This window comes from Enhydra lutris, unplaced genomic scaffold (assembly GCF_002288905.1).
Source record: "Enhydra lutris kenyoni isolate GAN:26980312 unplaced genomic scaffold, ASM228890v2 scaffoldscaffold21, whole genome shotgun sequence".
Taxonomy (NCBI): Eukaryota; Metazoa; Chordata; class Mammalia; order Carnivora; family Mustelidae; genus Enhydra; species Enhydra lutris.
The window spans coordinates 32,731,298-32,803,386 of record NW_019154105.1 but is presented as its reverse complement, the minus strand read 5'-3'; the positions used below and the strand labels follow the sequence as shown (position 1 = coordinate 32,803,386).

General features: G+C 36.1%; 1 pseudogene; it reads right to left on the bottom strand.

Moving 5' to 3' along the window:
* Window positions 1-30,906: 30,906 nt before the first annotated feature.
* On the bottom strand, window positions 30,907-37,401 carry LOC111148852 (annotated as a pseudogene).
* Window positions 37,402-72,089: the final 34,688 nt, after the last annotated feature.

The window sequence follows — 72,089 nt, the reverse complement described above, 5'->3', positions numbered from 1 at the left end:
CTTCTTTGAGTGAAGACTGGAAAAAAAAAAGAGAGATTACACATATCTGAGTTTGGACTGACAACAGCTACCAGCTACCTTTTTATTGAGTGTTGGAAAAAAAACTACTTTAACTGAAAGAATACTAAAAGGAATACATGACAATCATGTCCAAGACATCTTGATAAGTTGGTCTCAGCTATAAAGCATGTACCATGATTTCATATATCATCCCTTCCATCATAAAGACTTTTTAATCAATGTATAATCAATTTATTATGTTTTCATTCTGATTCCTCCTCTTTACCCCACCCTCACCCTATCCCCACTCCACAAAGAGCTTTGTGGTCTTCAAGTGACTACACTAGGCACCATATATTTCGTAAAATGTATGAGATCAAGATATCCTATTTTTTGTTTGTAAAATCAGTGTTACCTTGGTTGATAAATCCAGCTATCTTATTCTCCATGGACTTTTCAAGAAAAAACACCAATTTATTTTCTGACTGAATTGACTGACAATTTCTTCCTTTATTTTGTTCCTTGAATTGATTAGTTTTATCAATTGACTGCCTTACCTATCAGCCAAGATTCTGTTCATAAAGCAAGAATTGGCCATATACATATTAAACTAATTTATTTAGGGTACAAAGTAACTTCTTTTAGAGAAGAGATATTCTTGTTAAATAGCAGTTTCCAAAACCTCTTCCAAAACAGAGAGACCCCCTTAGGGATAAAATAGCTAGAATAGAATTTTCATCTCTCTGTGTTGGGTTATAAAAATGAAAAAGAAGTTCATATAGCCTGTGCTGCATAACAAATGAGGTTTATGTAACCCAAATGTTCTCTGGCCTGACCAGCTTATGACTACCACACATCATAATAAATAACTCTAAATATCCCAATTTCAAAGGCATCATCCTTATGTGCTTGAATGACAGAAATTAGCATCTCTCAACATGTCCTCTAGCTATTTCTAAGAGCTCCACAGATAGCTGTCACATGAGTGCTCAGAAATAAGTCTCCCACATTATTCTGCCTCAGCCCCCAGACATGCTGCCACAATGCTGGCTGTCCTGATGATGGCTGTGGTGGTATCACCACTCTTCAGGCACAGCTGTCCTTCACTGATGACTGTTCTTGTCATTACCACTCCAACCTCATGAAAGGGATCCAGCTTAAGCCTAGGTGAGATGGATTTGTAATTCTATGTGCAAATAGAAAGTTCAAGCTCTAACTTTCAACTTGAATTCACTGGATGTTCAGAGTAATAGAAATGATGTCTACAGTTCACAGTGTGTGTCACTGTAGGTTGATATGCTGGGAGACTATCAACATATTCCTTTTTCTAGGCAAACCTCACTCAATCTGCTGACATCTGGCTTTTGTTCTTTGGCACTCTTACAAACTTTAGATTAAACATATTATTATTCTTAAAGTCTAGTTTATGCATTCTCTCTCAATACAGCATGTGAGAGCCATGGGAAGTCCAGATTAAATCATGCTGTCCCAAGCTCCAGCCCTTTTGTTGGCACCATTTCTCTTACAGGGCAAAGTGAAGGCAAGACCTGTTAGTTCCCTATGGCACTTTCCCCATCTCTATGTTCCATCTACCCTAGACAACTCTTCAAACAGACTAGGTCTAATTCTGCAAGAACTTATGCACTAATAAACAGGGATGGAGACTTCAAACCATTGGCAATAAAGAAGCACTTATTACATAAGGGAAATGATCAACAGATGATTAGATCTGGCTACCCATTACAAAGCATTACACAATGTCAGAATGAAATTGTCTCAAGTATTTTCATTTTTGAAAAGAGTCTTTAATGAGTGTTAGCTGAAATGGCCAATCAAAAGATTTTTTTTCCTAGGAAAAATAATCTGAGGATGAAGTAAACAACTCACAGTTTTGAAATTTCAGGCCCATTCCCAGAAAACTATACCTATTTTTGAAATTATATAAAATTTTACCAATGTTTTTTGTGTATTCTATAAAGTCTGACAGTATAAGGGATAAACCATAATTTCTCTCTGAGGTGCCATTAAAATGAGAATAATGGGATTTTCTTAAAATAAAAAAAATTACACAATGTGTTATTATGATTTATAGCCCCTAGGCATGTTGCCATAACATTAACTTTGCTGATAACATTTTCAAGAAATATGTGTTTGGTCTTTATCCATAGTTTCTGGCTCACATCTCCCCAAACACTTGAAATTTCCTGAGCAATAAGAGCAATGGGAGTATCTTTTGTTATACTACGTAGTCTCTTGTTTTCAGTTTCTGCCCTCAGAGGGCAGAAACTTCAGAACCATAAAAGTGAAATGTGTGTCTTGTTATTCATAACAAGCCTTTCACCACAACTGGGTTTGTGTTAATGAGGTGACGTTTGGAAAGAAGCTAATGATGGGGGTTTGTCACAGGAGGAACCAACCTTGAATAGAAGGTTGGAAATTTCAGCCTCACCCCCCAACCTCCAGGGGAGAGGAGAGGGGTTAGAGGTTGAATCAATTGCCCAAAGCCAGTGATTTAAGTAATCATGCTAACATAATGAAGCCTCCGTTAAAAACCCAAAGAAGAAAGTTCAGAGAGCCTCTGGTCTAGTGAATATGTGGAGATTTGGGGAGCGTGGCAAGCTCAGAGAGGACAAGGAAGCTCTGCACCTCTTGCCATATACTTTGCTCTATATACCTCCTCCATCTGGATGTTCCTCCATATTCTTTATCATATTCTTTTCTAAAAAACTGTTAATCCAGTAAGTAAAATGTTTCTCCGAGTTCTGTGAGGCATCTAGCTAGATCAAACCCAAGCTGGGAAGCATTGGAATCTCCTATCTATAGATCATCAGTCAAAAGCATAGGTGATAACCTGGGTTTGCAACTGTTTTCTGCAGTGGGAGCAGGATAGTCTTGTAGGGTGACTCTGTGGAATCTGATGCTGTCTTCGGGTAGATAGTTCAGAATTGAGTTGAATGTAGGAAACCCTGCTGGTGTGTCTGGAACATTGCTTAGGTGGTAGCATAGAAGGTAAATTCCCTGAATACATTGGAATTGGGTCCAGGACCCCAAAATACACACATAATACATTTTCAATATAAATCAAATAAAAAAGGCAGATAGGCAAATAATAATTTTAAAATATAATGTCAGTATTATAACTATTCAGTGTTTAAAAAATTAGACTATGGTTCTTGGTGCTATAGTAAATGGAATCGATTCTCTAATTTCCCTTTCTGTATTTTCATTATTAGTGTATAAGAAAGCCACTGATTTCTGTACATTGACTTTGTATCCTGCCACATTGCTGAATTGCTGTATGAGTTCTAGTAGTTTGGGGGTGGAGTCTTTTGGGTTTTCCATATAAAGAATCATGTCATCTGAGAAGAGAGAGAGTTTGACTTCTTCATTGCCAATTTGGATACCTTTTATTTCTCTTTGTTGTCTGATTGCTGTTGCTAGAACTTCTAATACTATGTTGAACAAGAGTGGTGAGAGTGGGCATCCTTGTAGTGTTCCTGATCTCAACGGGAAGGCTGCAAGCTTTTTCCCACTGAAGATGATATTTGCTGTGGGTCTTTCATAGATCGATTTTATGAAGTTCAGGAATGTTTCCTCTATCCCTATACTTTGAAGCGTTTTAATCAGGAACAGATGCTGGATTTTGTCAAATGCTTTTTCTGCACCAATTGAGAGGACCATGTGGTTCTTTTCTCTTCTCTTATTGATTTGTTCTATCACATTGATTGATTTGTGAATGTTGAACCATCCTTGTAGCCCAGGGATGAATCCCACCTGGTCATGGTGGATAATCTTTTTAATGTGCTGTTGGATCCTATTTGCTAGGATTTTGTTGAGAATCTTAGCATCCATATTCATCAGTGATATTGGTCTGAAATTCTCATTTCTGGTAGGGTCTTTGCCTGGTTTGGGGATCAGGGTAATGCTGGCTTCATAGAAAGAGTCTGGAAGTTTTCCTTCTGCTTCCATTTTTTGAAACAGCTTCAGGAGAATAGGTGTTATTTCTTCTTTGAAAGTTTAGTAGAATTCCCCAGGGAATCCATCAGGTCCCGGGCTCTCGTTTTTTGGGAGGTTTTTGATCACTGCTTCAATCTTGTTACTAGATATCTGTCTATTCAGGTTGTCAATTTCTTCCTGGTTCAATTTTGGGAGTTTATAGTTTTCCAGGAATGTATCCATTTCATCTAGGTTGCTTAGCTTATTGGCATATAACTGTTGATAATAACTTCTGATGATTGTTTCTACTTCCTTGGTGTTAGTTGTGATCTCTCCCTTTTCATTCATAATTTTGTTAATTTGGGCTTTCTCTCTTTTCTTTTGGATTAGTGTGGCCAATGGTTTATTGATCTTATTGATTCTTTCAAAAAACCAACTTCTAGTTTCATTGAATGTTCTACTGTATCTCTGATTTCTACCTCATTGATCTCTGCTCTAATCTTGATACCTGGGAATAAACCTAACCAAAGAGGTAAAGGAACTGTACTCGAGGAACCACAGAACACTCATGAAAGAAATTGAAGAAGACACAAAAAGATGGAAGACCATTCCATGCTCTTCGATCGGAAGAATAAACATTGTTAAAATTTCTATACTGCCTAGAGCAATCTATACTTTTAATGCCATCCTGATCAAAATTCTACCAATATTTTTCAAAGAGCTGGAGCAAATAATCCAAAAATTTGTATGGAATCAGAAGAGACCCCGAATCACTAAGGAAATGTTGAAAAACAAAAATAAAACTGGGGGCATCACGTTACCTGATTTCAAGCTTTACTACAAACCTGTGATCACCAAGACAGCATGGTACTGGCATAAAAAAAGACACACAGACCAGTGGAACAGAGTAGAGAGCCCAGATATGGACCCTCAACTCTATGGTCAAATAATCTTCAACAAAACAGGAAAAAATATACAGTGGAAAAAAGACAGTCTCTTCAATAAATGGTGCTGGGAAAACTGGACAGCTATATGTAGAAGAATGAAACTCAACCATTCTCTCACACCGTACACAAAGATAAACTCACAATGGATAAAAGACCTCAACATGAGACAGGAATCCATCAGAATCCTAGAGAACATAGGCAGTAACCTCTTCGATATCAGCCACAGCAACTTCTTTCAAGATATGTCTCCAAAGGCAAAGGAAACAAAAGCGAAGATGAACTTTTGGGACTTCATCAAGATCAAGAGCTTCTGCACAGCAAAGGAAACAGTCAACAAAACAAAACAAAGAGGCAACCCACGGAATGGGAGAAGATATTTGCAAATGACAGTACAGACAGTACAGACAAAACAGATATCCAGGATCTATAAAGAACTCCTCAAACTCAACACACACAAAACAGACAATCATATTAAAAAATGGACAGAAGATAGGAACAGACACTTCTCCAATGAAGACATACAAATGGCTATCAGACACATGAAAAAATGTTCATCACTAGCCATCAGGGAGATTCAAACTAAAACCACATTGAGATACCATCTTACACCAGTGAGAATGGCCAAACTTAGCAAGACAGGAAACAACATGTGTTGGAGAGGATGTGGAGAAAGGGGAACCCTCTTACACTGTTGGTGGGAATGCAAGTTGGTGCAGCCACTTTGGAAAACAGTGTGGAGATTCTTCAAGAAATTAAAAAATAGAGCTTCCCTATGACCCTGCAATTGTACTACTGGGTATTTACCCCAAAGATACAGATGTAGTGAAAAGAAGGGCCATCTGCACCCCAATGTTTATAGCAGCAATGGCCACGATCGCCAAACTGTGGAAAGAACCAAGATGCCCTTCAATGGACGAATGGATAAGGAAGATGTGGTCCATATACACTATGGAGAATTATGCCTCCATCAGAAAGGATGAATACCCAACTTTTGCATCAACATGGACGGGACTGGAAGAGATCATGCTGAGTGAAATAAGTCAAGTAGAGAGAGTCAATTATCATATGGTTTCACTTATTTGTGGAGCATAACAAATAGCATGGAGGACAAGGGGAGATGGAGAGGAGAAGGGAGTTGAGGGAAATTGGAAGGGGAGGTGAACCATGAGAGACTATGGACTCTGAAAAACAATCTGAGGGTTTGAAGAGGTAGGAGGGGTGGAAGGTTGGGGGAACCAGGTAGTGGGTATTAGAGAGGGCACGGTTTACATGGAGCACTGGGTGTGGTGCAAAAACAATGAATACTGTTACCCTGAAAAGAAATAAAAAAAAAATTAGACTATGTCCTTCCAAATATTTTTTAAATTTTATTTTATTTTTTTCCCAGTGTTCCAAAATTCATTGTTTATGCACCACACCCAGTGCTCCATGCAATATGAGCCCTCCATAATACTCACAACCAGACTCACCTAACCCCTCATCCCCCTCCCCTCCCAGACCCTAAGTTTGTTTCTCAGAGTCCACAGTCTCTTGTGGTTTGTCTCCTCCTCCAATTTTCCCCAACTCACTTCTCCTGTCCAACTCCCAGTGTCTTCCGTGTTATTCCTTATGCTCCACAAGTAAGTGAAACCATATGATAATTGACTCTCCCTGTTTGACTTATTTCACTCAGCATAATCTTTTCCAGATACATTATTCTAGTATCATATAGATAAGTATATCATTAAAAGTCAATATATGTTTTTTTCTCCTCTTGATTCAATGAGGAGGGATTCCTTCTATGTGTCTGTCCTCCTTTACTTACAACATCACCATGATACTGTATTCAGGGTCTAAAATTTCTCAGTAACATTAAATGTAAGTTGTGCTGTTGACAAGGCTGAGTGATCAGGGTTGGGCTAGCTGGAGTTCTGAAGATGTGACTTTGAAGGAAGACTACCTCCGTTTTGACCTCAGTCTGTACTTTCTAATTAAGTTCTTTTCTGCTTATCTTTTAAGTCAGGCAAAGGACCCAGTGGGCAAAGCATTCCATGATGGGAACTGAAACTACCCACTCAATTGATAGGGACTGCCCTGAGCCAGCCAGACTCAGTGTAACTGACCCCATGGCAATGATCCACAGCTATGACAGATCTGACCTTCACTGCTCAGCTACACTCACCCACTGACCTTTGTCCCACATTTTCCTTATATAAATCCAGAAGTATTTTCAGCACTTTGGAGACTGTCTTTGGTACATTAGTCTGCTTGCTGTCTTTCCGTGCTGGTCTCATAGAAATAAATTTCTTTCTGGTATCACCACCACTTGCTTCTCTGCATTTGGATTTTGTCAGCAGGGAGCGGCTAAAGCTCATCTGCTAGGGAGTGCCAGAACCAGGCCCTTTTACAAAACTGTGTCCCAGTTACAACTTCACATTTCAGATCCATCCAAATGTTTATGTTTGACATCATCTGTTGATTTTTATCAATCCCAGTTAAATATTGATAAGGATCATTCTTGATCCTAAGGTTGACAAGGACTTGTAGAATAGAGGCAGCAATTCCAAAACTCTTTGGTTTGTTGATGCCCATTTCAGCAATCTGTCAGAAGCAGATTTGGTCAGGAGAATGACTACTGATGGCAGAGGACACACATTCTACCTCCCAGCTTCCTGAGGTGGGATTTGCTACCATTTTGGTGCCATGCCTCATTTTTTCCTTTACAACTTCCTTTGTTCTTCTGAAGTTTAGGAGTTTTTTCTCTTCCCATTTGATGGCTGGGAGTCTGGAATGAGGAGAGAAAACAATCAGGATACATATTACACATGAATTTGCATAATTATAGGGTATGCATCTCAGGATTTATTACATCTGATTTCTAAATTTGAGAAGAATAACTAGGTATTCTTGCTTAATGTTGTCCTTCTTTCTTTTGGAATCAATTTGCCTGAAAAGAGCATAGAATCTTCTGTACCACATGTGTACCACATAGGACCACCCCAGTTTAGATCATCATGAGTAAATGAGTAAGTCTTTCAGATTTAAGACTTAGTATTTGCAAACCTATTTGGAAAATAAACTTAAAGTCACATTCCTCAATCTAGCCTCTTCTAACAAGAAAAATAGTAGTTTGATTTCCTGATTTCCTCACTAAAAGGTAAGTTTTAAGTCCCAATTTATTCAGAACCTTGGCAGGGTGGAAAGATAACATTCATTGGATTATCCCTCAAGATGACATTATGTATAATACATTATACATAATGTCACCTTGAAACATATATGTCACACATGGATGTCTCCATTTGCCCCTCTAGAACTATTCCCCATCCTTTTCCATGTTGATCATCACTGGAGCACAAATAAAGATGGGTTACATTAAAAGTCCCTAAGAGGCTTCTAGTTCAGATCTGCCATTAAGGACCACCAAGAGACTAAAGAGAATCAATAGAATAGAGTCAGGGTACTTATTCCATAGTTAACTTCCTTGGTGTGGTCTCCAGCACTCTGTCCCTTGATTGAGAGTCATTACTCCTCTCAAGACACTTAACTCCACATGAATCTCTGTCCTTCTTGTTTCCAGGTACTATTCTCTCTCTTTGTCCTGTTGAGCTTAGGGTTGTTAGAGCTTGATTGGTATCTAGATTATTTCATTATGCCTTATGACAAACCTTGGTAAATGTTCACTTTGTTAATAAATCCTTGTTGGAACCTTGTGTTCTTCATGAGCCATATTTCCATATTTCCTCCTGGAACACACATACAGAGTATAAATCATCCATTCATTCGTTTATTTATACATGTATGTATTCAAGAAACAATTTCTGAATATTTTTTTGCATGTTTGGCACAAGAGGTACAAGAAGAAGTATGAGGAACTCACAGCCCAAGGATAAAAGTGAACGAAAAAGCCATTATGATCATTCTTTTTTTTTTTTTTTAAAGATTTTTATTTATTTATTTGACAGAGAGATATCACAGGTAGACGGAGAGGCAGGCAGAGAGAGAGAGAGAGAAGCAGTTTCCCTGCTGAGCCAAGAGCCCGATGCGGGACTCCATCCCAGGACCCTGAGATCATGATCTGAGCCGAAGGCAGCGGCTTAACCCACTGAGCCACCCAGGTGCCCCATTATGATCATTCTTAATGGAGAAAAACTGAGAGCTTTTTCCACTAAGGTCAGGAACACAGCAGGGATGTCCATTATCACCACTGCTATTCAACATAGTACTAGAAGTCCTAGCCTCAGCAATCAGACAACAAAAAGAAATTAAAGGCATCCAAATCAGCAAAGAAGAAGTCAAACGATCACTCTTTGCAGATGATATGATACTATATGTGGAAAACCCAAAGGACCCCACTCCAAATCTGCTAGAACTTGTACAGGAATTCAGTAAAGTGTCAGGATATAAAATCAATGCACAGAAATCAGTTGCATTTCTTTACACCAAAAACAAGACAGAAGAAAGAGAAATTAAGGAGTCAATACCATTTACAGTTGCCCCCAAAACCATAAGATACCAGGAATAAACCTAACCAAAGAGGCAAAGAATCTATACTCAGAAAGCTATAAAGTACTCATGAAAGAAATTGAGGAAGACACAAAGAAATGGAAAAATGGTCCATGCTCATGGATTGGAAGAACAAATATTGTAAAAAAGTCTATGCTACCTAAAACAATCTACACATTTAATGCAATCCCTATCAAAGTACCATCCATTTTTTTTTTCAAAGAAATGGAAGAAATAATCCTAAAATTTATATGGAACCAGAAAAGACCTTGAATAGCCAAAGAAATATTGAAAAAGAAAGCCAAAGTTGATGGCATCACAATTCCAGACGTCAAGCTCTATTATAAAGTTGTCATCATCAAGACAGCATGGTACTGGCACAAAAACAGACACATAGACCAATGGAACAGAATAGACAGCCCAGAAAGAGACCCTCAACTCTATGGTCAACTAATCTTCAACAAAGCAGGAAAGAATGTCCAATGGAAAAAAGACAGTCTTTCAACAAATGGTGCTGGGAAAATTGGACAGCCACATGCAGAAGAATGAAACTGGACCATTTCCTTATACCACACATGAAAATAGACTCAAAATGGATGAAAGACCTCAATGTGAGAAAGGAATCCATCAAAATCCTTGAGGAGAGCACAGAAATCAATCTCTTTGACCTCAGCTGCAGCAACTTCTTCCTAGGAACATTGCCAAAGGCAAGGGAAGCAAGGGCAAAAATGAACTATTGGGATTTCATCAAGATCAAAAGCTTTTGCACAGCAAAGGAAACAGCCAACAAAACCAAAAGACAACTGACAGAATGGGAGAAGATATTTGCAAATGACATATCAGATAAAGGGCTAGTGTCCAAAATCTATAAAGAACTTATCAAACTCAACACCCAAAGAACAAATAATCCAATCAAGAAATGGGTAGAGGACATGAACAGACATTTCTGCAAAGAAGACATTCAGATTGCCAAAAGACACATGAAAAAGTGCTCTACATCACTCAGCATCAGGGAAATAGATATCAAAACCACAATGAGATACCACCTCACACCAGTCAGAATGGCTAAAATTAACAAGTCAGGAAATGACAGATGCTGGCAAGGATGCGGAGAGAGGGGAACCCTCCTACACTGTTGGTGGGAATGCAAGCTGGTGCAACCACTCTGGAAAACAGCACGGAGGTTCCTCAAAAAGTTGAAAATAGAGCTACTCTACAAACCAGCAATTGCACTACTGGGTATTTACCCTAAAGATACAAATGTAGTGATCCGAAGGGGCATGTGCACCCAAATGTTTATAGCAGCAATGTCCACGATAGCCAAACTATGGAAAGAACCTAGATGTCCATTAACAGATGAATTGATAAAGAAGAAGTGGTATATATATATAAAATGGAATACTGTGCAGCTTTCAAAAGAAATGAAATTTTGCCATTTGTAACAACGTGGATGGAACTAGAGGGTATTATGCTTATCGAAATAAGTCAATTGGAGAAAGACAACTATCATATGATATCCCTGATATGAAGAAGGGGAGATGCAACGTGGGGGGGTTTGGGTGTAGGAAAAGAATAAGTGAAACAATATGGGATCGGGAGGGAGACAAACCATAAGAGACTCTTAATCTCACAAAACAAACTGAGGGTTGCTGGGGGGAAGGGGGAAGGGTGAGGGTGGTGGGGTTATGGACACTGGGGAGGGTATGTGCTGTGGTGAGTACTGTGAAGTGTGCAAACCTGGTGATTCACAGACCTGTACCCCTGGGGATAATCATACATTATATGTTAATAAAAAATTTAAAAAATTAAATAAAAATAAAAAAAATAAAGCCATTGTGATATAAGAAGATAAATGTTCTGATAGTTGACAAAAGTGGTGTGGGCAGATCACAAAGTGGTACTGATCTGCCTGGATATGTTGCCAAATGCTTTATAAAGGAGCTACCATTTGGGAAAAATGATTGAGAAAGATGAATACTCTTCTTTTTGGAGAAAAAAATAAAGGTGAATAAATAAGAATAGACTATGATTAACAGACATCAGTTTGTTTTCTATATTTGTAGATCTGGTTCTGATTTTTTGTTTGTTTATTCATTTGTTTTTTAGATTATTCATATGATTGATATCTCAGTTTGACTTATTTCACTTAGCATAGTATTTTCCAGGTCCATCCATGCTGTTGCAAATGACACAACCTTGTCTTTCTAATAGCTGTATAATATTCCATTATACATCTATACATCTTCTTTACCCATTCATTTATCAATGGGAACTTCTGTTCTTTCCATATCTTGGCTACTGCAAATAATTCTGCAATAAACATAGATTTGCGTATATTTTTTTGAATTATTGTTCTCATTTTCTTTGGGTGAATATCCACTAGTGGAATTACTCAATCATATAGTATTTAAATTTTTTTGAGGAATCTTCATATTTGTTACACACCTGAAACTAATGTACCATTGTATGTCAGTTGTACTAGAAAAAAGAGGAAGAAAAATATATTATGGTTGAAAATGGTCAAGAAAATTCAACATTTGGGAGCTTATCATTCTTATTAGGGAGGAACGAAGAATAGGGATTAGTTTGGAAAGGTGAACTGTAGAAGTATTTGAAGATCCTTATGTCTATGATAAGGGATTTCAGTTTTGTTCTATAAGCAATAGAGAGCCATCAAAGATTTTTGAACAGAAAGATATACTAAGGTTTGCTTATTAAATCTCTATTATAGCAATATCCAATTCTGAGCTGACTTTGGGAGTCTAGTATTGGGAAATTAGAGAAGCCTATTATATTGCTCATGGTGAGATGAGTGAAGTCTTAACAAAAGCAAAATGAACTGTTTTATGTAGGTTAAAATTGCACTTAATCCACTCTTAGGTAATACTCTATATAATCTCTTCACATATTGTTTTCTTTAGGATCAGTCTTGTTAATTTTATTTAAATTTGTAAAAAATGTGAGTATAGTGGACATAAATTCTTGAGTAGTTTCAAGATGTACAACATAGTGACTGGATATTTCTGTACATTATGCTATGCTCACCACAATGTAACTACCATCTGTCACCATATAATGCTATTGCAATACCATTGTCTATATTCTCTTACTGGACTTTTTTATTGCTATGCCTTATTCATTCCATAACTGGAAGCCTTTATCTCCCACTCCCCTTCCCCCATTCCCCACCTCCAATTCCCTCTGGCAACCATCAGTTTGTTGTTCTTCAGCTGCATTTCTGTCTCATTTTTTTTTAAAGATTTTATTTATTTGACAGATTACAAGTAGGTAGAGAGGCAGGCAGAGAGAAGGGGGGAAGCTGGTTCCCTGCTGAGCAGAGAGCCTGATGCGGGGCTCGATCCCAGAACCCTGAGATCATGACCTTAGCCGAAGGCAGAGGCTTAACTCACTGAGCCACCCTGGCGCCCCTCTGTCTCATTTTTTATACTGGTTAAAAATCTGTGTAGAGAGTTATAACTGCACTTAAAAAAAATAAATGTTGTAAGTATAGTATTAGTTTATCAAGAAGCAAAATAATAAAAAGTAGGTAACTATTAATAAACAAGACTGGTTCATTTTGGTCATTCAAGTAAAGGTAACCATCATTTTATTTACGTGTAAAATATTTATTCCATGTAAAGACATTTATTCTACCTAAGTATATGTGATATACTTAGATACATCATTTTCTTATTTTCATCCTAATAAAAGTCTCCATTTTTGTACTTTTTTTTTTTTTTTAAAGATTTTATTTGTTTATTTGACAGAGAGAGATCACAAGTAGACGGAGAGGCAGGCAGAGAGAGAGAGAGGGAAGCAGGCTTCTTGCTGAGCAGAGAGCCCGATGTGGGACTCGATCCCAGGACCCTGAGATCATGACCTGAGCCGAAGGCAGCGGCTTAACCCACTGAGCCACCCAGGCGCCCCTCCATTTTTGTACTTTTAATCTAGTTTATTATATAGCTCAACTTCAATACCTGATTTGAGCATCACCAAAGACAACTGTTACCGAGAGTATTATGTCTTGAAAATTTTTAATGTAGAGCTGGGTATCATTGATAAATGAGAGTTACTTATCAGCATTTACCATATAGTGAAATATGAAATTGACTCTTGTAATTTTTCAAAAGCAATTAGTTATCTAAGTTGAAGATAAGGGATTAAGTATAAAATATTTCTAAAGCAAGCTAAGGTAAATTAAACATTACACATTTAAAAGTTTGAACATGACACTTGCAAGCTAACATCACCTTGCAGCATGGTGATGAATGTCAGTGTCCTTCTCCTGGGTAAACAGAGGAAGGACGTTCAGTATTACAACGACAGCTACAGGCCTTAAATAATTACCTTGAAACATTAGATGATAGGGTATTCCAGTCATTCCTTGTTTCTTTGCTGCAAAAAAGGCAAGTAGGATAAGCCATGCCATTCCAGGTCTATTTAAATGGCATCAGAGTTACCAGAAAATGTCAAACAATCAAGACAATATGAGTTTTCTCCTCTGAAATCATAGATTTTTTTTTCAACTAAAATGAAGTTATGTTTTTATCATGACAAACCAATTGAATAGTTAAACATACTTGGTAGGAACTGATTGCTTCGATTCATCATGGCCTTTAATTAGCTTGAATTATAACTGTCATTGATTTGAGTGACAACCAGTTACTATAGCACCATGAAGAAACATCTTCTTCCCTTCATATTTGCAGAAATTGATGAAATTTCAGTATGGTTCAAAAAATATTTGTTGAACATCACTATGTGCTATACATTGCACTGTGTACTGCTGCTTTATGAAGTAAGTGAAAGGAACAGAAATGTAAACTAATAACCATAGTTGCTGGACCAGATAATGTACTAATATCATAACGTCAAACACAGAAGTACTAGAGTGAAGTGGAAACTCTCAGAGAAAGGGGTAATAACTACTTTTGTGTAGGATAACATTTTACATACAGATGCATCCTGAGCAGAATGGGCAGAAAGTGTAAAGGCACATGTAGTCACAAGCAAATTGGTATCTAGAGGTCACAAATCTAGAGATGTAGTCAAACACTACTTCAAACTAGGTTCTGGTTTGTTAAGTTTATCCTAACAATCTTGCAGATAACAGGAAACCAATGATTATTTTCAAGGAAGGAGTAGTTTGACCTGTTTTGTTTTAGAAATATTTGTTTTGAAGGCAGTTTAGAGAATGGATTTTAATGATGACAAATATTCCATGAGACCAGATAGAAGGTTACAGTAACATTCTATCATACAGACTTTTTGGTTCATTGGCTGTGGACATGAGAATAAAGGAGACCTGGAAAATAACAAATAAATTCCAACCTTGAATCATTGAGTATGGTCATGTTAGACTCTGGGATAAATAATACAAGAGGTTTACTTGAGATCAAATAATGAGTTCTTTTGAGACACAGTTGAATATAAAATTCCTTTGGGATGTCCAGTAGGTAGTAGGCAGTAAGTAGTTTACTAAATGAACTGAAGGGAGAGGTAGAGCTTTCTATGCATATTTTCCAGACATTAGTATACAGATTAATGCTGCAACTTTTTGTTAGGTCAGATTTATTTGGAGATATTTGGAGTGTAAAGAAGATTGCAATTGCTGAATTCTTATATTGAAGGAGTGGGAAGAGAAAGAGCACATCATCAAGGAAATTAAGGAAAAATAATCAGAAAGCAGGAATGCAAACCAAGAAAAGAAGGGCATCATGAAAAGAGAGGCGATTTTTTTTTTTAAAGGAGTGGGAATAATCAAAATGCCATAAAGTGTTCAGTATTGATGAGAACTAAAAAGTATGGAAAGATTTAGTGACTGGCAATTCATGCCCATGATGAGAGTAACTTCAACAAAGATGTAAAAACAAAGAACACATTCCAACATTCTAATCATGGAAAAAAAATATATGTATACACACACACCCACCCCCCCCCCACACACACACACATACACACAAACTATATTTATAAAGGATCTGGACACATAAGTGCTTAATAAAGGTTACCTTTATTATCTCTCTAATAAAGAGAGATTCTTTATTCTTTATTCAATATTCCTTATTCTGTGTTCTGGTAAAATATATGTCAATATACATATAGGCCAATGAAGATTTTAAGTAGCTCCATAGTGATCCTGAAACTTTGGCGCATGATAGGCAGACCACAAATTCTGGTTTTCTTTTCCCTTCTTAAAATCTTCCTTTCATTACAAATGGTATTAGACAGTGGCCATGGATTGTTAGAAGATGGTAACCAGTACTCTTACGTTATGCTTAACATAGTAAAAATGTTGTGTGTTTCAATCAAATCTTATCATTTTTATTGTGCAAATCTTTAATTTCCTTGTTTAAATTTATTCTTAAGTATTTTATTGTTTTTAATGGTTTTGAAAGAAAAGTTAGATTTTCTAGTTACAATTTGGTACCTGGAATTGGCTTATATTAAGTGTAATTTCACATAGGTCTGAGACAATTGTGGTTTCTGACTTTATGATACAGAAAAATATTTTTAATTGACAAAATTTTCAATGATCAGTGAAAGAAGAAGAAACTGGAAGAGGGACAAAGAAGTGAAGAAAGAGAAGAGAAAGAAGAAAAGAAGGCAAAAGAGAAAGAAGAAAGGAAGAAAAACATCTACCTAGAGAATAAGTATATTTTAATAATTATATAAGGAAAGACTGGTTAGAAAAATCTACCAAATTCATAAAAGCTGCAGTCTTAATAGTGATTGTGTTTGCCTGATGGGACATTTTTTTTCCTTCTTAAAAATTTTAGTACTTTTTAAAAAAATTTTCCATAATTAGAGCATGGCTATTTTTAAAATGGAAAAACCTTAATTAAAAATATCACATGTGATGTATTTTTTCTGCTTCCTATGTCGAATGCATGTTTTAAACAGAATTAACTGTTGTAGTGGTTTTGAACAAAGTAATTTATGGTTGTGCAAAAAGTCACCTTATTGAAGTCAATTTCATAGTTACTTTTGTAAGAAACGTATTGGCTTTATACAGGGGGTATAATTTTCCCAAAACCTTTACTTTCTTTATATGACACAGCAGAAGTGTTTTTTTTTTTTTTTTTAAGATTTTATTTATTTATTTGACAGACAGAGATCACAGGTAGGCAGAGAGGCAGGCAGAGAGAGAGGAGGAAGCAGGCTTCCTGCTGAGCAGAGAGCCCCATGTGGGGCTTGATCCCAGGACCCTGGGATCATGACCTGAGCCAAAGGCAGAGGCTTTAACCCACTGAGCCACCCAGGCGCCCCACACAGCAGAAGTGTTTTACTAAGTGTTTTGTCTAGTCTGACTTAAAATGATTTCATGCTATTGATGGTCTTCCAGCTTCTCACTACATAAGATCTTATATTTTTGTGCTCAATTTTATCATGAATCATTTCCTATTTTACCAACTCTGCCGTAAAATTCATTGATATCAGTGGCTAGATGGTCAGAAAATCAAATTCCATACCAAATTTTGGAGGCCAAGATTTGAGTAATTTCTTATATTAAAAACGGTAATGCAGAAGAAACTTGTCTCTCAAAATATATGGCAAAACAACCAATATTTATTTAACAATTGTCTGAGATAATTGATGTATATTACATGTAATCCACTCAAAAGTAGGTTATGAATAAGGAGACAGAGCTTCAAGGAGGCTAACGAACCGTCAGTGATGGGGCTGGCACAGCTCAGTAAGAATTCCTGCTTTTTAATTTCTATCACATGGCAGTTCTTTCCACATTAATTAAATCATACAAATGAAAAGAAACGTTACTTATAAAAACCTAACAGAGAAGATTAAAAAACAATTTTTTTAAGTCAAATGAGCAAGTCCTAGCTTAATCTGTGATCCATAGGCATGTATGTACACACACACACACACACACACACACACACACACACACACACTTTCCCCATGGGAGTTGAACTCAAATCCATGATTCAATCCATTCTACTACTCCCACTTCACCCTGTCATAATTATTTTCCCCAAAAGACTCACAAAATGGAATTGTGCTAGACCCTGTTTATACTTTTTCCAGACATGTCCAATTCTGTCTGAATCACATGTAGAACACAGTGTCAACTCTCATGCCCAAAATTCTGATGTACTTCATATGTTTTTGAAACTAGAAACTAGTTATTATGTTCTATGGGACTCTTCTGAAATAAGTTATAAAAGAAACCATTATTGTCATTCATTCTAGTTCATTCAGGTTAAAATAATTGCTTTATATTCAACAGTATTTGGGTAAAATTTCAGTGGAAAGCACCCAGGTTTTTAGTAAATTAAATTATTCTTCCTTTACTTTTAGAGAATGATGAAGAAGACAAAAATATTATTTTTTTCAATTTTTTATTTTATTTTTTAAAGATTTATTTATTTTGAGAGGGAGAGAGAAAGTTGGGGGGGGGATTGTGGGGCAGAGGGAGAGAGAGTCTTAAGCAGAGTCTGTGCTGATTGTGGAACCTGACCCTGAGATTAAGACCTGAGCTGAAACTAAGAGTCGGATGCTTACCTATTGTGCCACCTGCACCCCTCAATAATTTATTTTAAAAGTAAGCATTTCCAAAGATGTCTTGATATCAATATTCTTTCAGCATAATTTGATTTACTATTTCATTCTATTCGTAACAATAAAAATGTACAAAGGGGGACCCTAATAACTAAACCAAAGAATAATTATTTTGCACTTATTTTATAGAACTCAAACGAATACAATTTTCCACCATTTTCAACAAGAATTAAACAAGTTTTCTTCTGAAACACAACTAACAAGAAAATAGTCTTCATGAAACACCCCATTTCCAAGCCCTCCTATTAGATAACTCTGTGCTAGAATTTTCTCACCTATCCTTTTCCTGTTTCTGTATGGTGACAGCTCTTTAGCAATCAACTCTTTAAGTTTTCCCTAAACTGTCATAAAGACACAACTTAAGATTCTTTTTAAGGATGTTAATTATTTTTAACATACACAAACATGTTTCATTTATGGTTAAGTAGGCAACTAATTTTAAAATATGCCTCAGATTTATGCTAAAAGCTGCTTGTTGATAGATCTGTCATAAAGTTTTCCTTCACACTTAAGTAGATGTGACAAAATGTGATGGAAAATACATAAACACGTGGTTCAATAAGACTCCTAAGAGCCCTAGTTAAAAGAGAAAATATTTCTTTAAGGGAGAATTTAAGCTTGAAAATTCTAGCTTAAACTATATATAATACCAAGAGAAAAAGGAACAGAAAGAGATTTTAACTTTGTTATTAGGGTAAATATAGATCTGTTCATATATTTTATTATTCTAATTTAAGTTTTTAAGGGTTTAAAAAGATCCCCCCCAAAATTGACATGTACATGATATATGATGTTGTTGTTTAATAATATTTTAGAGGAAGAGAAAAACAATATCACTAAGGGGTTGAGATTAATTTGAGCATTCTACATTCAAAAAATATGTGATATCAAGAGCCTAAGAAATACATTTATTTTTTATTAGAAATAGGTTTTTAAGGGCGCCTGGGTGGCTCAGTGGGTTAAGCCGCTGCCTTCGGCTCAGGTCATGATCTCAGGGTCCTGGGATCGAGTCCCGCATCGGGCTCTCTGCTTGGCAGGGAGCCTGCTTCCCTCCCTCTCTCTGCCTGCCTCTCTGTCTATTTGTGATCTCTCTCTGTCAAATAAATAAATAAAATCTTTAAAAAAAAAAAAAAAGAAATAGGTTTTTAAAAGAGACTCACTGTTTGGGTGGCAGAATGACAGAGATGCTATTGTAGTGTGTGAACATATGGATTAATGAATTCTGAACTCTTCATGTCTGTTTCATAACCCCTTACTGTACTATAATCATGAAACAAATAAGCATACACAATACCACTATGACTTGGTGAATACTGAACTGATATCTTCAGGTGATGCTATTTTCATTTTGAAATGTTTTCATCCTGATATTGTTTTTCTACAATGAGGAATAAGAAGTGCAAGGAATACACAGACATAAACAAGTGTTGTGGCCATGACATTTTCACCCCTCCTTGAATATGTCCCCTTTATTAGGGACTATTGCTCTGGCTTCACAGCGTGGGCAGTTTATTTCTCTGCTTCCTGATTGTATTTTGGGTAGATGATTTCTTCTGGCCAATAGAATGGCATGGAGATGATTGTGGTGGAGTTCTAAGCCTACGCATCAGGGGATCTCTTGTGCTTCTATCTGCTCTAGTTCACCCTTGTTACCACCCCTGGAACAAACTATTGCATCTCCCTCATCGGTTGCAAGAGGGAGATGAAATATGAGTGGAACAGAGCCACCACCCGTTGAGCCAAGCCAAGATCAGCATCTCCCAGCTGGCTGTAAACCCATGAATGAAGCCATCTGAGACTTGTAAAACCACTCATCTCAATTCAGTTTAAGGCATCCAAATCCTCAGGCGATCTGCAGACTTGTGAGCTAAATACATGCTTACATTTTAAATTTGTTGATGTATTACTTGTTATGCAGCATTATGGTGGCCGAAGACAGCTGTTAGAACTATGGCTTCTTTCTTTTTTAAAAATTTAATTCCAGTATAATTAACATCCTGTGTTATACCAGTTTTGGGTATATAATATAGTGATCCAACAATTCTATATGTTACTCAGTGCTCATTACGATAGGTGTGCTTTTAGTCCCTTGCACCTATTTCATCCATTCCCTGCCTACCTTCCCTCTGGTAACTACCAGTTTGTCCCCTATGTTTAAGAGTCTTGTTTTTTGTTTTTTTGTTTTTCTTGTATCTTTTTTCTTGTTCACTTGTTTTGTTTCCTATATCCCATATGTGAGTGAAATCATATGATATACATGTTTCTCTGACTTATTTCACTTTATGTAATACCTTCTAGATCCATCTATGTTTTTGCAAATGGAAAGATTTCATTCTTTTTTATGGCTGAATAATATTCCTCTCTCTCTCTCTCTATATATATATACACACACACACATGCGTGCACATCTTCTTTATCCATTTATTTATTGATAGATACTTAGATTATTTCCATAATTTGGCTATTGTAAATAATACTGCTATAAACACAGGGGTGCAAATATCTTTTCAAATTAGTGTTTCTGTATTGTTTGGATAAATACCCAGTAGGGGAATTACTTGATCATACAGCAAATCTACCTTTAATTCTTTCAGGAACCTCCACAATGTTTCCCACAGTGGCTGCACCAATGTGCATTCCCATGAACAGTGCACAAGTGTTCCTTTCTTGCCACATCCTTGCCAACACTTGCTATTTCTTGTCTTTTTGATTCTAGCCATTCCGACCAGTGTGAGATAATATCTCATTGTGGTTTTGCTTTGCATTTCCTGGATGATGAATGATGTTGAGCATCTTTTCATATGTCTGCTAGCCATCTGTATGCCTTCTCTGGAGAAATATCTGTTCATGTATTCTGAGTATGGCTTCTTTTCTTGAAGATGTTTGCACAAATGGAGATCACCTCGCAGGCTGTTACAGTGTTTGTGATCTGAATCAGTTATTAGAAATTAAAATGGTAAGTAAAGGAGAGATACGAAAGACATTTCAAGCAGAGTATGGGTCAAATTAGAAGACTTAATGCAAAGTGAAAAGAAAAAAGGTAGATTAATAAGAAAATGAAAATGTAATTTCTAGATCTTCACTGTCTAATAGAGAAGCCATTAGCCACATAAAATAATTTAAATAGAAGTTAATTAAAATTAAGTAAAATAAAAAATTAGTTTCTCATTCTCACTGGTCACATTCAAGTGCCCAATAGCCACATATCCTTAGTGGCTACCACAAGGAAAATTCATAAAACATTTTGATTATTGCACAAAGTTTCATTAGACAGTGCTAAGACAGCACTATCTAGATGACCAAAGGCTCTCTGAGCCTAAGTTTCTTTATCTTCCTTATGAACATAATAATTATTGCCATAAATATCCCCTGATATAGTAGTGAGGATTCAACTTAATGCATGAAAGTACTTTGCAAACCGAAAAAAATGCTTTGTAAGTATAAGACGCTACTGTTGTTGTTTAGTGGAATGATCATTATGCCTTTGACTATAAAAAGAAATCCTTATATCACAAAGTCTGTAGGGGTTGGATTCACTGAGATAGCCAGTGACCGTGGTAATTGCTCTTACTCTTAGGAAGCAAGCCTAAGAATATTAAAAAGTAAATTTCTTATGAATGAGAATTAAAATTATTGCTGTTTCAGTGACTTCTAGTGTATCTGAGGGATGAGAAATTTTATATATTAATGTTTGGAACTCAGCAATATTTATTGAAGTTATACATTATTTAAAAATAATTTTCCAGGGCCAAAATTAATTCTAATAAGATGACAAGTTGTGGTTTCAACAATCTCCATATTTTTATGAAGTTAATTCATTATTTTATTTATTTTAAGTGGATATAGACAAGTAAACTCCTTAGTTCAAATTATTAGATACCTTATTCCTTGATATTTTCATAAATTCAGATCCTTTATACCATGTTGACAAATATAGCGAAAACTAGGAGTGACATTTCTTCAAATTTCAAATATGTGACCATAAAGTAGGTCCTGTAAACATACTTTAGTCATTGGATCAGGAGCTGGATGATGCGATCTTTAACTTCTTTTCCTCATACTGCTGACATGCTAGAAATGTTGAAGTTGAAAGGAAACTGAGACAAAATTGTCCAATCTACCAGGTGTTTAGATGGAGGCCCTAAGGTTCATGGTCATACTTCTAGGACCTAACAGATAATTCACTAATCAGGGGCAATTCTATAGTTCCAAGTTGAGTATTCTTACTAGTATATCAGGCAGCCTTTATGAAGGAAGATTTAAAAAAAATGCTCAATTTTAGTCCTTTAAGCACAGATCACCAAGCCAGGGGGAGGGGAGGGGAGATGGCAGCACACTAGCTGAATAACGTGGGTAGAAGTGCTTTTTACACCTAAATATAATCTTACAGTAATTACAATAAACATGTAAAGTTAGGATATCTTATATTAAAATGTGGTTTTCCATTCTCTTTTGAAAAACCAGGTTACTTCGCGCGTATATTCCTACACGCGTGGTGTCGACATCCTGACTCTGGAGAGTTCTCCAGGCCCCCACCCACCACCAACCAGATCTATGCTCTCCAGTGTATCACAGTTTCCGTCCTCTCCAGTTTTTTGTATCAAACTTGTTTTCTCCTTCATGTTATCTCCCTGCTCCCTGTATCAGTTAGATCTTTTGATCTCTGCCTTAAGGCAGGTTACATCTCCAGTGGTCCCTTACCTGAGATTATATCTTCTTTTCAGAAATGGGAAGTGAAAGGTTTACACAAGGACACAGGACTGGAGAGTGAAGGGCTGCTCCTGATGGAACAGCTAGAAGCAGTTAGATTCAGGCATGTCAAGGTAATTTTGCAATGTTTTGATTCTTACACTTTTATAATATCGGGATGCCATCTCTCCCTACCATTTAAATTGGACTTTGCATGGTGACCATGCCATCTCTAGGTATAAAATAACTCACCTGGTTTTTCTTTTCCTGGAAATTGCCTGAATAGCTGTTTTGTGAATAATGACTGTGACTGGAAACTCAGGACTCAATAATTTAAAAATTCTTGACGGTCCCCCTGGCTTCTCTCTTTACACCCATTCCCTGTTGAGAATAAAAATGTGGAGGCACCTAACTGAATTTTTTGAGCATATTCTTGTTTATACTGATGCACAAGTCCCCAGGGTCTGTCTCTAGCATTGTCCTGCAAGCAGCACACATTTATCAGCAGCGTATTCCAACTCCCCGGTGTAATCAACTCTCCAGAGAAATCTGATTTTTAATTAAGTGTAGCAGAAGGTTTACTTTTGTTCTAGAGCTGATTAATCAGAACTTTGTTATTTGTGTTGCAAAAGGGAATAAATTAGCTATACCTTTAATTAGACAGAGAGAAATTTACTTTCACATCTAGCCAAAACAAGAGCACATGCTCCAAGACTGAGATATAGGATGGTTGAAATATTCCAATATAGCATGTGATGCCTGAATCACTTTTGGTAATAAAACATATGCCTTTTGATAATAAACATACTAACTGGAGAGTTCTGCACTGTGTATTCACTGAATTCCTTATCTTATCAGGGTAAATTATTTTATTTTTTATTTTAATTCTCATAATTTTTTTTTCTCAAATATCTCCCACTGAACTTCAAATTGCTCTCATTGAATTTTTGGGATGAAAATAAAGTCAAATACTTTCCTCACTGTATTGTCAGAGAGGACTGGAATAATAAAATATCTGCGACTGGTGGCTTCAATAACAAAATTTTATTTTCTGACAGTTCCGGAGGCTAGAACCCAAGACCAAAGTCTGGCAGGACTGGTTTCTGGTGGGAGCTCTCCCTAGCTTACAGATGGCCACCTCCTGGCTGTGTCCGCACATAGTAGGGGAGGAACAAGAGTGAGCTCTCTGGCTCTCTACTTCTTTTAAAATCCATTTACCTATTCTCCTACCCACCTTTCCCCTGGCACCTACCAGTTTGTTCTTTGTATTTGAATCTCTTTGTTTCTTGGTTGGTCTCTTTTCTTATAAGGACACTAATCCCATGGGATCAGAGACCCATTCTACTGACCTCATTGAAACTTAATTACCTTCTAAATGTTCTATCTCTAAATACAGTTATGTTGAGGGTTAGAATTTCAACAAATGAATTTTAGGCAGACACAATTCAGTCCACAACCTTCACATAAGTCCTCTTATTCCCTCTTGTCCATTATCTTTATCTTTTTTTTTTTTTGAGTAGACTTTGAGGCCAGTGTGGTACTTTTGTTGAATATCTTTGGCTTTTGTCAACACAAAAAGTTAAATTATAAGCATGGAGACCCAGGGCTGCTTCTCCCCTGGTCCAGATATCTCAGCTTTCTGTCATCTACTCCTCCTTACATACATCTTCCTTCAGTTTTTCCTATCCAGGAAACAGAACTCTCAGAATCCCAATTAATGTCTTATCTGATAATAGAGGGGAGTCCTGACTGCTGGGTAATAAACCGAACGTGTGGCCACTTGGACATTCTGAATTTGAATCCTGCATGTGAAGCTTGAAACAAAGGCCATTTTTTCACAATAACTTTTAAAAACTCCTTTTATCCACCATAATGTGTATTTTTTCAAGCAGATTTTTTAGAACTGGAAAGCTTTTAAAGGAAAGAAACAGATACAGAGATGAGTACGCTTAGATACTCATAGAGTACGTGTACTAAGGGTACATGCATAATCTCTTTGAATCCTTACAAAACCCTCTGTAGTAAGTTCTTTCCAATCCTTCTATTTTAACTGAGAAAACTGAGGTTCACACAGAAGTGATTTTCTCAAGTTTACAAGCGTTATAACTTTGTAAAATAGGATTCTAATCCAGCTTTGCTGGACACCAGACTAGAGGAAGACTCCCAAGTGGACCCAGAGTTATCACTTTACTTTTCATATAAAAGCTAACTCCATAGTGCCAAGAATAAGTAAATATAGATCGGTCTAAATAAGTAATATGAGTCTTTCTTGTGTGAATGGATTTTTCCCATTGCTTTTGTGGCCTTGAAGCTCTAAACCAAATGGGAATCCTAGTACACCAAGCTGATCATTCTACTGAAACACTTATATATTCATTTCTGACATTCTGCTTCTACTTTTATTTCCTGTGTAAGACCATCTATTTTGAAGTAATCCACTGAAATTTTCTTGGAAGGGAGTGAGGATATTAAGTTCAAACTGCCAATATTCTGCCTTACTTATTTCAGGAAAAATCTTGTGTTATGCAACTCCAAAAGTCTATGTTAGATACAAAAAAATGTGTTTATAGAAAGAAGAGCCAAAAAAGTTAATATCTTTAAATTATACTTTTATTTGGTGAAGTTAAAAATTAAAAAAAAGTTACACTTTTTTAAAGTATCAATTTAGAAAAAGCATATTTCAAAATTTTGGAAGAGTCATGTAGAAATACTTTCAGATATAGCTTATTTATTTCTTTTACCCAACAAATATTTATTGAATGCTATATTTTGGGCTACATGCTGGAGATAAACGTTGATTAAGTTCTCATAAAGTTTACAGTGCAGTGAGAATGGCAAACATTAATCAAATAACCACACAAACAAGTAAAATTAATCCTGACAGATGCTAAAAAGCACAGATTTTATGTTATTGTGTCTATGGTAGAGGTATTGGACAAAGTCAGAAAAGTCAGGGAAGGCTTTAGCTGGTGTCTAAAAAAATTAGGATTAATATGCAAAGAAGAGAAAGAGGCACAGCATGAGAAGGGGAAATATTATAAAGACTTTTACTGGAGGGCAGATGACATCTTGACCTTTAGGGAAACTCAAGGTCATGGGTGGGAGGCAGGTGACATAATCATATTTAGGTTTTGAAAAGCTCATTCTGGCTATAGTAGAGAATGAACCAGCCATTTCTAGGATCCCATTGTAATAGTCTAGGTGAGAGTTAAAAGTAGATAATGGTAGCTAGAGTTTCTTGCATATGCCACAGTTACCTTAACTATGGTTTTCATGAATTGGGTCCTGAAAAAAAGGAAGTTGCAAATGTGTTGGAGTTCAGAAATTTGTTTTATGATTTTTTAAATATTTTTCCCATTTTTTATTTTTGAAATAGTTTTAGATTTATAAAAACCAGAGAATTTTAATATATTTTTCTATACTCTTCACATAGATTTTTCACATGCTCTCATCTTATATAACCACAATGTAATTCTCAAACCCATGAAATTAATATTGATGTAATGCTATTAGCTAATTTGTCTATCATATTCAAATCTAGCCGATTATCTTACTTATGTCTTATATCTGATTTTCAGGCACTGATCTACAGTCATACATTGTATTTTGTTGTCATGTCACCTTAGGTTCCTTTAATTTGGAACAGTTTCTCAACTTTGCCTTTTATAATCTTGACATTTGCTAAGAGTACTGGAGAGTTATTTTGTAGAATGACCTTCAATTTGAGATTGTCTGATGTTTCTTCCTGATTAAGTTTAGATTTGGCAAAAATACAGAAAAGGGCTTTTGTGCCCTCTGTGCAGCATCATTTCAGGAGACACATAGTGTTAATTTTCTCACTGGTGGTGATATTAATTTTGATCACTTGGATAAGATGGTGACTGCCATGTTTCTCCACTGGAGAATTACTGTCACTCTTTCTCTCCTTGTAATTAATAATTATCTTGAGGGGATATAACTGGAGACAATGTAAATACTGTGGCTTATCAACTGGAGACTATGTAAATACTGTGGCTTATCATTTTTGCCCACTAATTTTATCATCCATCGATGAGTCTTGCCTAAAACAATTATTAGTATGGTACTTGCTAAATAATGAATTTTCTCTTTTCATCTAAGTCTATTGTTTGGAATTTCATGGTAAAGAAGAGTTTTCCCCATTTACTTTTATTCAGTCATTTATTTATGTCATTATTTATTTATTTATATTTATATTATTTATACAATTTAATTTTAAATATATACCAAATGCATTTGTTTATTATTTTATAATTCAATTATTTATATAATTTATTTTCTTTAGTCAATTATTAAATAAATATGTTTATTTTTATTAAATATTTTGTATCTTTCAATTATTTATTTATATAATCTTAATTTATTTCTATCTCTATATTCTATTTTATATTTATTTATAAACTCATGGATACTTGGCTTATTCTATAGCTTATAATCTATTGCTATCGTTATTTTATTTTGTTCCTTAAATTGTCCTAGATTTGGCATTTGGAAGTCCTTTTGAGTTGACTCTTGTGTCCTTTGGACATGTCTTTATCATTAAAACATGAGAAATGTATTTACTTCCTGGCACCACAAGTTTGTCCAAGATTACCTTGTACTTTCCCTGTCTTACTCATATGCTATAATGTCATTTATTCAAGAAGGAGGGCCAAAGAATCTCTAATATGTTGATCCTCAAAAAGTGCTCTCAATATAGGATAAAATTAAACTTCAACACTAGTCATATACTGATCTAAATGTGGAAGTCACTCTTAATGGAGCAGAGTATTCCAAATTAGTTACAGAAGAGCTAAACTCTTAAGAAAACCAAACACATTTTATAACCGATATAGGAAATAAATTTCTTTGATAGGAACTAGTTAGAATTTATTTCTTTTTAGCTCAGGCAATAGGAGTGAGATGGGGAGTGAGACAGAACACATGTGAAGATAACTCATTTCTAAAACCCGATGTCCAAACAAATATCTATGTTCTAGAGAGATTCCTTAGCACTATTTCTCTGTAGAGTAACCCTATCCAAGAAAATTGCAGGGTTTGTTTTCTCCTGGGAATGTCAGGTCTAAGAATTATTTCCAAAGCATTACATAGCAGGAGAACTAAAGGAGTTAGTCCATAAAGACCCAACTCTTTAAGCCTAAATTTGAGGGTGTAGAGTTGAGGAAGTGATTGTTGGCCGTACCATTTCATCAGCCTTTGCAGCATTTAGACAAATTAAATATTTGAGTTAACACATACTAGAAGACAACTGTGATAACATAACTCCTCCATGGGACTTGGAATGCAGCTAAATACTTAGGCAAGCATGGTCTAGGACAAAGTCACTGAAATGTGCAGCAGCAAGAGCAAGTGGAAAACAGGGCCATGGAGCTTCAGAATATAACACATACAGGTACAGACACATGTTAACATATACATTAATATCAATAATTTTTCTTTTAAGATTTTATTTATTTATTTGAGACAGACAGAGAGCACAGGCATAGGAGGATCAGAGAGAGAGGAAGAGGCTGACTTCTCGCTGAGCACAAAGTGCTACATGGGGCTCGATCCCAGAACCCTGGGATCAAGACCCACGCTGAAGGCAAATGCTTAACTAACTGAGCCACCCAGATGCCCCACATTAATAGCAATTATTTTTCAACAAACACAAGTTAGGAGAAAGTTAAAAAGGAAAGCAATATATATCTGAACTATCTTCTTTAAAAAAAGATAGCATTAATCATTATTTTGGTGATCATTTTTTTTTTGTATAGAAAGTGGCTTTCTTCATCTTTTTTTAAAAATCATTTATTCTCAGCAAAATCAAATATATCATTGAGTTTACATAGAAATACAATTTTCAACTGGATCTTCATAAAAATGCACTGGTGAAACAAACGTTCATAATTAATGACCAATTATGTACTATTTAGTCATGTCAGTAGCAGAATTGATTACCATTAAAAATTGGTAAAGTGACATATTGTAAGTGTGCAAATACCATATTAGTACTCTATTGTGTTACCATTGGTAATAAATGGTCACTAAATATATACTTATTACATAAAGCTTTTAAAGTACAATAAAAATACAAATTCTATCTGTTAAAAAAAAAAAGTCATTGATACAACTTCTAAGCATCCTCATTATACAAATTCTAAAATACTATATGACAACAAAATTATAAAGATTCTTCTTTATGAAACATATACTAACCTTTAATTAAGGTACAGCTTAACAGATAACAGAAAACAAATAAGGCTTAATATATATCATAGAACATTATGAAGATTATTACAAATATAGATTTGTAGATTACAAATATAGATTTGAAGATTATACAAATATAATATTGCATAAGTATATTTAATTTCTTTTCCTAGTGAATATGTACCTTTAGCACTTGACAAAAATTCCCATGATAAAAGAAAACCCGAGGGGCGCCTGGGTGGCTCGGTGGGTTAAGCTTCTGCCTTCGGCTCAGGTCATGATCCCAGGGTCCTGGAATTGAGCCCCACATTGGGCTGTCTGCTCAGCAGGGAGCCTGCTCCCCTTCCTCTCTCTCTGCCTACTTGTGATCTCTGTTTGTCAAACAAATAAATAAAATCTTTAAAAAAAAAGAAAACTCGGTGTGGTGCATAAATAATGAATTTTGGAACACTGAAAAAAATAAAATAAAATAAAATTTAAAAAATTAAATTAAAAAAATAAAAGAAAACTCTATTTTTGAGAACTACCCCAGTCTAAGCTCACATTTTCATTAATTTAATATATTTTTATGATGCAATGAACCAAACTATAAATTTTAATCATAGGTTCTTCTTGCACTGAGTACCAGTTAAAGTCCGTTATATAATGGGCAGAGGTATAGAAAACATTTTTAAAAGTCAGAGTTCATCAGCACATTATGAATTAAGTACAAGAAAATTTTATTGTTCATGGTAACCCAAACTGAGAAGCCACTTGATTTTTGTAAAAAATGGAATTCTGACTTCAACAAAAACAAATACAAATTAATATTGCTAAATAATACTGATGATTCATAAAGAATAATTGCTACAGATTTTAAAATATCAAAATTAATGGTGCATCACAAAATAAAATTTGGTGAGAAAATGTTTATCAAAGGAGAAAATATGAGAATAATATTATTCAGTGAGAAAAAACATATTTGGTAAAGTAAATGTGGGTAATAGATATTGCAACTATAGATAACATACATTCCAAATGATTTTTTTAAAGACTAGATCAGATGATGTTTAGATGTTTAGCAATAAACATATCTCATAAGAAATTAAATTTTAAGTGTTTTGTAATGAGTGAATTTTTGTTTTTTCCATTATCCTTATTTATGAAATAAAAGATTTAGAGTAAGCCAATAATAATAGCTAACATTATTACTTTGCTTTTACTAATAAATAATTATTTAGCTTAATTATTTTGAAAATTATATTTTTGCTATTTTACCTGCTAAAAATGACCTTGTGGCATTGTATTTGAAGTTTACATTTTGCCAATGATATGAACAACATTTAATACATAAAATAACATCGTCTATGCATGGTGACATGCTTATTGGTTTGAATATAGAACATATTTAGTTTGGCACTGGTATATCTCCTCAAGACTTTGAAAGCAGACAAAGTCAATTATCATATGGTTTCACTTACTTGTGGAACATAAGGAATAACATGGAGGACATTAGGAGAAGGAGAGAAAAAGTGAATTGGGGCAAATTAAAGGGGGAGATGAACTATGAGAGACTGTGGACTCTGAGAAACAAACAGGATTTTAGAGGGGAGGGGCTGGGGAGATGGGGGAGCCTGGTGGTGAGTATTAAAGAGTGCACGTATTGCATGGAGCACTGGGTATTATACATAAACAATGAATCTTGGAACACTGCATCACAAACTAATGATGTGTTTTACGGTGACTAACATAACACGATAAAAAAACAAAACTTTGGAAGGTATCATCAAGGTATGGCTTTTGGAAATCAACAATAACCTAGCAGCCTGGAAAATGAACACAAATTTCAAGATGCTAATTATTCAGAACTCAGACAAAAACAGATATTTGGATAATTTGTTTTTTGATTATAAATTCATCTACAAGAGAAACAGAAAGGAACATAAAATTCTGACTTACTTCTCAGTGAGTTATTTTTTTTTAAATAAACATTATAGATCAATAGTGGAAGACATTTTACTAAAATAATTTTCAAAAAGTAAAGATCTTCAAAAATATATTGGCACACATATACTACCTGTCATAAATTAATAAGGAATGACGTATATGCATACAAAACAAATTTAACACAAATCTGGATCTCTTGTTCTTGATATGAGCACCTGCTATCTCATGTTTCAAGATAAAATACTGTGCCTTCCAGGAGTTAGTCCCATTTTGAATCACTCCTGCATCTCATCTAATTTTGATTAATGGAAATTGAGAGGGAAATCCCCTGCTCCACAGTTAAATGAGTCAAAGGGTTCTGCTCTAAACGAGTCCCCTTGATCTCAGTAGATCTACTCGGTATTGGAGGTAGCTACTTTCCATTGAGAGTAGATGTCAAAGATGTGTGTGATATTGGAGAAAATGGTATCGTATCAAAGATGTCAGTGGAGGGTGACTTAGGTGTCACACTGATGCTGGAGATGTAGATACTTAGGTTATTCTTAACTGGCTTTCCAAATCTTGTACTTTGTTTTTAAGTTCCATATTTTCAGTTTCTAAGTCTTGAATTCTTTTCTGTAATCTTGCAATCTGTTTTCTTGTTTCAACATCTTTTCCTCCAGATTCTGGAAATCTCCTCTATGCCAGGTCAAATGCTTGGCCAATTCCTAAAGTTATTTCTTGAGCACACTTTTCACTGTCAAATACATAGCACAAATATTTATTTGACTCAGAATCTTTGCATATGAAAGTGAATATCCTCTTGTCAGTTTTGTCATCTGCACAAAATAATATTCTATGAAGCTGGCAATTGTGTTGGCCTTCCTTTGTTTTCAGTTCTGGAACTTTGACTCCATGTACTGGTATTTGCAGCTCAACTTTAGGAATTTTCTGGCCTTCAGATTTCTTTTTTTTTTTTTTAAAGATTTTATTTATTTATTTGACAGAGAGAAAGATCACAAGTAGGCAGAGAGGCAGGCAGAGAGGGGCGGGGGGGAAGCAGGCTCCCCGCTGAGCAGAGAGCCTGATACAGGGCTCGATCCCAGGACCCTGAGATCATGACCTGAGCCAAAGGCAGAGGCTTAACCCACTGAGCCACCCAGGTGCCCCAAGGCCTTCAGATTTCTTGATAGGTTTTGCAAAGTGGAGTTTCTTGACAGCACCTCCCACAACTTCTGTTCCTTTAGGCTGCTCCACTTCTGTACTGCCAAGAAACTTAGCGTTATAGGGAATGTAACGTTTTGAATAAACTTCAGGCATATGCATCCATGTTTTGTCTTTCTTCCTGCTTAAAGCATAGTTCCCGATGATCAGATGAATAGATGTTCGGTTCAATCACACTTTATATCCTGGGAGTGCTGGAACACGGTTGAAAGAATAGGCAGGCTCTTGACTTTGAATAGTTTCAATCATACAGCTACCCTCTGAGTTCTTCAATCACTTTCTCTCCTGAGGGACCCGTGCAGTCGAGTCAGCCTGTGGGCAGGGGTGTGGAGAGCTGCCGTGTCCTTCGAGCCTGGTGATCTCTGCTCCTACTCAGCCCAGGCACTTTTTCCGTGGCTGTGAGGAAAAGTTTTTTGACATCAGCAATGGTGCTGGACGGGGGACCGTTCAGCTGGGGGCCTTTCTTCATCTGTTTTAAGACATGATTCATTTATAGAGAATATTTTTAAAAATCAGGAACAAGGGCACCTGGGTGGCTTAGTCAGTTGAGCACCTACCTTCAGCTCAGGTCATGATCCCAAGGTCCTGGGATTGAGCCCAATATCGGGCTCCCTGCTCAGTGGGGAGCCTGCTTCTCCCTCTCCCACTCTCCCTGCTTGTGTTTCCTCTCTCATGTCTCTCTCTCTGTCAAGTAAATAAATAAAATCTTTAAAAAAAAATCAGAAACTGATGTGATAGAGCAGATAGCTAGTTCCAGCTTTCTTCACATGCCTTTAGCTCATGTTCTGTTCTTGAACACGATTGTGTAGACTTAAGAAGACCAAACAAGATTGCTAGTGTGACATCTCCAATCTCCTACATAAAAGAGCTGATCCTGTAGTTCCCAGGGGCAATTTATGAAAGAGTTTGTTCACTTAATGACATATCCATCTTACTTTAGGATATAGCTATAATTCTCTGTGTGCTCAGTATGCTGCTTCAGAGCTTATACACTCAATGAAATAAAAAATAGCAGGTATATTTCTTAAACTAGACTATGACTATGTTTATGACTATGTTTGAAACCATTGTTAGTAGAGTACTGGTAGGGCAAAAGAGCACACGATCTGCCATTAATAGCAATATTAAATGGTAAAAGACTATTTATATAAATAGTTATGAGATAATGGTACAAGTCATTCAATTTTATCTTAGAAAATATTTATTTGAATATTTAGCTTGTTTTTACATTAGTTATATCCAAGTCTCTTATATTCAAGTTTTGATATCCACCTGCAAGTAAGAAAGCCTGGTCTGTCTTATATCTGTCACTTTTTTTCAATGCTTATCTTAGTTTTCAGCTACTAAATGACTGCAGAATAAAAAGTGCCTTAAAAAAATCCCAAGTAGGGACACCTGGGTGGCTCAGTGGGTTAAAGCCTCTGCCTTCGGCTCAGGTCATGATCCTGGGGTCCTGGGATCTGGCCCTGCATCGGGCTCTCTGCTCACCAGGGAGCCTGCTTCTTCCTCTCTGCCTGCCTCTCTGTCTACTTGTGATCTCTGTCTGTCAAATAAATAAATAAAATCTTTTAAAAAAATCCCCAGTAGAAGATACTAAGGAATAAAACTGTAGAAATTATAAATAAAACTGATTTTTAAAAGATTATGGTAGAGCTTTTCTGTTTTGAATTATTCTCAGCTTTGATTATTAATACTTTGGTGGAGACCATAAGCCAAAATATTATGAGGTGAGTATAAGACATGATATGTTGTACTTTCATAATATTTCCCCTTTCAAAGACTTTAATATTGGCATCAAATCTGTGAGGAGACAACAGTAATAATTGGATGACAGAGTGAATGATGAAATACCTTATTTATTGGGAATAGAGAATGTGTAGGGATACAAAGGTAGGTTGAAACTTAAAAATCACAAAAAACCACCCTGTTTCCTCTTTTTTTTTTGTCTTCCACTTCTGCCCTTTATTCAAAGTGTGACCTAGTAAAAATAATATTAATAATACATTTTGAATGCTAGTCAAGAAGTTACATAAGCTTCTCATTTGAAGACTTTGGAATGACAGATGTAGTTCAATTGCCTGAGCATCTAAATTGATTCTGTAATATAATTGCTGGAAGACCACAGATGAGGAAAATGATTTATGTCTCTCTATGCAATTTTTTCTAGTCTATGTCTATCATTTTGTTGAGATAGAAACATCTGAAAAGTTGTTGTCTGTAGACTAAGCATCAAATAGAGTTTGGCACTTTTCTACTGCATATGACTTAAATGCCTTTGGTTGGCATATTTTGTATCCTACCTCTTCTTAATAACATAGAGAGAGCCAACTTTCCTGAGCACTCATATTACGGAGAACATAGAGATATTGATAAATGCATAATCATAAATCAAAATGACTGAAAATTTCCAGTCATGGTACAGTACAAACATGAATATTTATGTCCCTAAGTAATAAATATTCTCCCTATAAATTAATTGGTTGGCATATGATTTAGAAATCGGTATTTGTTAATTTTGTTGGCCTAAGTCTGTCCTCTGGGCAAACTAAATAAGATTTGCAGATCTGCAAAATTAAGAATCAGCTTAGAATAGCGTCTCCTGGTGACATCTGAAAGTAATCTGTGGGTAATACATTTACACATCACTCAAGTAAAGCTAATACAAATATAAAGTGCTAGGAAGCCAGGAGTAGAAGACAAGAAATTATGTAGATCTTCCTAATTCAGAAATGAACCCACCTGCTTACTTCTCAATTGTTACAGTGTCTCCTCAAGAATTTCTTAAGCAGTTGCTGCCTGATGATAAACAGGTCGTCTCAGATATTGTTCATTGACACAGAACACCTTTGTGGTTTCCGCACATTAAAAGCAAAAAAAATTCATTGCCATTTTACAGCTGCAGAAAAATGTTTTTGTGAATGCACATGGCATACCTTCTGGGCCTTCCAGAATTAAGTCATGACATAGATAGTTGAGGGTTAGTTTCCAGAGAAATGTAGAGACCTATGGGACCAGGGCTGTTGTGAGTTAATAATTTTCAGCTGGACGTACTACATCCATTCAACAAATAGTGCCCTTGCATCTAGATATGCCCTCTGTAGCTGTTCCTCCCCCTGTCCCTTCCAGTGGAGAAGGGCCTTTGCTACATAATTCAACGTGAGGAATAAACGTGATGCCCCACGTGCCCTTGCTGGTATATGCTATTGCCCAAGTAAATACTAGGCTTTCCTCTTAATATTGTCCTTGCTTCTATTTGGAGAATCAGTACCTAGTGAGGATTATGCTTTTGGGTGCTATGCCTTTCTCATCGCTTTGGAATGGGAACACCATAAAATATATTAGAACCAAAGACACAGTGAAACATATCAAGTGACAGTGTGTGGTGTGTGACAATGTGTGGCATCTCTGCATCTGGGATTTGGACGAGAACTCTACCTTCTGGCAATTCCTTAAGGAGACTTAGGAAATAACTCTGCTTTAGAGATGTCTTTACATCTTGACTGCTCTTTCCATCCAGGAGAGTAGCTGAGTAAGAATCAGTGTTTTCCTCTGTGTAGCTCCCTTCCCATCAGACGCGAAGAAAAATGGGAAAAAATGCCTCTATTTAGATTTGATGAAAATAGGAATCAGAGCTGCCCTGTTGCTCTGACTAGTTATAATATAAAGTGGGCACTTGTGGAGTTATTTTTATACCTATTTCTAAACTAGTAGAGATGTTTATGGAAGAGTGTTCATACTGTGGAGATAGTGTGGAAAAGTCAAAGGAACACCAGACTTTCTGATCAAGGACCTTGGTGGAATCCCTGATCTCATGTATTTCGTGTAGCTGTGTGACACTGCTTTGTGATTTTTAGCTTGGTAATATTTGGAAAGTTCATAAATCACAGTGAACCATCATTCTTTTATGTGTAAGATGGGAATAAGAACCGCATTACTGATGTGAGAAGTAAATGTGATATCTCATGTGATCATGATGGTGTATGACACTGTTCAGTAAATGGTAGCCATTAGTTATTACAGTAAGTAATCTCTGGCTACAGGCTCAGAAAATGGATAGCAGGTAGCCAGCTATCTCAAACTGAGTTTATTCTTTGTTATGAAAAAAGAATCCACAGATTTCTTCTCAGTGTAAAAGATTTGCATGCTTCTATACCATGTGCTATTTTGGAAAGAATAAAAGATTGGAGGTATTGATACTTATTGTGTGATATACCTTTATGATATTACATTTTTCACACATGTATTCATACCTTCAAAGCTTTAAGAGGACACACTATTTGTCCTTAAATATCACCCAAGTTTGGGTTTCTGAAAGGAGTGTTTAAAATCTAATTCTTAGTGATAGAAAAATGAACGCATGCCGAAATCCTATAACAAATTTATCAGGTCCATAAATAATTAGCTGTGGATTTATACTGTGATTTAGGAAAATATGCATATGGTTATGATTTACCTAGAAGGAGAATGCAACAAAATATTTTGTAGTTCTATTTTTCAAAATATCATAAATAGTTGGAGAACGTGATTATTAGTCATATACTAACAATTTTCAGAATATTAGCATCCAAATGAAAATGTTCAGGTCTTATTAAAATATTCCAACTTTAAGACCAAATCCTTTATATGAAAATTCATCTTTTGTACCATCCATTCATTCCACATGAATATTTATTGGGTCCCTGAATTTATAATGCTGAGAAAATGAGTTTCCAAGTTCATAGTTGTGGTTTATGTGGACTCCAAATTATTTCACCACTGGAAACAGTCAGAATAGAGGATAGCTAGACAGGGATGGTATTTAAAGGGCAACATGTGTTGACGTCCATGGTGTGGCCCTGTCCAGCTTTCCAACCCCAGCCTGTGCTACTTTTGTCCTATATGATCCAGATATAGCTCTCTTTAACGTAGCCCTATTATATCTTGATCTAGTTCTGAATATAAACCATCTCTCAGTTCTTTATATAGCAATTTGGGGCAGAAACTTCCCCAAGGCCTTTGAATACTCTGGTAATGCATCTTTCCTCTTATGTCTGCCTTTCTGCATTTACGGGAATCCCCACATTGTGAATTTCACCTGCCCAGCAAAAACATTGTAACTCCAAATTCCTGGCTTCCTTGCGTGAAGAAGCAGATCCGTGTCGAGGACGACTAATCAGACCTACTGTCAGTAAACCATCAGAAGTTCTGGACGGTGCTTCACTTTTTGCTGTTGTGACAGGAATAGAGACGTCTGGGCTTTGGTGCTACAGTAGCTGTTTTCCAGTGGTTAGGAAGTCAAGTTCTTCACACCAAAGTGACATCAGTGGGCAGGAGATATGGTGTACCCTGGTCCTGGTGGGTCAGCAGAAACATCACCAGCTGCTACTTTGTTGTTTGGGTTTAGGTTTTGTCCTGGAAAGCTTTGTCTCAGAGCCTGGTTCTCCATTTTTCCCGACAATGTTGTAAGCTACCTGATAGACTTTAAGCATCTTCCGGTTACCAGTGGGACTTAGCTTCTGTTTCCTGGAACTGTGAATTCTGTCTGTTGAACATCCCCAATGCAGCCCTATTTAAGAGAGCCTGCTTCAGCTATTTTTTTTTTTTTTCTTAGAGTGTTGTTTTGTTTCCTTCTTAGCATGTAACGCAAGTTCTAATTATTTATTGACTTGATTTTTATGTCTCCACAGGGACTGTAAGTGTCTCCAGTGCTGAGGTAGCCTTTTTTTTTTTTTAAGAATTTATTTATTTATTTGACAGAGAGATTACAAGTAGGCAGAGAGGCAGACAGAGGGAGAGGGGAAGCAGGCTTTCTGCTGAGCAGGGAGACCCCGGGGCTCGATCCGAGGACCCTGAGATCATGACCTGAGCTGAAGGCAGAGGCTTAACCCACTGAGCCACCCAGGCACCCCCTGAGGTAGCCTTCTTATGCACCATTGTATCCACTGCATCAAGTAGGGTACTTGACATTTAATAGTCATTCAGTAAGTGTTTTTAAAGCAATATGTGGAGGATATGAAAGCTTTCATTTTTCTCAGCTGGTATTGTTTGCCTTGTGAAGGAATCAGTGAAGAACCTTATGTTTTTCTGACTTAGTCTGATTTCTCCAGATTAAACAGAGCTTGAGGCAAAGGCCTGTCGTTTCTACTGGATCAGGCAGTGCAATCCCAGGGAGCAGAAGTAAGGGACAAGGAGAGCTAAGTAGGTCTCATGAGAGAATCAATGGAAGGATGTGCTACGGAGCTGACTGCCAGTAGGTGAGTCTGACTATTTGATATTATTTGATCATTTAATGAGAAGTTCTATCCTCATGTCTCAGGACAGTCCACTGGGAGGGTGCAAGGGGCAGGGATTGATCACCAAAGGTATACTTCAATGGAGTGTTAAATTTCTCTCCCTTTTGGGTTCACCTATAGGTTTTTAGAAGCCCTCAACAGGGGAGCACCAAGGCAGCACACAAGAGCACACAGCTCTGGCAAACGGAAAGGTACATGGTAAGGTCATGCCTGAAGGAAGAGTACTGTAGCTCTCACAGAGCTTCTGGCTGTACTGACAGCTCAAATGAAAGAAAGGTAAAATCTAAGACCTCCGTAAGAGATGACTAACACACTTTTTACTTCCCAGACTGTACTTTGGGGAAATAGTCGGATTGATATCTTGCTCTGAGCACAAGTGAAGGACAATCATGATGTTTTTGGGTGAGAGTTGAGTCTCCAGTCAAATGGTCATGGAAATGGATCCTGATAATTTTTACAACAGATCTAGACCTCTGACCCCTTTCGATTAGTTCAAAGGTGAGCACCTTGAACTTGCAATCTGTGGCAACTAGAGTCTCATTTTGGTGATGTGAAATTGGGAGTAGAGGAGAGAGGATTCTTCTATTACTCTGTAACATTTAAAGGCAAAAGCTCTCAAATAAAGTATGCTTATTAAATAAAATTTGAGGCAATGGCATTCTGTTCTGCAAAGTTAAAATAACACCTTAGTGGGAGCACCTGTAACTATGTAAATGGAAAGCAAAGACAGTGAGAGCAACGCTAAACATATTAGCATTCCATTAAGTTAATATCCTTGCACCTTTCTTCCCTGGAGACATAAGCCTTCAGGACTTAAATGGTTTTCATTTCCTCTTCCGATACCCTCCCAGTAATTAAGTCTTCAGAGTTGCTCTCCTAAATGCTCCTACTTTTCAGCATCACTCATATGCTCTTTGACACATTTTTTATTGACCCAGGATCAGGCTGACCCAACCAATATGTGACCCAACCACATATCATTTTTGGTATTTGCCTGTGGTTTTTTTTTGTTTTGTTTTGTTTTGTTTTGAACAAGAAAGCCATACTCATGGAAAAGGTATGCATATATGTGACATTTCTCCTAATCCAGGAGTTTTCTTATGGTCACAAAATTTATATTAAACTCTGCTTGTGAAATACAATTTGTGGATAGAGATATTGTTGTCTTGCAAGTCTAAAATAACAGGTAGCTTAGTGGCAGTGCTTGTGACTCTATAAACTGAGAAATAAAGTGTAAACAGCAATCAACATATAAGGATACCATCAAGTTAATTATTTTTCCAGTTTCCAGTTTCTCTTTTAAATAATTTTGACTGTATTCCCACTATTAACAGCTAAACACATAAAAAATGCAGGCTATTCAAGACGATAGTATTTTCCTGCATTACTTTCTCACTTGGCTTAGCAGTGTGATGAAGTATCCATACTTGTGTCAGAAATATGTAATCTTGTTTCTTCCACTTTAAATTTTCCTATTACATTTTTAAAATTGCATTTATTAAGCCTAAATTCAAATATTCAAATCTGTCTCAGAAAATATAGCTCAACACCCTTGACATTAAAAACAAAAACAAAAACAAAAAAACACAACTCTCTAAGTGCTTGCAAGATTCCTTTTGAGGTGAGGTGGAAAAGTACATAATAATGATAGTAATAATTATTTACTGCTTCAAAAATATTTACCAGTTATTAGGGCAATGCTGGTCTGAATGAGAATACACATAGAATAAAACAATACTTTTTTTTCCATGCAGGCATAATAATTGGATGGTAATCTGATTACAGATAACAGATTACAAGAATGGCTCTGGATTTAGACAAACCTGTGTTTAGATTCTGGTTTTGTAATTAACATGCTTAGCTGACTAACATGTGACCTTGAACTCTGTTTTCTCATCTTTCGTAGATTCCTACCCTTGAATAGTAGTTGTATAGAGTAAATGAGATAATGGAGGTTTAGGATATACTGAGCATTCAACACACGCCTGCCTAGGAGAGGTGTTATAGCTTAGTGATTAAGGAAAGAAGTTTTAGATTTTAATAGACCTGCCACCTCCTACTGTTCCTGTGATCTTGGTCACGTCTATTGATTCACTGAGATTTAGGACCTCAATTGTGGAATGGCAGTTATGATACATACTTCACAGGGTTTTTCCTTGAGTAAAATTCATATACGATATATGTAAAGTACTTAGCACAGGACTTGCATTTTTTTCCACTGGACAATTGGTATATGTATATATATTTATACCATACCTTCCTTTTTGAGAAGTACTTAAAGAAAAAGCCAAAAAAATTCATAGCATTCCATTTTATAAACTTTATTTTAAGCCGTGTCATACTCATAATTAGGAATATTTTTCCTTTTTGAGTCTTTATCTCATTTTTCATATATCTGCCTCATGTTTGTCATTTCTGCTAAACTAATACTCATTGTTTTTTGAAAAACAAAAGAGAAATCTTAAAAAGCCAATATAAATATAAAATAGTAATATATTTTGGAAAGTGCAATGTCTGATATTGCTCTTTTTTAGGATTTAATGTATTTCAATATTTTATCTGGATGATTTATTTTGGTAACTTTTTCCCCAATGCTGTGGAAGCAACTTTCTGGAACAAAAAACACTGATTGAGTGATTATAACTCCTATTTGTAGACAAGTCTACTTTTTCATTGTTCTTAGGACCTAGAGAAGCCTATATTAATTCAAAGACCTGTTCTCACAGTACAGCAGAAAATGTGGAATTTGTCAAAAATATGTCTACTTTGAGAATGACCCCAGGCAAGCCATGATAGTACTTTTCTTTAGAATCTGCAATTTCAAATGTTTAAGCAGCGGTGGAAACCTATGCAGAAATACCAAACTTACAAAAGCCTGTTCTTGTGTAAAATGACTGCTTAATATCAAAGATAGGTGCTTTTATGTTTGTATTCTAATACAGTCTAGCAGAGATTAGGAATTTGGGAAAGGAATAGATGAGAAAATATCTGTGTTTGTAAATTGAGGGAAATTTGTGACTATTAATGGATATTTATCCTATAGGATGAGCTATTTTTATTGTTTTTTTATAAATATTTTCATTAAAAGTTATGAAATCTCTCTATTAAACAGCTTATTTATGTGAGAAAAGTGCGTGCATGTGTGTGTGTGTGAGAGAGAGAGAGAGAGAGAGAGATCTTTATGTGTGTGTATTTCTTTTGTGTGCGTATTACTGAGGACTCATTATGCTCCAGGAGCTCTGGCAAATTCCTTACGTACATTTTGTCTTTGGACCTTCATGGTACCCCTGTGAGACAAATGCTCTTCTTTGCTCCATTTTATAGATAAAGCAACTATAGCACAGAGGGGTTAAATAACTCAATCTGTCATACAACTTATAAGTGGAAGACAATGTTTTACTTTAGTCAGCCCAACTTCAGAACTCCTGTCCATAGCAACAACGCGAGAATCTTCAGAAATACATGTTCTGTAATAGTGCTAGTTCAGGTCTGTGGGTAGTATGCCTACTTCAGTGTCAGGTAAGTTATTCCTGTTCTTTAGTTTTTCCCTTAGACATTCAAACTGTGCATAAATCATCTTCATAAAAGTAAAATAAAATAAAATAATAGAATAAAAATTTATTAAGCAATTAAGTTAAAAGACTTAAACTCTTATAGCGAAGGCAATATTTGGTAGAGCTGTACAGAGAACATCATTATTATCATTATATACCAAATCATTATTATGGCCATTCTGCCAGAGAAACTTTCACTGGTAGTTTCTGAATCCAGGAAATTTTCAAATTGGAAAGCACATTTTTCCTAACAAAAACTGGGAGATACAAAGCTCCCCCCATTTTTTCCCACCATGAAGTTCTGCTAGATGTTGCACGGAGCAGAGAGAGAGAGGGAAATGAGTGGGTAGGTAGGGTTGAGCTAGCAAGACCAGCTTGTCCTAGAGAAAATGTTGCATATTTATGACTTGCAAAAAGCTGTGCAAAGAAGGAACAAGCTTTAGAGATTAAGAAGTATAGTAGATGAAGATACTTCATATGATGCTTGAACTTTAGCACAATTTAGAGACTAACAATTTTTGTTACTAGAGTTATATTCCTTGACAGAAAAATGCCCCCTTCTGTTCTGATGGGAACAAAACAAGGTAAGCATCAGCTATAGAGAAGATCAGCTTCAAAAACAGAGTCTGGAGGACAACACAAGATGAACCAGCGTGACGTGGGGCAGATATAGTGTCACTAATCCCTTAATGAGGAGGGACTGATGATTAGGTTAGATCACATCTTGGTGTTCTTCAGTTGAACATAAAACAATTCATAGAATATCTGTATCAGACTAGGCCACTCTACGATCATGATGGATCAAAATGAAAACAAGATCATTCAGTAATCGTGTCAAAACATGTAGAACACATGCACCTTGACCAGAACAAGCTAAGATGAGTGACTGCTACTTCTCTACTAGTTATATCTTTGGCTTCAATCTAGTCTTCTCTTCTTCTCAATAAGATGTATTAAGATACCTAATCACAGAATTACTCACTGTTCCTGACAGCAGTCAATCCAGAGCGACATCAAACTTCCTTAAAGCTGCACTCCAATTCCTAAGTCCGAATTCTATGAAGTGTCTTCTAACACACTCTACTGGTCCATAGCTCCCTGATGAGTGTTCTCCCTGGCTGCAATGTGCAATCAAATCCAACTTATCCAACCATGGGTGTATTCTTGGTGGTCATTGACTGGACTGCACTGGCAATAACTTGCAATAATGACATTTATGCTGAAATTAATTCTGTGAATGCATTATTTAAAATTTTGCCATGGCAAATAACATAAACTCATTTGAACTAGCTTGAGCAAAATGGAGATTTTTAAACAATGGAATACATGAGAGGCTCAAAACACGCAAAAACTGAAAGTGGGCCTAAAGAAACAACATCTTTTGGATGTTGGATGGAACAACATCAAAGGAGAAATTTGATATCATCAGAACCGTAGGAAGTATTCTCTCTCTCCATCTTTTATCTCTTTCTCATATTACTCATTGAAAATCATTTTGTCTCACCTTGCTCTTCCATTTTTATTGCAGAATAGCTTTTCCTAGAATAATATGGCTTCCCTCAGTTGTTAAAATAGATGTTATACTTCAGGCACACACAGAGGCTAAAACCAAGACTTACATGATACTTAGTCACACATGGATACTTAATGGCTATCTTTCAGTTTCTTGTCCTTGTATCAAGTGAAAAAAAGTAGGCCTGGCTCTCAGCTTGGATCACATATATTATGGTTGAATCAGCCTAAAAACCTAACTCATCTCTGAATCCTACTAATGATGGATCATGGGCTAGGAAGATTGACCAAGAAGTGTGAAGTACTGATTACATATCATTTTTATTCCATAAACTGGTTTTAATCTCAATTAATTATTTTGCTATCTTTATGATCCCTAAGCACAAACCAAATAAATGCATAATTTTACAGATTAATTTGAGAACTGAGATGATAGTAAATAATAACCATGGCTAATGTTCTAGTGCCTCCAATGAGAAGAATTTTGGGGGGTGTTCTAGACTACTATAAATTTCTCTCAAGGTGCACAATGTATTACTTATTCATGACAGTACCTATAAGTTTATATTAAAACAATAGTAAGACAGCTTTTAATGTTTAAATCATTGTTATGACCAAGTCAAACAATTTTAGTCTTTTTCTCACTAAGTATTTAGATAATGATGATTAGCTGTCTCTTTAATCTCTGATCTTTGCCCAAGAATCTCCTGCTTACCATGTGACTGACTTTAGGATATAGCTGATTCATGATAATGAAAACATTATGAAAATCACATCCACACAGATATTTATAAATAAAGTTGATGTCTGTGTAAAGCAAGGGATTTTTATGGGGTAAAAATTAAATAATTAAAAATTAAATGGTTTCAGTTTGTTTATCATCTTTCTCAGCCCCTAAATGCTAGGTTCCATGAACTCAAAAGTCATGCACAAAACCCATACATTTATGGAAAATTGTTTAGTTGATGTTTTGTACTGAAAAAGTGTAGCATGGTATTTTATTTGAGCATGTAATGAATTTGGCCCATATAGATATAGCCTTGTTGATAGTATAAGGAATTTTTAGTATGACTTAGAGTAGAAAATACTGTTTTGATTGGCTTCTTAAGTTTTCAGAGAGATATTTTGATATGCTTATACATTTAAGTATGTTATTAATTAAGTGTTCTATCTCTTACAAAAATGAAGTAGTCTATACAATAGATTGAAAGTCATGCTAAAATAGATTAACACTAATGAAGACTGGATTCCCAAATAGTCCATTGATATGCAATATGTTCTGCTTATACATTTAAATATGTTGTAATTAAGTGTTCTATCTCTTACAAAAATGAAGTAGTCCATACAATAGATTGAAAGTCATGCTAAAATAGATTAACACTAATGAAGACTGGATTCCCAAATAGTCCATTGATATGCAATATGTTCTGGGAGAAAAGGTTTCTGTGTAACAATATGCTTAGGGAATTCTATACACTGTTTCTCTCTGTTTGATATTCACAATTCATTAAAAATATATTGAAATTCTGTGGCAAAAGATTGGCCCAACTTTAACTTGGTATTGTAAAAACTCCTATATCCATGGAACTCTTTATTTGTGAAGTATCTTGTCTTAGAAAATATTTGAAAATGGTTTTACAAGAAAAGTCAGTTTATTCTTTATTGCTTTTTCTTCTACTAACTACAAAATTTCTTAGATGAGGGTAGATAATGTCTACATTCAAATTTGAAGGAGGATATTAAGATAATTAATGGAATAATGCATAGAACATGTATTGGCTTTCAGTTCCATTTTAGATGAACACATCTAATTGAATATTTTATTTTTGATACTAAGGCCCTAGAGGCTTTCCTTTCTCAGTTCAGGAAAAATTGAATTCAATAGCGGTCAATGTCTTCCCATTTTGGGCAAGGAATGGTTCTGAGCACTATCAGAGATGGAGGGATAATAAGACATTGATTTTTGTCAAATGGAATTTTACCATCCAGCAGAAAATCACACACATATGCATGTGTGTGCACGCACACACATACAAACACACAGATGCTTATTATTTTATGATAAATTATGAAATATGGTGGAACAAAGAGTGGACAACATGTATAGAAGTCATAAAACATGGAGAGTAGGAGATACAGACTTCTTGGAAGGTGATACAAGAAAGCTTAACAGATTTGAGATTTGAAATGGATTTAGGATGATGAGGATATAATTTATGAGGCCTGTTTATAGACAGACAGTTTGAATAGAAAGAAAGAGCTTGAATGAGGTCAGAGAAACAGGAAATACTGGTTGATTTTCAAAGAGTAGTGAATCTAGTTTGCACAAGTTCAAAGGATGTGATATGATATATGATAAAACTGGAAAAATAGTTACTGAAATATTGCAGGAGATCTACAATTCTAAGCAAAAGGATTTAGACTTGGATTTTTATACTGTAGATAATCAGATATTGAATAACCAATTGAAAATTTAGATCCAGAGGTTATCTTATTGAATAAAAAATTAACTGCCTTATGAAGATAATTCAGTGCATAAGAGATAGGATACATTGAGGGAGATGTAAGCTGGAGACAGAGAAACCCACTTTGAGGTTGTATCAATAACTCAGAGGGGAATTGATGGAGGCCTGACTTTCGGTAGTGAGAACATGGACCTGGAACATGTATGGGAAACATTTCAAGACGGAGCAGGGTCAGTGATGAAGGAACAATGCAGGAGAATGAAAGGGTCTGAAGAAACACTGAAGTGGGTATGAAAGCCTGGATCATCAGGGAGGATGTCATGGACCTAGTGGCCTAGGCCAGTGAACCTTGCTCCACCACTTCTAACTCTTGCTCTCTGACAGCAACACTGCCCTCAGACAGATAGGGATCATACTCATTCCAGGACACCTGGGACTCTGTATTTATCTGTGAAAACTGAGATTTTGTCTAAATGACTGGAGGAATGAGAATGCTATCAACTAAAACAACAGGAAAAGCAAGAATGAGGAGGAAAAGACTGGTATTTATCTTTGACTAAGTTCCTACTGTGAGCAGGAAATGATCCTAGGCTTAAGAAAACAAAAAAGTATAGTCTTTATTTATTTATTTATTTGACAGACAGAGATCACAAGTAGGCAGAGAGGCAGGCAGAGAGAGAGGAAGGGAAGCAGGCTCACTGCTGAGCAAAGAGCCGGATGCGAGGCTCCATCTCAGGACCCTGGGATTATGACCTGAGCTGAAGGCAGAGGCTTAACCCACTGAGCCACCCAGGTGCCCCCAAAAAGGTACAGCCTTATCCCTTAATATTTACAATTCTACAATTTTCCTAGATAGGAAATAATCTAAAGAATTAATAACAAAGATGTTGTAGTTTCAGTTAAAAAGAGGGCCTTAGAGAATAAATTCTCCAGAAGTTCAGAGAAGATATCAAAGGGAACTGGTTACTAAAAAATCATTTGCTGAGATGAAAGTTGGTCTTCTATAGAAGGGCAGAACTTAGCTAAGCACAGAACAGTGGCAAGAACATTCTAGGTAAGGAAACTGTGAGTGAAGACAAGGACTCCTTGGTTGTATGTGAGTTCATGGATTTACCTACCCATCCACACATTTAATAAAATTTCAGTGCCTACTCACGTTAGGTAAAATCTGTAAAGAATATTTGGAAACAGTAAAGTTAGACGACTTGATTGCAATGATGATTTAAATCCAACTAACATCTGCTGGGCACTGTGGGAGATGTTTTCCCTACTCTACTGATCTAATCTTCATACTATTTCTTTAAATATAAGGCACTTGTAGTGGTGTCTGGGTGGCTCGGTTGGTTGAGCGTCTGACTCTTGATTTCAGTTCGGTCATGATCACAGGGTTATAGGATCGAGTCCCACATCAGGTTCTGGCTGAGTGCAGACTCTGCTTCCCTCTCCTTCTGCTCCTCTACTTACTCTCTCTCTCAAATAAATAAATAAATAAATAAATAAATAAATAAAATCTTTAAATATAAGGAACTTGTAGTTCAGAGCAATTCAGGAACATGCTCAAGATTAGATATAATATCTTTTCAGGAAAGAAAATCACTTCAGTCACATAACTTGACTCTCCACAGTTCACCTGGAGGTCTTTTGTGCACTAACTTTGGGTGTTTGGACTCCCTCACTTTTAAATTTGGACATTTAGAACAGAGCAAGATCATTACAGATATGGAAGTTAATTAAGGGACTTGTTTTGTTCTGAGACAGCCAGGGGTCATGCTAGTTCTATAGTTTTCTCTCTTAGGCACTTGAACTTTTGTGTCTCCTCCATTTAAAAATAAAGCCCTGAAATACAATATTTTATGACTGTATTGGTATAAAGACATGTATGGTCTAAGACTCCCTGAAGTTCGATATCATGTGCTGCCTTGACAGTTTGTGAAATACAGAAGGCGGTGAAGGGCTTAACCATAAGTTCTGCTCCCTACTCTGCTCCCATGGACAAAGTCTGGCCCCCCTCAAAATCCTCCATCAAAGAGCCCAAGCATCACTCTCGTTTATCCCTGAGTAGTGGATTTCAGTTCCTGGCCAGCCTGTGGACTTGTTCAAACTAGCCAATCACATTCTCCTGTGGGAACCAGGGGACACCTGATCTCTTAGTATTATAAAACCTCCACCCAGAGCCCCCAGGTGTTCACTGTGCTCTGAGTGCACCTCTATGGGGGTCTGAATTGTACAATGCACTCCTCTCCTAGGCTCGGAGTCTATGTGACCAGTGAACTCTGCCTCATCTGTCCAGGGTCAAGTGTCTCATTTTTGGCCATTGCCAAAATTGTAGGTCAGGAATCATTCCCTGTGCAATGGGATAAATAGGAGGTGATCAAAATAACATGTTAATGTTATATATTAAATCATTTTCTTTGACTGAATTCATTTTCTAAATTCTGGTTTTAAAAAAAGTATAAAACATTTTCATGCACCCTGAAAAGTCTTGTGGGCCTACTGTGTACCTAATTTGGCCCTGGTCCAATATCAGAGTTTTTTATATTAGAATTCTTGTACTTTTAACCAATATAAACTCTTTTCATCTCACATGTTTTCTAAAATAATGGAAATAAGAATGTCCCCCCATAATTTTTGTCAAGAAAGAAAGCCATTCTTGGGGCACCTGGATGGCTCAGTGGGTTAAAGCCTCTGCCTTCGGTTCAGGTCATGATCCCAGGGTCCTGGAATCGAGCCCCGCATAGGGCTCTCTGCTCCACAGGGACCCTGCTTCCTCCTCTTTCTCTCTGCCTGCCTCTCTGACTACCTGTGATCTCTGTCTGTCAAATAAATAAATAAAATCTAAAAAAAAAAAAAAAGAAAGCAAGCCATTCTACATGAAACTACTTTTTTCTTTCCTCATTATAACTAATATAACTAGACTTATGGTCATCTTTAAAAAGTTATTACCAGATGCTTTTAAATGATTTGCTGAAATAGAACCTGAATGCTGAGGCAGGAAGGACACAGGTAATAGACTTTAAATCATTTTATGAGCTATAAAACACCACGAGAGTGTTAATATGTCATTCTTATCGGGGTCAGTGATTTTTAAACTATGCTCAAAAAGCCATATGGGTTCCTCCAGGGTGTCTTGGGGGTTGTTGGAAGAGCAGGGAGTGAGGACACGTATGGAGGGTGAAATCAACAGGATTCTGCCCCATCCTCTGCCCCTTTGTCTTGTCTCACTCCCGGGTAACCAGAGCAGCTCTGCTCTCCTGTGTGACTGACCACAAAAGATTTTATTGCCAGCAAGGATCCTGCTGCACAAAATGTTTTAAAATTGCTAACCTCATTTGTCCTCTACTTCCTATATCTACCAGGGAATAGTGAAGCCGAAGTTAAATTCAATGAAACAAATTAATGTGAAAAAGAACCAGCTAATTTATTTATTTTTATTTATTTTATTTATTATTTATTTATTTTTTAAGATTAAAAAAATAAAACACATTGAAATCTCAAAAAAAAAAAAAAAAAGAACCAGTTACTAACAACTTTGGTAATAATGACATATGATTAAGACAGAGGGATGATGTGGTAGAAATACTGATTTTTGTTTTCCCTGTTTGAAGACGAACATAAGAATCTTGAGGAACCTCTGGACAACTTTTTGAATTTAAAATTTTGCAGCTTATTATTTGCATCAAATACATACAGGAACGTGTTTGACAATGTCTGCAATTTTGCAGGGTTATCATCCTTTATTAAGATGGAATCCTTTCTAACAGGTAGCCTAACTCCCCTTGGCTCTCCCTCCAACCCTTTTCTCTCATCTTGCTCTAAATGCAGATGAAAAAACACCAGTTATCATCCTGTCCATAATAGTCCTTCTTATTTTAAAAGAATAATTCCCTTAGAGTTGCCTTTTTTCCCAACAGGAAATCCCAGTTTTCTCAGCCTTTCTACATAGCTATTATTTTCCAATTCTTTAAACATCCCTTTGATTCTTCTGAACCCTCTACATGATCTTTGTATGCTTGTTAAGAAGTAGATTGATAGGGGTGCCTGGGTGGCCTAGTTGGTTAAGCGACTGACTCCTGATTGCAGTTCAGGTTATAACCTCAGGGTCCTGGGATCAAGCCTTGCATTGGGCTCCCCGGATCAGCCGGGAATCTGCTCTAGATTCTCTGCCTTTCCCTCTCACCCCTCACAGCTTGCTCATTCTCTCTTAAATAAAGAAATAAATCTTTAAGGGGGAAAAAAAAAAAAGAAGCAGATTGATAAGTCTTTATTGAAGACGCTGGTAATTTTTAAGGACAACTTCCCCTACACGAAACAATGTTTTCCTTGTAAGAGTCATCAGTAACGGTTTTTTTCATTTTCTAAAGACTAATATTTTAAATGTTCTGCTTAAAAAGAAAAAAAAAACACCTCTTTTGAATGTTGGAATGATATCCTAAATAAAGGTAGTCATCAAAACTCCTTCCACAATTAGATTTTATAATCAAAATGGCATTAAGTTAATAAAAGGCACAATGACAAAATGTTCGCGCCATTGTGGAACAAAAGAACAGAACACAGCCAGTAAAATGAGGCTCACCTGTTTCTAGATGTATTGTTCACAGCATAATTAATACTCCCAGGACTGCAAAGATTCTGGTACGGTTGTGGCTTAACGTGACCCGTGGGAGTATGTATAGCTCCCATTACCTGATATAGGTGCTTTTAAAAGGTTATGGGATGATTGGATGTTTTTAAAAAATTCAAATTCAGTTGCCAATGCACTCGCGGGAATGTGGTTTGTAAGTGATTCCTGACTCCGATCTTGCTGTACTTTAAAATGTCTGCAAATACCAGCACGGTTCTTGTAAATTCTAAATGAAAAGGGTTTCTTCTCCAGGCCACACCAACTGAAGGTCACAGTCCAGGTGGAGAAAAAAATTCTTTGGTTTTCCTTCTCCTCAAATTGCATGACGTGCCCCATATCCTTGTTAAATATGCCTCTAAATTGTTTTATGATTTCACAAGGCTTGCCTTGAGTATGATCCATAGTAAGACTCTATTCTATCTAGTGATATCTAATATTTTCTTCCTCTGCTCTTTTCATTTCTGGAGGCAATTTGTGTGTGAGGCAGCTTGTGCTTCCAGTGATGCAGTAAAGCAGCTCTGAACATGCGAGATCATGAGTGTTCAACCAGCTATGAACACACTGCAAACTCCCCCATGTGGGCTCCTGCCATTGCCAAAGCTGCTATCATCCAGCCACTTGCACCAATGGAACCAAACTAGACATTTCCATTCTTTTCTGTCCCTATGCAGTCAATGTTCCTTTGGGAGCTTAGAGGATTAGTTCTGTTCCGTTCTACTCTCTCCTTTATTGTAGACTCCTTGTACTAGTGCTCCACAGGGCATCTGCAGAAGCTGGGCCCACAGATAATCTGGTGGCCAGATATTTGACTGTATTAAAGGCAAAACTTTATTATACATCTTGACGTCTTTCTCCTGGGTGAGTTCCACCCCAGAAGAGTAGTGAATTATTTACACAAATAGAGCCTGGGTAGCCCAATTTCTCCAGTCTTTTCCTAGATATTTCTCAATCTTAGCATGAATACAACTTAAGATCACTTGGAATCCCTGGTATGGTCTTCCAATTACATAACCATCGATGCTATTAAGCCACTGAAAATGTCTACTTTAATTTCAAAGAACATTTTCTTAAGTGACATCCCAATCCTTTTAAGCTTGGCTTCCAGGGGAAATAGTTGCCCCAAATTCCTGGCCTCAGTGAGCCAGGCTTGGTGTTCAGTTACATTATCCTCCCTTTCCTAGGGGAACTGATAGTACTAACCTGCCATTTCTTATAAACACAGGGCTCTTCCAGCACTGTGTCTGTTCCCACTAGCACTCTGCAGCAGGTGCTGCTAACGTTACGTCTTATTCCTCAGATCACCTGAGTTCACCTGCCTCTGTAGTTCACAATTCCAGGCCTCTGTTTGGCTTAAAATTAATTTCAGAATTTTCTGGTGCAACGTTTAAATGACCTAGTTGAACCACGGTGCAGAAACAGTTTCAATGACATTCATTTTAATTACTTTCAGTACATTTAAATTGCACAGTATGAAATTGAGTTGCTCCTCAGCCTAATATTTTCTTATGCAGCAGTTCCAGGATGGGTTTCTATTTCTCTGGGCAAAAGTTACAGTTTTTGTTTGTTTCAGCTGCAATTCCATTTTTACTTGTTTTTAAGGAAAGTAAATTGACTTAAAATTTTCCCTTTCTTGAAGTTTCATTTTCTCATTAAAGTGAAACCATCGCATAAAATTTTCAAAGTGATACTATGCCATGTCTGAATTAGATGGGTCCAAAGAGGCCAGATTTCCAAGGAGAAACAAAGAATTTTTAAAAAGAGCTGAAACATTCGTGATGAGCATAGTATAATGCATAAAGAAGTTGAATCACTATTTCCTACACCTGAAACTAATGTTAACCACACTCAGATAAAATAAAAAATGTCAAACAAGAGCTAAAAAGTTGTTATAAGCTACCAATGTATGTTATATATTTAAAGAACATTTTTCTCTGGAAAGATATATTAATAGTGCCAGTTTGCTAGTGAAAGAATTTAAATGAAGATTACTTTGAGTCCTAAATACCCCCCCATTTACCTTAAAGAAATTTATAAATTTAGTAGAAAACAACAACTAAAATCCAAATAATATCTTTTCAGTGAGGACATGGCATATATTTGGTGGAATAAATTTATGATCGTTGGATATACTTTCAGGTGTTTCACTGAACTTTCATTAATAACTTTTTCCCTGACTAAAGGCCAGGACATAAATCCCCCATAATATTACTTTTCTCTGTCTATCAATTCTGAAGGAGTTTCTTCTTGTTTATCTCAAGCTGCTTACTTTTACTATTTCATACCTGGCGCCTTTTGCTTACCTTCTTTGGACCTGATAATCCATACTCTGCCTTTGCTTTCCTTTATTATTATTTTATTTCTGAAAGATTTTATTTCTTTGAGAGAGAGGTATATATATAGAGAGAGAGGGAGAGAGAGGGAGAGAGAGCGCGTGAGCGCATGCGCGCTACCACCTTGCACTCAATCTGGTGGGGGAGGGGCAAAGGGAGAGGGAGTAGTAGACTCCCCACTGAGCAGAGAACCTGACCTGGCTGGATCCCAGGACCCTGAGATTATGACCTGAGCCAAAGACACACGCTTAACCAACTGAGCCAGGTGCTCCTGCTTTCCTTTCTTTCTTTGGGCTTTTCAGTTGGTCTCCTTTTCCTCATCCCCCTACTGGGCCACCTTCTCTGTTTCTAAAAATGTATCTCAGGTCGGAGCTCCAGCTACCTGCTTACTTAAATGAAATTTTAGATGGCTATTACCTTAGGATAAAAATCTATCCAGAATATACATCTTTATCCATTTATCTATTGATGGATACTAGGTTGCTTCCATATTTTGGTTATTGTAAATAATGCTGCGAAAAGATGTGGGAGTGCAGATATCTATTTAAATTAGGTTTTTTTTTGTTTGTTTTGTTTTTGATAAATATCCAGAAGTGGGATTGCTAGAACATATGGTAGTTCTATATTTAATTTTTGGAGGAAACTTCATACTATTTTCTATACTGGCTATACCAATTTATATTCCCATCAACAATGCACTGTTTAACAATGTGGAAATCAATTCTAATTCTTTTAAGATAGTCTTTAAGCGCTAACACACACAGTTTTGTTTTTGAGTCAAGTGAAAAAAAAATGGCTGTGGAACCACCCTCTTTTGACCTTTTGATTTTATTGGATTTTGAATATTTTCCCTCAGGTAGCTATTGGCTTTGCAGGCATTAAAAATTGTAAGTTAAAATTCAGGCCAGAAATAACAGCCCATTTTATAGCTTGGAGACTTTTAAGAACAATTTTAATTTTTGCTTAAAACATATCTGACTGATTATCCAGATAACTATCATTTTTTTTTAAAATATGATAGGTCCTGTAATCAAATAATAAGAACTATGGTCAATACTTTGACAGTGTAAGGAAATACCACAGTCTTTATTTACTATCTGATAATAGAAAACAATTTTAAATTTTGCAATGGCTACATAGCTGAACTTATCGACCAGCAGTTAGAAACACAGATCTCCTGAAAGACTGAAGATCAAGAGAACGAGGCATGTATTGCATGGAGCACTGGGTGTTGTACATGAACAATGAATCTTGGAACACTTCATCAAAAACTAATGATGTGTTTTATGGTTACTAACACAATACAATAAAAATTTAAAAAAGAAGAGAGAATGTGAAGATAAGCCATAGACTAGGAGAACATATTTGCAAGAGATATATCTAATAAAGAACTCTTAATCAAAATAAACAACAAAACTCGACAATAAGAAAACGAAACCCAATTAAAAAGTGGGCAGAAAAGTGGGCAGAAACGTGGTTGACAAATAGCAGAAGAAAAGATGCTCAATGTCATCTGTCATTAAGGAAATGCAGTTAAAACAAGGAAGTAGCACCGGTCCTATTTGAATGGACAAGATCCAAAAATTACACAATATCCAATTCAACACATGCAGCAACAGGAACTCTCATTCAATGCTGGGAGAATGCAAAACAGTTAGCCACCTTGGAAGAGCATTTGCCAGTTTGTAACAAACTACATATACTCTTTTCACACTATCCAGCAATCCCGCTCCTTGGTATTTATCCTAAGGAGTTGAAAACTTATGTTTACCCTTCATCTTTTTTTTAATTTGTTATAAACATATAATGTATTATTAGCCCCAGGGGTACAGGTCTGTGAATCGCCAGGTTTACACATTTCACAGCACTCACCATAGCATACACCCTCCCCTTAAACATGGGAATTCATAGCTGTTTGATTTGCAATTGTCAAAACTTGGATGCAACCAAAGTGTTCTTAGTGGGTGAACGGAAAAGTAAACTGTGGTACATGTGGATAATGGAATACTATTCAATACTAAAAAGAAATAGGCTACAAGACAGGGAGGAAAATTAAATGCAATTACTAAGTGGAAGAAACCAATCTGAAAGGACTACATCCTGTAGGATTCCAACCATACATACGACCTTCTGAGAAAGACAAACCTATGGAGACAGTAAAAAGATCAGTGGGCTGCCAGGGGCTGGGGGGAAAGGGGAGGTTAGTACATGGAACACAGAGAGTTTTTAGAAGAGTGAAACTATTCCCTATGAAACTATAATGGTAGATATTTGTCTTTAGGCATTTGTCCAAATCCATAGAATGTATACCACCAAGAGTGAGCTCTGATGTGAACTATGGACTATGGGTGAAGACATGTGTCATCACTCTAAGGAATGTACTGCTCTCCTGGGGGACGTTGATTGGAAGGAAGTCTGTGTGTGTGTCAGGTGGGGGAGCAGTGGGGGCAGGGTATAGGAACTCTGTACTTTCTGCTTAATTTTGCTGTGAACCTAAATACGTTTAAAAAAATGTCTATCAAGGAAAAAATAGAAATTATGTAAAAATAAAGGTACAAATAATAGATTACTTTCTATAATTAAGTTCTCCAGAAGGTACTTAACTGTCTAAAGCAAACATAGTGATATTATCTTTCAACGTTTATTATATATATGTGTGTGTGTGTGTGTGTGTGTGTGTGTGTATATATATATATATATATATATATATGTAATAATATATGTGTGTGTATACACCCAGAAAAATGTATAGCTGATAATAGCCCAAAAGATCGGACAAGGGAATCAGAAGTGCAGAGTTTTCTAGTTTTCTCCCATTAATATGCACAAAGCAATTCACAAGTCACTGAGCCACAAGCCACAATCCACAGATGACCAATAACAGAATTGTTCCTGCAGTTGTGTCTAATTGATCTGTCTGGTATTGCTACACACAGTATTTTAAAAATTATATCAGTTGCCAATAACAATTAAAATTTGATATGAAGAGAAGTATTGGGCTATTTTGCGTACATTCCTGACTCTTGATTTTTCTTGAAAAGATCTGGCTCCAACAATCAGCTCGAACTGAGTAACCACTGCTTTCTTGGGCTGGGTCTGGGCATTTGCAGTTTTTCCTCACCTTCACCATTTTATATTTTATTCCTGAGATGGAGAGTCAGTTCCTGTTTATCATCATATTCCGATAGTGCTTTACTTGTTTCCTTGACTTGTCTGATGCTAGCAGTCATTTGATTTGTTATCACTGGTCTAAATGCTTAAGGAGAAGGAGAAAAAATTTAATAACAATTCTAGAAATGCATATTCCTCTTGAGTCAAATATCCTATAAAAATTGCTGCTATAGCTGGACAAAGATCCAGCAGAAAGAGTCAAATTACCTTTGGTATTTTTTGTTTGTTTGTTTTTGTTTTTTCCAGTTTAGGATTTCTTTGTCCTTCCTTTATCATGGCACCATGATTTTCCTTTGGGAAGCCTTGCCCATTCCCCCTGATTTGCCTCATTGCTTGTTTTCTTAGTGTACCCATTCATCAAATTATCTACCCCCTGGGCCAATCAGGCTAGTAATTTGAAGCCTGAGAGAACAAGGATCGAGAATCTTCTTTCTGGCTGTTTGGCTCTAAAGGAAATGACCATTTGTTCTCGTCCTGGTTTCCGTTTTTCCTGATAGCTGAGATTTTAACTCTCACATTTTTATCGGTAAGCCAGCCATCCCTTGTTATTCTAATAAAATGTGACTTTTTTAAAATTATTGAGAGTCAGCAAATATTGCTGCCATCAAGCAGCTCTAAGGCAGGACTCAGTTAAATGTTAGGTAAAGATCCACCTTATACCCCAAACTCTTGTCTGGGGAATGTGTATGGGTTAGAGCTGGGTCGTTGGGCATGGTTCTCTGTTTTAATTTATATCTCCGAATATGTTCCATCTCCAGAATTAAGGATTATTTTTCCTATCACACTGAGTATTTTCTATTTTTCTTTTTTTGTTTGCATCTTTTCCCCCTTCTTTTTCCTTATGCTTTTTGGATGCTTCAAGTTTTCTTTATTCTGATTTTCCCCATCTACTAATTTGACTATTATACATTCCTCTTCTATTGTTTAACTGATTTATCTTAAGATTTTAATAGGACATACTTGAAACAGTTCAAAGTTTAAGCAGTTTGAAGATCAGTATCTTTATTCTTCTGTAGAATAATACAGACACCTTAGAATGCTTAGTGCTTGTTATGATCTTCCATTCTCTGTGCTATAGCTGTTCAGTAATTTGGTTAAATCTGGTATTGATTGTCCCTTAATTAAACATTATTATTATTTTATATAATCATTATTGTTACATATTGTCTTCTTTACTATGCTTCCAAAAGTTTACACCTTTATTACTTTGTGAACAGGAAGTAAAATGGGAAACTGCTAGTGGGAACTCCAGAGTTTGATTATCCGAATTTATTTTGTCCTCAATCCTGAACGATATTTTAGTTGAGTATAGAATAGGCTGTGGCTCTATTAACTCTCTACAGATACTGTTCCTTTGGAAAAAACCTAATGTTTGAGGATTTTTTTTTTTAAATAATAAGATTTCTACCTTTTAAAATCTGTTCTGTAATTTTAAATCCTATGGTTACTCTATGGTATGGGTGAGTGTGTTTTATTTTTATTCATATCCTCTTTGAGAATCTAGAGTAAGGAAAATATGTCTTTCATCAATTCTAGACATTTCTCAGACATTATTTCTAAGAATATTGTCTTTTACCCACTCTCTCTAGTCTCATCCTCTGTAATACTTACTAGATTTGTGACTTCTAACCCCTCTTTCATACTTTCTCTTATTTTGTTTTTTGGGTCTACATTCTGAATAATCTCTTATAGGCCACTAATTCTCTCCTTGTCTGTGACTAATCTATTATTAAATTCATCCGAAATTTTTATATTTCAACACTTACATTTTTCATTTCTAGATATTCTTTTTCTTTTTTTCATTATAACTTGTTTTCCTTGTTTTTTAAAATTTGTGTCTCTCATCATTTTAAACATGTTTATTTTATTATCTATATATGATGATGGTATATCTAATGCTTCTGCTTCTTTGCTTGACTCTTATGTGTCATCTGAGGGCTTTATTCATGGGACTCTTGTGTAGTCTGTACTGAGAAATAATTTATGAACAGAGGATTTCAATTTGCTCTGGCCACAAACTTTAGGGGTATCATTAGCCCCTAAACTCTTTATTCTAATTTCTAGTCTCTCAGAAAACATAGGTGATTGAAATTAAACTCCAATAACAGGAGTTTATGGGCCCATGATTATAAATTCTTAGGGGAGACTAATTTTCCCAAGCATTGCCCAGGTGTCCAGCTATGAACTTCGTAATTTCCTCCTTGTTCTGGTGTGTGCCATTTTTTAAGTTGATCCTTTCACTGAGGATGTCGTCTTTAGAACGTCCTGACTTTGTGTGAGATATCTGTTCCAGCCATTCGCTTTGCACAGATGGCCACTTCTCCCTGAACATCAAACCCCACACGACTTTAAGTGATTGATAGCAATAATTTCCCCAAGGCTACTTGGTGTCCATTCTTGTGCTGACCACTCTGGTTTTTAATGACCTCTTTGCCTTAGCATCCTGGGGATTTCACTGATATTTTGCTAGTACAGCTTAGAATTTAAAAGTACATACATTACAGTTTGCCCAACATTTCTCTTGGCTTTGTGAAGAAGGGTTTTGAGGTTATCTAATCTGCAGTATTACAGGAAGTGGAAGTTTCCATACTCAAAAGAAGCTTGCATTTATTCATTCACTTATTCCAAAAGCTTTTACTGGCTACAGTTTGACGGGCAATGTTATTGTACATTTTTTAACTATAGTGAGACATAAATTAATAGAAAAAGAGTAAGTGAATGAGGTGACAGTGCCAATTCCTATTGCTAGAAGTCCTTGTTTTTCTTTATTTTCTTCCAAATATTCATACACTCAAAAGACAGCCATTCTGGTAGATGCACTTTTCCCATTTCATAGCCCCATATTACTTCTTTCACTCTGACCACACATTTCATTTCATCTTGACTTTTACTTTCTGACCTTTCATTTAAATAAGAACAAATAAATGTCTGTACAAACAACATATTTTTTTTTTGTGGCATGTGTTTTATAGCCAGTTTCAATTCAAAAGTCAAAAACCATTGATGATGATCATGCCATTTATTTTTTTTTTCTTTTCCTTTTTTTTTTTTTTTTAAGATTTTATTTATTTATTTGACAGAGAGATAGTGAGAGCAGGAACACAAACAGAGGGACTGAGAGAGGGAAAGCAGGCTTTCCGTCCAGCAGGGAGCCCAATGTGGGGCTGATCCCAGGACCCTGAGATCATGACATGAGCCGGAGGCAGATGCTTAATGATTGAGCCACCCAGGGGCCCCAATCATGACATTTTCCATCAAACTAGCGATCGAGTTATATACTCAGATTTGTGATCTTCTGTGTTCTTATCTGTTCTGAAGTGATTTCAAATAAAGGAAAATACTGGAGCCATGAACCCAGGAAAGGCAATGTGGAGACAGATCAAAGGCTTTAGCCCTTTTCTCTATCAATCTTCTCTGCTCTCACAATTTCAGGCTCCCCATAAACATACAATTTGAATAAAAATAAGGTACTTGTTATAAAGTCATAGATTTAAGATTAGTCCTCTGGAGCATTTCTTCTTAATCTTTAATGAGAAAGTATGCGAGAATGGAAATCCTGTTAAAGTGAAGCTTCTGATTCCAGATCTGAAGTGAAGCATGCTTTGCATTTCTGAGAAACTATCATATGTTGCCTTTGCTTCTCATCAGCAAGACTTTTGTGTTAGAAGACCTAGGTATTTTCAATGAGATTATTTACTATTAAGTCCTTCTAAGTGGCAAGTTTGATGTTGTGACAAAAACAAAAGCAAAAGTGGAAGGAATTACACATTGTATATCTGATCGCTTCTAAACGACAATAACAGAGAAGAGAATTACACTTTAGTCGGTAATTATAACAATTAAATATTTACTATTTTTAGATGAAAATCACCAATGTATACAAATAGAAGATTTTTCTTGTCTTCCATAAATTCCCTATTACAAATCTAATAACTCTAATTACAAATCTAATGAATTACCTAGGCAAACATTCAAACGATGTAGATACCTACATAATAAATACATAAATCTACATAATAAATATATTTATATGATAAGTGAGTTTTTGACTCCCTTTAATTATATTCCCCAAAGTAACTAATGTTAAGTTTGTTTGTTATGTACTTTCCAAAATATTTTTGCATTTTGTTCCTTGTTGAAGCACATATACATATGCTTAACTTCTGTTGGTTTAAAAAATAAGATTTTACTCTGTGTCCTGTTCTGCAATTTGTTTTTTTTTTGTTGTTGTTGTTTGTTTGTTTGTTTTTATTTAATACTTTGTGATCATTTCCATTGAAGTACATATAAATTTTCCACACTTTCAGTGGTTGCAAGGATATGCTGTTTTATAACATTTAACCATTTTTAAATTAAATTAAATTTAATATAATTTTTAAAGATTTATTTATTTGAGAGAGATAAAGAAAGAGTGGGGGAGGGGCAGAGTTTGTGAGAGTGAGAACGAGAGAGAAAGAGAGAAAGAGAGAGAGAGAAAAGTAGACTGCTTTGAGCTTAGAACCTGAAGTGGGGCTTGATTCCATGACCCTGAGTTCATGACCTGAGCCAAAATCAAGAGTCTGAGCCTTAACAGACTGAGCCACCCAGGTATACCAATTAACCATTTTTTAAAATTGACTGACATTTAGGTTAATTCTAATTTTTGCCCTTAATTGAATATTCTATAAACTTAAAAAATTATCTACTCAAGCAATATTAACGCAATTAAAGTGGTCTAACTAGAACACGCATGCATCTCCCATTCATTACAACTTCACTTTGTGCTCAATGGATCAAATCTTAAATAAAATCCAAGATCAATCTGAGTGCCAGTCCCTCACCAACAGCCACACTTTCAGGTCACAGATAACCACCAGATTCTCCACTTTTATTCTGTAGTAGAAAATGGTATTTCTATAGATTTTCAATCTGATTGCTAATAAGAATACTCCTCAAAAGCAGGTATGAAAAAAATCAAGTGAACTAGAAGGGTTAAAATGGACGATGATAGCAAAAGCATGCCCCATGAGCACAGCCCCGCCACGAATTTTTAAACCACACTCAAATTAACGTGTTCAAATATATTTGTTTGGTTTGGATAAATAGCCTATGGTTTGCAGGAAAGAGATTATATGTTTATTCTGGCTTGTAAAAAAAACATTTTAGAGATACAAATTGGATGTGGGCCTTGAGAGTTATGAGACTTTCTAACTCATAAAATAAACATAGCTAGTTTCCATATATTTAAAGGAATCAGTCTACAGTGCCTTAAGTCTAGACTCTAAGGGAGAAAAATCATTTCCTCTAATGTATATTTAATAAACAAAACTGTCTACACAGAATTAGTAATAGAAATTGCTTGGCCTACCAAATATTCTCTGACCTAAAAGAAGATCATTAGAGAGTGTTCTTGCAATATTTTGAAAGAAAAGCCAGCTGTCTTTATTTTTTATTTATTGATAGACTACTGCTGATGATAGGGATAATAAAAAATCTATTTTTTTATTGTGCTTTCCCCAGTGGTTATTGAAAACTTTTTCTACTGACCCTGAAACAATAAACCCACTTCCAAAGCAGCAGATAAAATCATTTACTATGTTAGCCAGAAGATAAAAGTCTTCTGAAATGCATTATCTTCAGTCTCTTCTCTCACCCTTAGAATCTGTCTGTAGCTTTACCAATCATTTTCCCTCGAGTTTACCTGAAGATGTATCTTTGCCCCTTCCCAGAAACAAGCCCTTACCTCTGCCCTCAATTTTTTGGTGTAATTTTGCTGTTTCTTTACATGTTTTTTTCCGTATTGGTTTAAGCTCTTGGAAGACCAGAACAGTATTTTTCTTATGTGTGTATTTCCTCAGTATCTGTCTATCTCACAAGATAGAGTCAAATATGATGCACAGCAATGATGGTCTCAGAGGATTCTCGCACAACTCTTCTAAATCTTTTTGGTTTCAAAATGGCTTTAAAATTTTGTTGAATAGTTCTTTGAATCTTTTTGGATGTAGGTTTGATATAAACATTAATAAAATGAGTGATTAATAAATACTGAAGACATTAAAAATCTTATTGGTTTACATTTTGTGAAGTAAAAATCTATCCATAGACTCATTGCTACTGTTTAAGCACTGTACACTTTTATTAGACTGAAGTTTAGATGCAAATTCAATTCTACTTTCCTTTCTTATTACCGTTTATTATCTTCAATGTTTAAAATTTACAAAATATGTTTATTTACATCATATTTGGTCCTTACCACAATTGTGTTGCCTTCCAGGCTTCAGACATGCTACTCAAAAAAAAAAAAAAAAAAAAAAATCACTTTTACTACCTGGATAATTCTTAAGAAACTGAAAAATGAATCTTCTAAAATGTCAAGAAGCCTATATCATATCCCACTTTCTCCCCATGCCCTGCAATACAAATACCACCACACAAAGATTTGTAGCTATAATTGATATAATGATCTCACCTATAAAATTACAGTTGGGAAAGAAATCTGCACCAATGACAGGGTCAGAGCATTCTTTGGAATTACTTTTTCAAAACCTCCAAAACTTGTAGATAGCCTCTGGTGCCCAAGCATCTGGTGGCTGAAAGCTCTGAAAAGAGTAAAGTTTCCTGACATAGGTGGGGTTGGGTGAGAAGCAAGATCATTGGTCTTTTTTGAGATTGTCCCAATAAAGAGAAAATATAGTAATTAATTAGATCATAGGTAAATGGACTACCATAATTACTTAGGAATCCCATTTAAATAAATGCAAAATTTTGTTTTGCTTGGTATCTGCTTTAGGTGAAGAAATTTACCAGAGAGAGTCTTTATGGAGAAGGAGAAACCTCCATGAGCACAATTTGGAGCAGGCTGAAGCTCCAAATCTTTTTGTTTTCAATGAAACACACAGCCAATGCCCCTTAACCACACCCCCCCCCCCAACAGCAACAAGACAAGCTACCATCATTTCAGTGAAATCTAGTGGAAGTGTGGTGCCAACTATCTTCTTAGTGTCTGCAGCAGTTGGAATGTAGCAACTGAAACAGTAAATTCAATCCTCAGTGGCCTATTAGTGAAAGCCTCGAGCTAAGCTTTTTCAAAGAGTGAAGATACAGCAGGAAAAGGAGAGTAAAGGTACATTTAGTAACACACCGAACAAACTCATAGATACAGGGAAATAAACTGTTGGTTACCAGAGGGAGGAAGATGGGGGATGAATGAAATGGGTAAAGGGGATTAAGAGGTACAAATTTCCAGTTATAAAATAAACAAGTCACAGGGATGTAACATACAGCATAGGGAATATAGTCAATAATATTGTAATAACTGTCTGGTGACAGATGGTAACTAGGCTTCATGGGAGTAATTTCATAATGTATAAAAATACCAAATCACTGTGATCTACACCTGAAACTAATAAGATATTGCATGTCAATTATACTTCAGTCAGTAAAAACCAAAAAGGATTGTGGGATGTGAATGCAGGGAAAATGGCAGCTGGGGACATGAAGTGGAAAGGCAGGGGGATGGTGGAGAACAGCAGCATAGCACATTGCTCAGGAATGCTATTCCCAAGGAAGAGCCAAATGCTAGCAACTGAATCCAGGAAAAGAAGAGAGCCATGAAATGGAGACAGAGGAGGTACACTTGGGGAAACTGCAGAAAGTGAAGAGAAGGGTAGAAAAGAAAGACGTGCTGTAAAGGATAAGAAAGAGAGTGAGCAAAAGGAGGTCATCAGGTGGCAGAGAAAGAAAATAAGTAATAGTACTGGTCACTGAGGCAGAATACCTCTCACCTAAGGAGTGATTTACACTATAAAATGTGCTTGCTTATTAAAAACTTATCTCAATATTATTCACAATATCACTTGACACATTCATAAATCTTGACTCCCAGTCCACTGATCTTTTCGTTATACTATATTAAACTGCTTATTAAGGAGGAGGAGGGTAGATGTGAATAGACGATTTGTTGCTGCTAACCAGGCATTTTTTGAGATAAATGAAGGAAGACTGGGAAAAGCATCCTTTCTCTAAGCTCTCAGTAATTTTGGAGAGGTCAACTCAAATAGTTGAGAAATGGAAATCTTTGAGACCACTCATCTTAAGATTTTTTTCCTCTTTTCTCTTAAAGTGGATAATCCTAGACTTTGGGGGAGAAAGTTGAGAATGCTGAAAAGGAGAGGTTCAGTAATGAGAATATATGTCGAAGTGCTACCTTCTCTAAAATTCAAAAGCCTACCAGAACTGAATGCAAACTTATCCAAACCATAAGTCATAGTGCATGAATCTGAGCCTGCTATTTTGTCTCACTCGTTTTGATGTGTCTGTACCGATTGAATCAGTGACAATCAGTACCAGCATCAATTAAATGCATATTATTGCTGTGAAAGTTTGAGATTTATAGTTCCCAGTAAGTTTTGCTGTTCAGTAGAATTTTGAAATAACAGTGCAGGAGTAGACTGGGGGACTGATATGAAGTTTGATATTGCCTGTAAAACATTAAAAAAAAAACAACAAAATGAAACAAGAATAGATGACCTATTGGCCACACCATTTCTGAAAGAAAGGGTATTTTAACAAAGCCAAAAAACTTTTAAAAAGAGGAATTCTCTTCAAAAACAAACAAACAAACAAAGAAGACTAATTAACTCTGAAAAACTTGCTACTTTCTCTGTTTCTCGTTTTTCCACAGTTTGGTGAAAATGTTTATGCTAGACTGGCCTGGGCCCATAGAAAGCATTGGGAACCTCTGGTTCAGCTTGCAGTGTGATGGATCTGGAAAGTACAGTGAGATCAGCAGCCAGTCTCCTGACTTGACAATTGAAGGAGCCAGTCCTCCAGGTACTCAGTGATTTGTGAGACACCACAAACTAAGGTAGCAATAAAAACCCATCCTAATTTCCATTTCCAATCCAGTGCACCATTGCCACATTTTTACAGTATCATCTCTGATATACTCGATTTGACTAACTCTTGCTTTTTCTGTTATGCATTAAAGGAGGTGTCACAACTTGGATTTTCTGGAAGCCAATACTGAGATAGTGTTTGGGATGAGAGATTTTGTAGGGATCAGTGCCTGTGAAAACAGGGCAAGAAGCAGGATTGATAAAGGAAGAAGCTGAACCATGACGCGGGTCTTAAGCCTCTGCTAATTCATTGGAAACATCCGGAGCATACACTATCCATTGGAGTTGTCCTTTACTCTTTCCAGATGGTTCAAACTTTGGACCCCTTTTTGTGAAGTTACTGGATGTGGGCAACCCTGGGAGGACATGATTTGGAGCCAGGTGGGTCTCTGCAGCTGAGGTAGACCCTGTAGGAACAAAGAGCTAGAGGGTCTCAGCTGACCACGTCCCCCAAAGCTGGAAACCGAGTCCTTCATTGAAGAGGAATCTGGGCAGAGTTTCTCTGTGTCTACCACAGGTGACTTGTGATTAGTGTTTAAATGGTTGGAATAAAAAAAATCAGATTAGATCGGATTTTTTAAAATCAATGTTTCTAGCTTACTTACGAAATTCATGTTTAATTTTTCACTCCAAGATTTTTTATTTTGTAATTGTTTCACCTCCTTTTAAAAATTTCTAGATAATGATTTCAATTCCATTTTTTACCTTTAGAGACACAAACATAAAGGACACATATAAATCTAATAGTTAATTGAACATATAGAAATTAATCAATAAACACATAAATGAGTAAATTAATGAAAGATTTGCTGCATGCATATTTCTTTACATAGAAACCGAAAGATGGAGTATGATTTCAAACTTAAGTGAATTGCAAAGTGATGTAGGGATCACTGTATTTGTTAGGATTTTTGAGGAATTATCTTGTGGTTAGCTTTAAAAAAAATGGAGTTATTTTGTCAGAAAGTGTATGTCTTCAAACGCTGCAAACACTGCATTGGAAATGAATTATTGCAAGTAATTCTTTCTTCTATTTAAGTTAATTAGTATACAAACTTTAAAAAAACATATGTGGAATATAAATCTATATGTCTACTTGGTTTATTGGATAATAACCATTTTTAGAATGACTTGATGAAGTAAATCAAGGAGACAGATAAGATCATTCTATAAAGAAGAGAAAATATCAATAGATCATTAAAAGTCTATGAGAATGCCATGATAATAAACTCTCTACTCAGTAGCTCTTTGATGCCAAATATAATAGAAAGTGAGTTTAGATTTAATCAATTATTTTTGATTTGCTGCCATTTTGTATGGTAACTTTATATGATAAATTCTCGTATGCAAAAAGATATGACCTATTAAATATTTGACAACTTTGTAAAAGGAAGTTTAGAGTAAATTTATAAGTTATTATGATTCAAGTCACTCCCGTTTTATCATTTATAAAATCAAGACTGAAAATTTGAAGTATCTTTCAAAATATTACAAAGTTATAGATTAGGGTCTGCCAGTCTCCTAAAATTCATCATAAATACTTACACTTTTAATTTTATCTAAATAAGATGGAGTTAGAGCTACCTTATCTCAGAGCACTGTAGTATTGCAGTATTAATATTGCTAAACCACAATCAGGAGTAGGATGGTTTTTAGGATACTTTTTGGTCTTTTAGTCAAACAAGTGGAAAAACAAAAACAAACACTAACTACCAAGGGTCACTGTAGTAGAAGAGCTGACTACACCTAAAAGGTATTTCAGGTTGAAATATTCACAAAGTATATTCCAAACAACAAAAGAAAACCTTATGTCAATAATGCCATTCGTCTTGGATGACTTTGCTGATTCAACTCCCATGGCTGAGGCAGAATTGATTCCTCTCTTTCTAGATGACAAAGTGCACATTGTGTAATGGAAGGTTGTTGAAAATTGCTGACATTAGAATCTATTGTGTTGTTTTATGATGGAGTTCTAGGCTTTGAAACCAAAATCAAAGAATAGACAAGATTAACAGTACACTATAACTGCAGATTCTATCTATCTATCTATCTATCTATCTATCTATCTATCTATCTAAGATACTGTTCCTCAAGAATGGGATAGTCTAGGAAAATGTAAGGAACTGGTAATAGTTATTTAAGAGATATTCATTTAAAATATTTAAACATTCTTGTATTAAGATGTCTACTACTTCTAATCACATACCTCTTTTGCAAGATTGGATTACTTGGTAAAACTCAAACTTTGATTGCCTAATTTGATTTTGAATGTTTAGGAGAAAGATGAAATTTTAAAAACTGGTAGTCCGGGATAGGACAGACTTAAATTTTTAGAACATTCGCTCAGACAGTGGTCAGGAGGATTGGCAAAGTGAGATAAGATTAGAGAAACCAGTTAGAAACTTCTGCAGTATCTGATAAGAGAGCTGGAAAAACAAGTCATTGGTTCACACGTATGCTTTTTTAAAAAGGCTGTGATGTTTGGCCAATTAAAATTTACCTAGGACTATTGAAATTTACATATATTTTTAAATATATATAGGCTTAAAGTCCCTAAATGAACTTCTGGTATCAGGCTGTCTTGGACTCCATCTGAAATTGTACCCTTCTTTAATTTTTTCCCCTTGTCTTTCCTGCCTCCCCTATTCCATGACTCTTTATTTTTTAATTTTATTTTGAAGTGAACTTTCTGATAAAGCCCTTCCATCAAAATCCTGAGCACAGATAGGACTCTGGGAGAAGAGAGCCTAAGACAGAAGAAGGTAACTAGATTTGGAAGTGAATTTAGACCTTGAGTACAGCAGGGCCTTGGGATTGAATCGTCATTGTTCTCAGTTTTGAGCCTTGGAGGCTTTCTCCTTTTGTTTTTCAAGACTGCTCTAAGGACCAGAAGTCGGTACTGGGGGAGCTGCCTTATAAAGTTAGAGAGAGGACTGCTGTTTAGATAGAGAACAACTTTTTTTCCTTTCTTGCTTTAAAACAAGAAAGGTTAGGTGGAAGACCCAATGGCATTACAGGAAAAAACAAACAAAAAAACTAGGGAATGCTAGTGGGAAAGCAATTACTCCCACACCTAGCGTTTCCTTCCATGTGGGAAAGGTCTCCATTAGGATAACTTTGGGTTATGTGGAAACCATCATTCAATCCTCCCTAGGAGAGAAGGACACTCTTAACACCAATAGTGAGTTTTTGAAGGAAATATTAGGGATATCTTCCTTTTTCATTCTTGGGAATGAGCTATCTGCAGAGCACATGAATTCTTCTGTGAACCTCTCATCAATAAATTTTAAAGGGGTTCTTGCAAAAACTGCAGTCACCTTCTTCTTAAGCCCTCATTTTCTTTTTGGTTCACTGCTGTTACGACCAAAGTCACTCAGCTGTTCATTTCAAAGATCGTATTGATCTTCCTTCTTTTAATCATCTCCCCATCTGCTTTGTCTGACCTCAGTATCGCTAACACATCACTCTCATCTTCTCTAATCCCCATTCTATCCTCCCATGTGAACAGATGCCTTCTCTGTCCTAGGATTCCAGTGCAATAACTGCTCTTGTTTTTTATTTATTCACTCAACAACCATTGAGTATAGTCTCAATGGGCCCTCTTCTAATAGTATGTCACAGAAGCTATGTATTCTGTCCCATATTAGCAAGGGATAGAATGATTATTAGAGAATAACTCATTTCTTTATTTTATCTCACCCTTGATCAGATCCCCTTTTAAAAAGTGCCAAACTTCTAGCTATTGAACAAATGATAAAACTAAAAAATAGCAGATAAAATTCAAATTTCCATAGTCCCAGCAACAAATGCTTTTTTTCTAGTAGTTTGAAGTCAATTAACTCTTTTCCTTTCACTTTGTAAGTAAGTATGTTTGTACATTTATATTAACAGTGATTAGGGGAAAATAAAAAAGTAAAAACATAGCCATACCAAATGAGAGTGGATGCTGCCCTTATAGGGGTACCATGTTATCTAATGATCTAGTAATAACATGAAATACAAAGGTCTATGGTGTAACTGTGACTCATGATTTTGATTCCCATTTTAACATCTTTTCAGATAATAAGCTCTTGAAGGTCAACTGTGATGTCTCCACAAATTCTTCTAGAGAGAATCTAACAAGTATATTCAGTAGTGTAGCATATAGAGAATTACTATAATATACATTCTGTTAGCATATACTTCTTTTAATGGAGGAAATTCTTCTCTGCTTAGGGAAAAGACAACACTGATTTGGTAAAAGAGATAACACAGCTCAGGGCTTGAGCTTCACAGGTTCAAGAGGAGGCATTCTTAGCTTATTTCTTGTTCATGGTCTTAGTTACTTTAAATTTTATGTTTATGATGAAGACTTTGAAATTCATTCATTCATTTATTCATTCATTCTTAATTTATGAACAAGGGACTGACATAAATGTGCTGAAGATGTAGAGGAATGTTCTTAATTTTTTTTTGACCAGTGAACTCCTACTTTCTTCTTAAAATTTTGTTCAGTTATTATTTTTTCAAAGATTTTATTTATTTATTTATTTGGAAGAGAGAGAGAAAGAGAGAGGCAGAGGGAGAGGGAAAAGTACACTCCCTGCTGAGAAGGGAGCCCAATATGGAGCTGGATCCCAGGGTCCTAGGATCATGACCTGAGTTGAAGGCAGAGGCTTAACTGACTGAGCCACCCAGGCACCCCCAGTTATTATTTCTTTTGGAAGTCTTCCAGATCCCGCTCATCTGGGCTAGGATGTCCACTACTACTTCATTTGTACCATGCTAACAACTCTATCATGGTACTTACCTTACTGCAGTTTAATTGTCACTTCATTGGTCTTTCTCTTAACCTGGAACTGAAGTGCACTGAGGATCAGTATCTTGTCACTGTCAGTTGTCCCCACAAACATTTACTAAACACTTTCCATTTACTAGGTATCTGGGTTATCTCTTTGTTTTGTAAAAACTACCCAAAAGAACTGGCTTGAAACAATAATCATTCCATCTGATTAGTAGTCTGTAACCTGGGCTGGGGGTGGCTGTTCTTCTTGCCTGCATTGAATTTGGTCAGGGTCAGTTGAAGACTGGGGCCCCAGATGAAGTGCTGAGTGGACTGGATGCTACCCTCCCCCAATAATCTCAAGGTCTCTTCCTCTCACCTCTCCACTTATCTTTCCTTTAAAGCAGTTGGACTTCCTACATGATAACTCAGGGATCCTACGGGGTACAGAACTGAATCTGCCAAACCTTAAAACCAGGGATGAAAGAAGCATCGTGTCTCTTCCAACATATGTGAATGAATAAGAGAGGGCCTGCCAGGATTCAGAGAGAATGAAGAAAGAGCATGAATATTGGAGCCACTAACATACTAGACCAACACAAGCTATTTCTTTCAAGATGCAGTCAGTCTTTCTGCAGACCGCCCACGGGTCTCAGCCTGTCAGGGCATCTGCTCCAGGCTCACGTCCTATACTTGGGTCTTTAAGCCAGGTGGCAGCATGTAAGAGACTCGTGAAATATGTCTGTCGGGTCTCAGCTCCCCAAGCCCAGGTCTTCTGGATTTGATGACGAGGGAATCAATGGGAAACGATCTGTCTCACACTCTCCCAACCTACAATTTGATGTCTTGTTTGTAGAGAGGGCAAGATAAGCACAGTCACCACTACCTTTCAGAAGGAGGGGGGAGGGGAGCAAGAGGGGCAAAGCAGCAGCCCTGTAGCAAGGGCAGGTGGGATGATGAAATCTTATGCATACAAATGAAATATGTAGATGTATTATATATTAAAAATCTTACACAGTGCCCAGTGTGTAAGTCCTCCACAGATGTGTCTTGTCGTTATCATTTCAGAGATATCTCTGCTTCATAAAATGTAGTATGAAGACTAGAAAGCTGCTGGCCTCCAGAAAAGCACCGTATGCTGCTCAAATAACATATGATATATATGTGTATATGTATGTATATCTATGTGCAAATCTGTATATGTATGTGTATATGTGTGTGTGTATAAATATATATATATATATGTATTATTATTTTTCTATGTACTCATTGATACAAGATAACATTTGGAAACTATCATCACTTTTCTGTATTTGAGAAGGAATGCTTAGAGAGAAGGGGATAAAATGATACTCGAGATCAGAGCTAAGTGTTAATCTTAAAACTGAAACGTGAATTGATTTGGATTTTGTAAGACAAAATCAGTGTAAAAAGCTGTAATTAAGTTTTCCAGGAGATTTAAATCATGCTCAGGGCAGCACAAGGGACTTTGTAATGGTCTCCTTTGTTATTAAAAGGGCACAAAATGTAAAATCAGATGTCAGGGTGCTCTCATTGCTTGGAGGGTAGTATCCAATTATCCTCACCCGTTACTAGGAGGATGCTGTAAAACATTATGTGGTGGTTCTTTGTAAAGTCCAAAGTGACAGTTCTGTCACAGAGTTGCATCCTACTTACCCTTCCAATAAGCACGGAAATATTGAAAAAAGTCAAGAAGAATCGAATCTTTTCAGAAGGCTTGATGAAAATGATAACATATTAGAAGGCAAACTACATCCGCATCAGATGTCAGAATCCTTCTTAGTGTTAAATGTCTTTTAAAATATATAGTCTGCTGTTGTGTCATTTTCTTGGGTTCTGTCTTTTCTTGGCTTCTCTTGAATCCTGTATTCAACTTAGATTTGGATCTTTCTACATTTTCTTTCTTTCTTTCTTTCTTTCTTCCTACATTCTTAAGCCAATCTGCAAAGGAGCAAAATAAAATTGTAAAAGTAACCTTTTCTAAATAATGGAGGAGAACATGAAGTTAAATCATATGCATGTCTGGAAGCCTACAGACCAATGCTTCCTTTTGGGTTACTGGATTTTTGCCTAAATCTCCTCTTCTGTGTGTCCAAAACAGCATTTCATAAATTCGCTGTCTGATCTCAACAACCTACATCCACAATTAGCAGAATCTGACTTTTTTCTAGGTGCTTGCTATTTTAGGCTAGCTTCTTCTGCTAATACAAACCTATCACCTCTACCAAGTCATAGAATACAGCCATTATTATTATTATTATTATTATTATTATATTTTTTTTACTGAGATCTGTGTTTACTTGGGAAACAATTGCTGGTACCCCTTTGGGACATGAGGTCTTGCCTTTCTGATTCTGCCTTTTGCTGCCTGCTGCATTATAGACATTGTCTAAAATGACCGTCACAGTTCTATGTTTTGAAATCCCTTCTATCTTATCCCATCAGCTGACTACCTCTGTCAGTCTCTGAAACAACTCCATACATTGGCATCTCTTGGGTGCTGCTTTTGTACCATCTAGATGGCCTTTT